The sequence below is a fragment of the Arachis ipaensis genome, chromosome B7, assembly GCF_059453495.1.
Source record: "Arachis ipaensis isolate K30076 ecotype BB chromosome B7, ASM5945349v1, whole genome shotgun sequence".
In the NCBI taxonomy this organism is placed as follows: Eukaryota; Viridiplantae; Streptophyta; class Magnoliopsida; order Fabales; family Fabaceae; genus Arachis; species Arachis ipaensis.
Window position 1 is genome coordinate 108,003,030 of NC_142442.1, and position 72,089 is coordinate 108,075,118.

Here is a 72,089-nt window from a genome sequence, read left to right on the forward strand (position 1 = left end):
AAGAAGGTAACTAACCCCTGGAAGTCGGTATCGACCTCCCCACACTTAAAGATTGTGCCGTCCTCGGTGCATGCTAAGATGTGCAAGTGGATGGGGGTTGTGGTTCCTCAGCTGGGGCTCTTTTTGTTCCTTTCCTTGCCGGTGGTTTGGGAGTAGCTTTCTCTTTACCCTTCTTGGTGGCAATCCTGAAAAGGGAAAAAGAAAGTAACTTTAAAAGCTAGGGGTTAGATCAAGGAAGAGAGTGGGAAAGGTGGTAATCAATGCACAATAAAGAAGAATAACGTTAACACATGGTCATGACTACATGTAAAAAGTTCATCAATGGAAATATAGCAAGTGCATGTAATGACAATTAAATGCAAGATGTTTTATTGGTATGCTGGCAAAGGCATGAGTAGCATAGATCAAGCATTCAATGTCCAAGTTAGATTACCAGGTCTTTCAAACTAACAACATGTTTGTAATAACAATTATATTTAAATAATATAATATAAAAAGGGTTTTGTGAAAAGCAAGAATTTAGAGTAGTATAATAAAAGAAATCTAAAAATAGTGCACAATGCCATATGGGCTTTTTTACAAACACATAGCAAGCATGGTAAATAAGCTATTAAAAGTATTAAATTGAACATGCAAGCAACCCTTTAAAAATTAATATATAATTGTCAAACAATTCCTTTAATAATCCACAAAAATATAGAAAATAATGACCCAAATAAATTTCTAACACCAATGAAAATAATGCAATGTATGAAAGTATGCAAATAAATTAAAAAAATAAAAAAAATAAGAAGAATGAGAAGGAAAAGAAGGGAAGAAGAAGTAAGGAAGAAAGGAAGAAGAAAGAAGAAAAGATAGAAGAAATTAGGATTAGAAAAGAAAAGATAAGATAATTGGCACTGAGCTGGATAAGTTGTGCGACGCATGTGACGCGGACGCGTGGTTCACGCGTTCGCGTGGATAGCGCTTCTATAAAGTGACGCGAATGCGTGGGTCACGTGTTCGCGTGGAGTGATTTGTGCCATTAGCGCGAGGGCACCCTCGCGGTCGCGCAACTCTCTGTTTTAAATGCATTTTGCCAAAAATCTGGGTGACGCGGTCGCGTGGATGGCCTTTCTTTTAAAAATGACACGAACGCGTGGGACACGCGTTCGCGTGGTAGGGCTTGTGCTTCTAGCATAGGTCCAGCCCCATTCCATCAGAACTTTCTGCCATACACCTCTTTACGTCGATTTCACAAGGCCACACGTTCGCGTGGATGACGTGGACGCGTGGGAGGCATTTTTCCCACATGACGCGGACGCGTCAGCGACGCGGTCGCGTGGATCAATTTGTGCCAAGGGCACGCCTCCAGCCACGCTCTCGCATGACTCTCTGTTCACTTGTCTTTTCTTCCTAATGCACTTGTGACGCAGACGCGTCAGCGACGCTGCCGCGTCGCGTGCGTGCTTTTTTTTTTTGAAAAATGCAGAATGCAGTATGCAGATGCTGATGCAGATGTTATGAATAATTCCAGGTTCAATAAAATAAAATAAAACTAAAAAACAAACAAAACTAAATAAGATTGAAAATGGAACGATCATACCACGGTGGGTTGTCTCCCACCTAGCACTTTTAGTTAAAGTCCTTAAGTTGGACATTTGGGGAGTCCTTTGTTATGGTGGCTTGTGCTTGAACTCATCCAGGAATCTCCACCAATGTTTGTGAATCCAACAGCCTCCGGGGTCCCAAACTAGGCACGTAAAGCCTTTGAGCAAGTTAAAGCAAGTGACAAGGCCCCAAGAGTGTTGATTGCCAGAATGAATTCCGGGGTCCCAAATCTTGCCTTTGCACCCGTCTTCTTGTTGATCATTAGTATTCCAACCGGGTGGTAAGCAATCTGAATTCTCACTAAAGCGGCCAAACAACTTCCTAGACCCATTCAGTTGAGCTCTACACCAACCTTTGCGTTTAAACTTAAAGCTTCCAACCATAATGAACCTAGCAGGACAATTCTTACCACTGACCATCTTCCTCTTACTCTTAATGTCACAAAGAGCTCTAAGTTGACCATCCGTCTCCAGTAGCCTATATTCAAGTGGAATTAGAAAGCTAAGGGATATGAATTTTACCCACTTGAATGTTGTGAAGGATGATGGCAACTTAGGGGGAGGGGTTTCTAATGAACTTGCAAGCTCCACTCTTTTGTGTTCTTCTTTGACAACTACCACCTCTTTGCAAGCTTCTTCAATATCAACCTCTTCCTCTTGGTAGCTTTCTTCCAATTTGATCTCTTCTTCATTGCTTACCAAGGGCATGGGAGGCTGTGCTTCTTCTTCTATAATCTCCATCTCTTGACCAACCTCTTCCAAGTCTTCAACTATGATATGCCTTGGAGGTTGTACACCCTCCTCAACATCAAATGCAACCGTCTTGGAAGGAGGTTCTATGTCTTGATTTTCCCATGGAGGTTCAGCATCTCGCAAGTCTTCAACCACTTTTTCCTCTTCAATAATTACTGCTTTGTCTAGTAGTTTTAATATAAAATCATGCTCATCCTTGATGATTTTCTTTCCATGACATTTCCTTTCAACTATTCTTTCATCTTCAAGGGTCTTTACTACCTTCACCTTTAGGGCCTCCTCTAGCTCCTTATGAAGTATGGATTCGTGAAGATGATCCCTTCTCTCTTGTTCCATGTCAATAGCATCATTGGGATCATGTTGCTCTTAGATTGATGGATGTGGGTGCTCTTCCATGGATAGTGGTGATGGGATGGAGAGATCATTCTGTGGTTGAAAAGGAAGTACACTAGAGCTTGAGGGTTGATTGTTGAAGGTATTTGGTGGTCTGATTTGGGTAACGAGAGCTTGTATAGTAGAGTTTAGATCGGTAAGTGCTTTCTCCATGGAGGTTTGGGGTGGATAGGAGGGTTCATTTGGCTCATAACGTGGTTGGTATGGTGGATACGGGTTAGGGTCATATGGAGGTGAATGGTGAAAAGGGGCTTGTGAGTATGGTGGTCCAAAGTCATGTTGAGGAGAGGGTTTATAGGCATATGGTGGTCGTTGTTGATAGTTCATTGGAGGTGGTTGTTGCCATGAGGGTTGATTAAATCTTTGTGGCTCCTCCCATCTTTGATTGTTCCAACCTTGATGCCTGTTCTCATTGTAATTTCCTCTTCCTGCAATATAATTGTAACTAGACTCATAGCCAAAGGGGTGAGAGTTCATAGTAGCAAATAAAAATTAAAAACAAAAATAAAAACAATTTAAACTAAAAGGTTATTGAAATTTAAATTTTTGAATTTGAAAATTAAATTTTGAATTTTAAATTTTGAAATTTGAATTTTGAAATTTGAAATTTGAATTTTGAATTTTGAATTTTGAAAATTAAAATTTGAATTTTGAAAATTGAAATTTGAATTTTGAAATTTGAAATTTGAAAAAAAGTCAACAATATAAGATAAGAATTTGAAAAAGATTTAAATTTTGAAAAGGTTTAATTTTTAAAATTTTAAATTTTAAATTTTAAATTTGGATTTTGAATTTTGGAATTTAAATATTGAAATTTGAAATTTGATTTTTTGAAATAAGATAAGATAAGATTTTAAAAAAGATATGATTTTTAAAAAATATTTGAATTTTGAAATTTTAAATTTTGAAATTTGAAATTTGAATTTTAAATTTTTTTAATTTGAATTTTGAAAATTGAAATTTGAAATTTGAAATTTTAGTTTTAAATTTTGAATTTTTGAATTTAATGAGGAAAGAGAAAAACAATAAAATGACACTAAACTTAAAATTTTTAGATCAAAACGAAGAAAACAACTAAGAACAACTTGAAGGTCAAGATGAACATGAAGAACAACTTGAAGGTCAAGATGAACACCAAGAAATTTTTTTTTTGAAAAATTTTTAATAACTAAATAAAAACCAATAACCTCTTAATTTACGAAAAAGCAAAAATAAAAACAAAAATAAAAACAAATAAACAAGCAAAAAGCAAATATTTATCGTTAATATATATCTAGGGGAGTAAAGAGAGGATGAGAGGGAGAGAGAGTGTGTGGGTGGGAAACACAGTGGTGGGTAGTTTTAGGAATCCGATTAAAGATCCTAGAGTTTGGAATCGAGAAGAGTATCAGCGATTGGAGACAGAGTCCTTTTCAATCTTCTTGGATAACCTTCCAGAGGACATCTCAAAGAGAGAACTGTTCGAGCTATTCAGTTGGACTGGACGCATAAACGACATATACCTTTCACGGAAGCAAAAAAATGGTAGTTTGTACATCTTTTCGTTCATACGATACACCACGAGGGGAGGAGCTCTAAAGGCCATAACAGAGATGAATCGTATGAGACTGAGAGGTAGGGTTGTATCTGTTAGGGAAGCGAAATATAGGAGACTGTCAGCGGCGAATGGCACAAAGATGATACAGGAAGGAGGGATCGCTCGAAGAGAAGTTGACTGCTAGCCGCAAAATGAACGTGATGATGCTCCGGCTCCCACAGCTAGTAGTTCTAAGGATATGAGAAAAGATAAGAAGATCCAAGACCCACATGGGAACAGATGGACAAAAAAACTGGAAGTGGTTGTGGCGAAAGAGAACTTGAACTGGCTACAGAAGAGCTTGATAGATGGAACAACAACGGCCATTGACTTTGGGTTGTTACAGAATCTGGTAGCTAAGAACTTTCCACAAGTTGTTCAGGTACGAGAATTGGGAGCTTACAAAGCCTTGCTGACATTTGATAGCCTGTTGAATGCTGAAGAGACGTACACATTCAAAATAAATAGCCTGCTACAAATATTTCATAACATATGAAGGTGGGACGAATCAGAGAAAGGTGATTCTCGAAGAGTCTGGCTAGAGTGCTATGGAGTCCCATTACATATTTGGACAGTGGATACGTTCAAGAAGATCGGAGGCCAATGGGGAGAGGTGGTTGGGTGTGATAAAGGGACGGAATCGTGCACCTCGTTTAGTGTCAGCCGTGTACTAATTGATACTTGTGTTATGGATGTAATCCATGAATGGGTTCATATCAGTCTAGGTACCAGTGGATTCAACGTATTGGTAAAAGAGGTGGGACAGGAGGTCTACAGTGCGCAATGTACATTGAAAAAAAAAACGGAAGAAGATGTCGTCTGCGTTCGTCGAAATAACGTAACAAGTAGAGTCCCTGATGCTGATGATACCATGTCGCATGACCTTACAAAGTTGATAGGCTATGGAGATCAGGCAGCGTCAGTAGTTACGGAAAGGGTACGACATGAAAAAGAGGATGAGGGTAGATCAGTAATTTCAGAGTCAATTTTAAACGAATGGAGTAATGACCACTTAAAGCTCAATCAAAACAATTCGGGTAAGAATAAGCAAATTTATGGCAATATTAATGGCTTGGCAGATTTGATGGGAATGGGAGAGAGTAACGAAACTGATTTGGAGCTCACAATCCCGTGGAGCTACACCTGCGACCAGATTGGGCTTGTAAGAGGAAAGCCCAATGGAATATGTGTAACAGACAAGAGAAGGGCTGCCAATGCCTTTAAATACAATAAAGCAGCGATGGGCCACGGAGGCCCAAAATCATTAACAGCTTCTTTGTTGTGTATCGGTACTTGCCATAATGGGCTGGGTTAGGAAGCTGCGGGTCGGGCCGGCTCACTCCAGGGAATGCACCACGAGGCTGTGGGGCGGGTCAGGTTGATCCAAGAGATGAAACCTGCGATTTCTGTTCCAACTGCGCCACTAGGGGAACCACGGGTGCTTGAGACTAACAGCGAGAACCTTGGAAAGCGAGAAGGTGGAGGCTGCCGCGTCCTGCACGATGCCGGAGAGGAGGCACGGTGTAATGCGGGAAGGTTGGGAGCGGGTGTCCTGGGTGAGTGGAACGGGGCTGAGTGTGACGAAGTAGAGGGATGCAATGCATCCGTCGGTGGGAAAACCTCGTCGCGGAGGTTGAATGACGATGAGGTTGCACTGGTGCTCGCTGGTTGTGCATCGGGAAGGAGAGGCATCGCCGGTGAGAGGAAGAGTGCAGGAGGAGATAAAGTGGCATGGTCAGGGGCTTACAGGTTGGAAGAACACGCTGGCATGGCGGAGGGTGCTGTGACGAGTCCGGAGGAGGTTCAAGGGGATGAGGAGGTAAACGGTCACAGCAACAATGACTATCATGAAGCAGCAGCTGGTGGTAACGCAAATTCAGGGAAGCCAGGCTTCGGGATTGATTCGGCCAGTGATAGGAATGTTCCGATGCAGAATGTAGAGGAGGAGTACAATGTTAGAGGCAACCATAAAGGGGAACAAGGAGAAGCCAATGAGGATGCGGACAGTAGTAATGAGTGTGCAAGTTTGGCTGAACAAATGCTGGAAAACCAGAAGACATGGGAGCTAGCGAAAGAGTCTGGAGCAATGTTGCTTAATGAGGAAGAAGATATTATGGCTATCCTCCAAGAACAGAATGAAGAGATTGCTAGAAAGAGAAGATTGGAAAAACAGAAGGCTAAAGTAAGACGAAGCAGACCCAAAATGATTATAGGGTGGATATGCTAGGTCTGGTAGAGACTAAAAGATAGTTAGTGACAAGGTTTAATGTATCGAAAATCTGGGGGAACGGATGCGTGGGATGGGAGTATATGGAGTCCGATGGTTCCTCTGGTGGTTTTTTATTAATGTGGGATGATGGTTTTTTTAAAATGCGAAATTGCTATAAAGGTGAGCGATGGCTGTGTGTTGAAGGGGTACTATCAGAGAAGTCGGTTAACTGTGCATTTTTCTTGGTTTATGGTGCTCACACTAGAGATCAGAAACGTGCTGTGTGGGAGGAGTTGAGTTACATGGCAGGCTTATGCCCAGGTGCCTGTTGTTTTCTGGGGGACTTTAATGAGATTGGACAAGTGAAAGAGAGGCGAGGTTTAGAAAGCTTACCTTTGTCGGCACAGGACTATAAGGATTGGGTACATGACATGGGTTTGGTGGACCTGCCAATTTCAGACCATAAGTTTACATGGTTCAGAGGTCAGTCATGCAGCCGTATCGACAGAGCTCTGGTTAGTATGGAATGGCTTGAGGTATTTCCGGAGACTCGATTGAGAGGTGGTCCACGGGAATTGTCAGATCACTGCCCTATCATAGTGGAAGAGAATAGACTAAGAGATGGGCCGAGGCCGTTCCGAAGTCTGGATTCGTGGTTTACTCATGAAGGGTTTCTAAGAATGGTCAAGGAGGAATGGAGAGGACTGGGAGAGATACAATTCACTAATAAACTGAAGGCGTTGACGATTCCTTTGGAGAGATGGCACAGAGACAACTTTGGTGATATGGATAGGAAAATCTTGAAGTTTGAGGAAGAGATTCAGAAGATTGATGACATGGTTGGCAATGGGACCTATGATGTGACAGTGGAAGCAAGAAGGAAGGCGTTAGTCAAGTGCTGTGAGAAATGGTATGTCAGGAAAGAACTACATTGGAAGCAGATGTCAAGGTCGAGGCTTGCAAGGGACATGGATAAAAATACGAGATACTTTCGCAACTTAGCCTTGACGAGACAGAGAAATAACAGGATTGATACACTAGCTGTTAATGGAAGATTGATAAGGAATCAAGCTAGGATTAAACTTGCCATCAGGAAGTTTTACAAAGAATTATATCATCAAGAGAGGTCCCCTGAGGTGGGGTTCAGAGATGGTCTGGTGGAAAGGATCAGCGAGGAGGATTCTCTTGCTTTAGAGGTGCTACCGTCACCTGAGGAGGTTAAAGAGGCAGTTTGGGATTGTGAATCGTCTAAGGCCCAAGGGTATGACGGTTACAACATGAACTTCATGAAGAGGTGTTGGAATGATATAGGCCCGGACTTCATGGCAGCGGTGTTGGATTTTTTCCAATCTTCAAGGTTGCCGCCTGATGCTAATGTTACATGGGTGGCGTTGGCCCCCAAGTTTACTGGTGCTAAGGAAATCAAAGATTTGCGTTCGATTAGCATGGTGGGGTGTGTGTATAGGGTTATCTCGAAGATGCTGGTTAGGAGAATGAGAGGGGTTATGCCAGGGTTAGTAGGAGAGACGCAAAGTGCTTTTGTGAAGGGTCGGAAGATTCATGACGGGGCTCTAATTGCATGTGAAACGGTTCAGTGGATCAAACAACGGAAGAAGAAAGTGGCAATAATAAAGCTGGACTTTCAGAAAGCATATGACAGAGTTAAGTGGAGCTTTGTAGAGCTTGTACTGCAGAAGATGGGTTTTGGTCGAAGATGGAGGGGCTGGGTGATGGAGTGTATTAGCACGTGCTCTATGTCAATGCTGATAAATGGTTCACTGTCTAAGCCGTTCAAGATGGAAAGGGGTTTGAGACAAGGGGATCCTCTGTCACCATTTCTCTTTGTACTTGTTGTTGATGTCCTACATAGGATGATTGGAGAAGCTGTGAGGAACGGGCGCATATCACCGTTGATGGTTGGGAGAGAACATATTGAGTTGTTGCATCTACAGTTCGCAGATGATACTATTTTGTTCTGCCCTCCAGAGGAAGACACAATTAAGAACTACAGGAGATTGCTTAGATGCTTTCAGTTGATGTCAGGTTTAAGTATTAACTTTGATAAATCTAGCCTGATTCCTATTAACTGTGATGAGTAGTGGGTACAACGTATGTGCGATGTGCTGGGCTGTAAGCAAGCCAAATTACCTGTTAAATATCTCGGTATCTGGCTAGGATCAAATCCAAGGTTGGTGAAGACATGGAAGCCAGTGATTGACAAGGTGAAGGAAAAGCTCAGTCTCTGGAAGACCAAGATCCTCAATAAGGCCGGTAAGCTGGTACTTATCAAATCTGTATTAAATAGTCTACCGGTTTATTATCTGAGCCTCTATAAGATGCCAAAAACTGTTGCAGAGAAACTAATTTCCTTGTAAAGAAGATTTCTATGGAGTAAAGAGGACGGAAAGAGTGGTATGGCTTTGATTAAGTGGGAAGTGGTTCAAGCCCCCTAAGAAGTTAGGTGGGTTGGGGGTTGGGGATGCTATGATAAGGAATTCAGCTCTTCTGTTTAAATGGTGGTGGAGGTTCTCTAAAGAGGAGTGCCCTCTGTGGAAGAAGGTAGTATGTTCTTGTAACAACATGAATCCAAATGAGCTCCTGTCCTCTCAAGAATTACCTATCCGAGGTGGTCCGTGGAAGGATATCTGTCAGATATAGTTCAAGAGTCAAAAAGTTAGACAGAAGATGATTACCGGGTTATCCATGGAGGTGGGTGACGGGAGACGCACTCGGTTCTGGGAGGATGTTTGGATTCAGGGAGGTTCTTTGAAAGACCGCGTTCCAAGGCTATTCTCGGTTTCAAACCAAACAGGATCAATGATAGGGGACTGTGGGTTTTGGGATGGGCTAGAGTGGATATGGAATTTTCAGTGGAGGAGAGACTTGTTCCAATGGGAATTGGACCTAGTAAATCAGCTTCACCACACTCTAAGGCTGGTCAAACTTTATCTTGGGAGAGAGGATAGAGTTGTATGGAAGTATGATAAGCAAGGAATTTTTTCTACTAACTCATTTGTGCAGGTATTGCAAGTGGAAATGGCTCCGGATGATATACATAGCTACAACTTTACTAGTACCATTTGGAAAGGCCTTGTCCCACCCAGAGTAGAGTTGTTTGTCTGGTTTGTCCTGGTTGGGAGAGTTAACACGAAGGAGAGACTGAATCGGCTTGGGATCATTCACCAACAAGATACTCTATGTGTTTTATGTAACAATAGTGTTGAATATGGCCACCACCTATTTCTTGGTTGTAGCTTTGCTTGGCAGGTATGGTGTGCTTGGTTATCATCTGTTGGAATGCAATGGGCTTGTCCAGGTGCAGTAAAAGACCACTTTCAGAGTTGGATTGAGAACTCAAGTACAAAACAGAAGTGTAAAAGATGGATGGTGTGTTTCTGTGCGATCATTTGGAACTTATGGTTGGAACGGAACCGGAGGATTTTTCAGAACAAAGAAAAAGGGGTTCAGGAGATTATTAACATGTCTGCGTTGAGCTACAAGGAGTGGTTAGATGCTGACCCTTTTTGTTGTTGATGGCAATACCGGAGATAGCAAAGGGATATATATAGCTTTGTTTTTTCTGGTTATTTATATTTAGATGTTAGTTTCTTTCTTTGCTGTTGGTCCCTATGCTCCACCTGTTGTGTTGAGCTTTCTTTCAAAAAAAAAAAGGCACACGTTTACAATTCCTCGGCAACGGCGCCATTTTGAAGAGAGAACTTTAGCGTGGTCTAGAAATTCGCAAATAAATTCCCGTTGCAAGTATAGCTTCTAAACCAACAAAAGTCCTTTCTTACAAACGTTTTGGTTGTCACAAGTAACAAACCCCTGATAAAATTGATAACCGAAGTATTTAAACCTCGGGTCGTCTTCTCAAGGAATTGCAGGGAAGTATGTTCTTATTATTGGTTATGAACCTTGTAAATTTGGGGTTTTGAAAGTAAGGAACTAGTATGTTAAATGATAAGAAAAATAAAATAGTAGTAATAAAATAAACTCTTGGCAAGGTATTAGAACTGGAAGTCCTATCCTTATCAATTGTGATGAGAATTGGATTTTAATCCCACTTTGTTAACCTAGAGTTATTGGAGCAACTCCCAATTTCAACCACTACTTTATTTGACAGCTCAAGCGTTACCAATTACTTAACCAAAGCCAAAAGGAAGAAAATATCTAAATTAAATTAAAAGCATCAATATAAATAAAGCAAAGCAATCTTAAATCTGAAATAGCTCAAATAATATTAATTAAGAAAATCATAACATGAATGTAGCATAAGCCAAATTGAAAAGATAAATAATAATTAAAGGTATATAATAAAAGTAGAAAATAAATAAGAGGAACATTGAACCTGTGATGAAGAAGAAATAATCATAAATCCTAAAACTAAATCCTAAGAGAGAGGAGAGAACCTCTCTCTCTAAAAACTACATCTAAAACTAAAATTATGTGTTATAAGCTTATTATTATGAATGAATGGATTCCCCCACTTTATAGCCTCTAATCTGTGTTTTCTGGGCCGCAAACTGGGTCGAAAATAGCCCAGAAATCGCTGGAGAAGAAATCTGCCACGCTGATTTTTGCCACGGCGACGCGTCCGCGTGAAGCACGCGTTCACGTCGCCTAGCGTCAGAAAAACTATAGCATATTATATATCAAATAGAAGCCCCGGACGTTAGCTTTCCAACGCAACTGGAACCGCGTCATTTGGGCTTCTGTAGCTAAAGTTATAGCCGTTTGAGTGCGAAGAGGTCAGGCTGGACAGCTTAGCAATTTCTCCAATTTCTTGTATTCCTTCCACTTTTGCATGCTTCCTTTCCATCCTCTGGGCCATTCCTGCCCTGTAATCTCTGATATCACTTAACACACATATCAAGGCATCTAATGGTAATAAGAGAGGATTAGACATAGGGAACTTAAGGCCAAAGAAGCATGTTTTCAATCAAAGCACATAATTAGGAAGGCAAATGTAAAACCATGCAATTTCTATGAATAAGTGTATGAAAGATTGATAAAATCCACTCAATTGAGCACAAGATAAACTATAAAATAGTGGTTTATCAGTAATCCTTTGCATTAACAATCCATGAAAAAATCCAATTACCACTTTAAACAAGAATTAATAATATGGAATAAATAAAAGAGTAAGTAAGGAAACAAACTAGAATAATATCTTCAACGGAGGTGATGACTCTTCAATATCCAAAAGCAAAAGCAATAAACTATGAATGTAAAGAGAACCTAGAGGAAGAGTAGTTTCTCTCTAGATTCAGATAAAAAAAGCTAAAACTATCCTAATAAGAATATGTGAATGTGTGTGTCGAGTCTCTGCATGTTCCCTGGCTTTATTCTGTGTTTCTGGGCTGAAAATTGGGTCAAAACGCGGCCCGAAATCACCTCCAGCATTTTCTGTTAATTCTGCAGATCGCGCAGGTCACGCGTATGCGTCATTCATGTGTGCGCGTCATTTGGCGAATTTTCTTGTCACGCGTACGTGTCGTCCACGCGTGCGCGTCTTTTGTGCAGACTCCAATCCACGCGTACACGTCAGTCACGTGTTCGCGTTGCTGCAATTCTCTCCATTCCGCACGCTCGCGTGAGCTATGCGTGCACGTCGATGCTCGCTGGTCATCTCCTTGGTTTCTTGTGTTCCTTCCATTTTTGCAAGCTTCCTCTCCATTTTCTAAGCCATTCCTGTCCTATAAAGCCTGAAATACTTAACACACGGATCACGACATCGAATGGTATAAAGGAGAATTAAAATATATTAATTAACGATCTATAGGAAGCAAGTTTTCAATCATAAAACAATACTAGGAAGGGATTATAAAATCATGCAAATCATATGAATAAGTGGGTAAAGACTTGATGAAACCACTCAATCAAACACAAGATAAATCATAAAATAGTGGTTTATCAACCTCCCCACACTTAAACATTAGCATGTCCTCATGCTTAGCTTAAGGAGATAAAATAAATGAGTAGGGAAAAGTAAGACTCATGCAATGCAATGCAACCTATGTATGAATGCAACTATATGCTAAAATAATTTTTTTTGCCTACTTGGTTAAAAATAAATAAGTTCTTCAAGACAAATATAAATCAAATATCACTAATTAAAATTCATACAGTAAAAACAAGTAAACTTGTAAGAAGACAGCTCATGAAAGCAGGGAACATATAATCAAGCATTGAACCCTCACTGATGGTGTATATGCACTCTAGTCACTCTAGTGTATAGGGTAATCACTCTACTCTTCTCTAATCATGCTTTCTAAACTTTGTTCTTCTCCTAACCAATCAACAAGTATTTAATGTATTAATGCAAACATCATGAGGTCTTTTCAATGTTGTAATGGGGCCAAGGTAAAGGTGAGGGTATATATATGGCTAAGTGAGCTATAAATTGAATCCTTGATTAACCTACGCTCTTACCTCTACATACACTCTTTATATTTTTAGAATCATGCCTAGCTACCCAAAATTTTCACTTTTACATCACATACTCATGCATCAACTTTTCTCTTAACTTGTATCACACACGCATTGATTTTTTTCATTAACTTGCTTAGCATTGGGGTAATTTTGTCCCCTTATTTATTTATTTAATTACTTAATTACTTGAATATTTTTGGATTTTTTTTTTGAAGCATAAAAATAAACATAACATTATCAATGCACATGGATTTTTAATTTTTCTGGTCTTTCATGAGTAGGTACCCAAATTCCCAATATTCTATCAATTTGTAAGAACATAACACATTCTCTTGTTAACCCATGTTCCCATAGCTTTTCCACACTTTATTGACACACAATCTCTATCTTAAGCTAAGCAAAGATTCAATTGGGGTTTTTAAATTGTTTTTTTGCTTAAAGCTAGTGATGTGGTAAAATATAGAACAAGTGGAATTAAAAGGCTCAAAGCGGCTAACAAAGGTAAATGGAAGGGTAGGCTATTTGGGATAAGTGAGTTAATAGTCAAATAATGGCCTCAATCATATGCATGCATATAACACATTAAACATTGAACATATAGGATGGAACAAAATAAAGATTACAATCATAAAGAAGCAAACACACAAGAATAAAATATTACGATTAAATAATGTAACCATGTAATTAAGCTCAAATCTCACAGGTTGTGTGTTCTTAGCTATCATTTATGTTCCAATTTACAGTCTTGACATAGTTTAACTAAAAAAGTTTTGATTTAAATTAGTGAAATTTTTCAAAAATAGAGTCTTGAAAAGAAACATATTATTTTTCAACCAAATCGAACATGCATGCAATTACCTATTACTATGCAATTAATCCTATCCTAACAAAAGAAGAAGAAAAAAAAATATCCTATTCTATTGGTGTTAGGGAAGAGAAATTACCTCCGGAAGTTAGGTACTGACCGACCTTCCCACACTTAAAGCTTGGCACCGTCCTCGGTGCCATCAGTCAAGAACAAAGGGGGGCTGCTAGCAGCATCTCCACAATCGGGACCATCATGGCTCCCTGTGCTGGTAAATGAAGTGGAGTCCGGGGTGTCTGGGTTTTCTTCAGGTGGGTGGTTACCAACAAGCAGCTCCTTGAGGTTTGTAAATCGGCACTTGTTATGGCGCTCCCTTTGCTTTCCTTTCTGGTCAAGCCGGTCTAACTTCTCAAGTATCTGATAGAGCAGTTGGTTTGTTGAAGGTGCTTGTGATGTAGAAGGTGAAGGAATATCTTCCGTTGGTTTTGTGCTCCGGTCGATAGTGGCTGTTGGAGGTCTAATATACTTCCCGTTAGGGACGTACTGATCATCCCGTGGAATCATGGCCTTGGTGTCCCCAGCTCTGTAGGAGACTCCGGCTGCTGAGACTAGATCTGAAACTAAGGCAGGAAAAGGTAGGTTACTCGCAGCATTTGAAAGCCAGGGTTGGAAGCTGGAGTGGCGTTAGACGCCAACTCCTCATCTGTTCCTGGCGTCTGAACGCCAGAACTGTGCTTCCTTTGGGCGTTCAACACCAGTTCCTTGCTTGTTTCTGGCGTTGAACTCCAGTCTTGAGCATGGTTTGGGCGTTCAGCGCCAGCCTTCCACCCAATTTCTGGCGTTTTAGCGCCAGAATTATTTTTCCCTGGGCTCTTACTGTCCTCAGATGGAATTTGGGTAGTTTGCTCATTTCTTGTTTTCCTGCTGCCTTGAGGTGGGGCATTTAATGTTTTCCCACTTCTTAATTGAACTGCTTGGCATTCTTCTGTTATTTGTTTTGACAGCTGCTACTTTGTTTGCTTTAATTGTTCTTCCATATTTATATTAGCCATCCTTGTCTCTTGTAGTCTCTCCTTGAATTCGGCTAACTGTTTTGTTAGAAAATCTAATTGCTGATTGAATTCAGCAGCTTGTTCTGCAGGATTGAGTTCAGCAGTTACTGTTTTAACCTCTTCTTTCATGGAAGGGTTACTGCTTAGGTACAGATGCTGATTTCTGGCAACTGTATCAATGAGCTCTTGAGCTTCTTCAATTGTCTTTCTCATGTGGATAGATCCACCAGCTGAGTAATCTAAAGAAAGCTGAGCCCTTTTTGTAAGCCCATAATAGAAGATGTCTAACTGAACCCACTCTGAAAACATTTCAGAGGGACATTTTCGTAGCATCTCTCTGTATCTCTCCCAGGCATCATAAAGAGATTCATTATCTCCTTGTTTAAAGCCTTGGATGTCCAACCTTAGCTGTGTCATCTGTTTTGGAGGAAAGTATTGATTCAGAAATTTTCTGTCAGCTGTTTCCATGTCCTTATGCTAGCCTTAGGTTGGTTATTTAACCACCTCTTGGCTTGATCTTTTATAGCAAATGGAAACAGTAATAATCTGTAGACATCCTGATCTACTTTCTTATCATGTACTGTGTCAGCAATTTGTAAAAATTGTGCCAGAAACTCTGTAGGTTCTTCCTGTGGAAGACCGGAATACTGGCAGCTTTGCTGCACCATGATAATGAGCTGAGGATTCAACTCAAAGCTACTGACTCCAATGGAGGGTATGCAGATACTACTCCCATATGAAGCAGTAGAGGGGTTAGCATATGACCCCAGAGTCCTTCTGGACTATTCATTTCCACTTAGATCCATGATGGAGAAAGGGAGATGATGTAAAATAAAAAAAATTATTTTTATTTATTTATTTATTTATTTATTTCGAAAATAAAATAAATTAAAATAAAATAAATAAAAATAGTTGAAAATTTTCGAAAAAATGAGGAGAGAGAAAGTGGTTAGGAAGTTTTGAAAAGGATATGATGATTTTTGAAAAAGGTTTTAAATTTTGAAATAAAAATCTGAATTTTAAAAGTAAATTTCGAAAATTTGCTTTAAAATAGAGAGAAAAGATATTTTTGAATTTAAAGAAGAGAGAGAAAAACAATAAGATAGCACAAGATTTAAAATTTTTAGATCTAATGCTCCTTGTTTTTGAAAATTTTGGAGGGAAAACACCAAGGAACACCAAACTTAAAAATTTTAAGATCAAGACACAAGGAAAACTCAAGAACACTTTGAAGACTCACAAGAACACAAGAACATGAAGAAAGAACACCAAACTTAAAATTTTTAGAAAACCAAACTAAAATTTTCGAAAACCAAAGGGAAATCAACAAGAAAACACCAAACTTAAAGTTTGGCACAAAATTTAATAGAGAAATTATTTTTTTTTAAAAAGAAGATTTTGAAAAGAGTATACCAAATTGCCACGAACTTAGACCAACGCTCTAGCCAATTGGGCAGTAAATGTAACACTTGTTTTGAAGAAGTATTTTTTTTTAAATAACTAAGAATGAAAGAAAAAAAATTTTTTTTTGAAAACTAATGTTTTGAAAAGGCACAGGAAAACAAGAAAAGTCACAAAATAATAAAAACCAGAGATCAAACAAGAAAAAGTCAATAAAATAAAAAAAATAATTTTCGAAAAAAAATTTTTTAAAGAGAAAATAAGGATTCTAAAATTTTAACCAAAAACAATAATAAGAGACTCTAAACCAAAAAGAAAAATTTTTCCTAATCTAAGCAATAAAATAAACCGTCAGTTATTCAAACACGAACAATCCCCAGCAACGGCGCCAAAAACTTGGTGCACGAATTGTAAATCACACTTTTTACAACTCGTACCACTAACCAGCAAGTGCACTGGGTCGTCCAAGTAATACCTTACGTGAGTAAGGGTCGATCCCACGGAGATTGTTGGCTTGAAGCAATCTACGGTTACCTTGTAACTCTTAGTTAGGAAAACAATAAAACAATTCACTTATCAAATTTGATTGCAAGGAATAAAAGCGCATGAAACAAATACTTGTTACTCAATAATGGAGAATATGTTGGAGTTTGAAGATGCTTTGTCTTCTGAATTTCTGCTTTCTCTCTGTCTTCTTCTTCACGCACGCAAGGTTCCTCCTATGGCAAGCTGTGTGTTGGTGGATCACCGTTGTCAATGGTTACCATCCGTCCTCTCAGTGAAAAAGGTCCAGGTGCGCTGTCACCGCACGGCTAATCATCTGTCTGTTCTCGATCATGTGAGAATAGGATCCATTGATCCTTTTGCGTCTGTCATTACGCCCAACACTCGCGAGTTTGAAGCTCATCACAGTCATTCAATCCCTGAATCCTACTCGGAATACCACAGACAAGGTTTAGACTTTCCGGATTCTCAAGAATGCTGCCAATGGATTCTAGCTTATACCACGAAGATTCTGATTAAGGAATCCAAGAGATATTCATTCAATCGAAAGTAGAACGGAGGTGGTTGTCAGGCACGCGTTCATAGGTTGAGAATGGTGATGACTGTCACGGATCATCACATCCATCATATTGAAGTGCGAACGAACATCTTAGATAGAAACAAGCGTGTTTGAATAGAAAACAAACATAGTTGCATTAATTCATCGAAACACAGCAGAGCTCCTCACCCCCAACAATGGAGTTTAGAGACTCATGCCGTCAGAGATTACAAAGTTCAGATCTAAAAATGTCATGAGGCACGAAATAAATCTCTAAAAGTTGTTTAAATACTAAACTAGTAACCTAGGTTTACAGAAAATGAGTAAACTATGATAGATAGTGCAGAAATCCACTTCTGGGGCCCACTTGGTGTGTGCTGGGGCTGAGACTTAAGCTTCTCACATACCTGGGCTGTTTTGGGCGTTCAACGCCAGGTTGTAACCTGTTTCTGGTGTTGAACTCCAACTTGTAACTGGTTTCTGGCGCTGGACGCCAGACTGCAACATGGAACTGGTGTTGAATGCCAGTTTACGTCGTCTATCCTTGAGCAAAGTATGGACTATTATATATTTCTGGAAAGCCCTGGATGTCTACGTTCCAACGCAATTAAGAGCGCGCCATTTGGAGTTCTGTAGCTCTAGAAAATCTACTTTGAGTGCAGGGAGGTCAGAATCCAACAGCATCAGCAGTCCTTTTTCAGCCTGAATCAGATTTTTGCTCAGCTCCCTCAATTTCAGCCAGAAAATACCTGAAATCACAGAAAAACACACAACCTCATAGTAAAGTCTAGAAATGTGATTTTTAATTAAAAACTAATAAAAACATACTAAAAACCAACTAAATCATACTAAAAACTAAGTAAAAACAATGCCAAAAAGCGTATAAATTATTCGCTCATCAGACCTCTCCCCCAAAGCCATCACCATTGATGCCAGGGCATTTTGGCCAGTTTCACTGACCTTTTCTTTACTATTTTTAAGGTAGTTTTATGCATTTTCTTAGAAAATAAGCTAGTTTTGGGTAGATATTCACTTACATCTTGATTCAAGCATACATTGTGCACTTTACATGATTTCATGAGAATTTTGCATGAATTATATGACAAATTAGAGGATGCATGTCATGATTTGGATTAGAACTTTGATGCACTTTATTGCTTGATTTCAGGACAAAGGAAGCAAGGAAGGACCACATTAACAGCCACGTTAGTCTAACTAACGTGACCACTAACGTGGAATGGGAGCTATCTCGCAACGTTAATGAGAAAAGTAATCGCCAATAACGCCCTCGAAGCCATCATAACCCACATTAAGAGTCACGTTAACTAAGTTAACATGAACTCTAACGTGGAAGAAAGAAAATGGAGCCAACGTTAGTGACACTTACCTTTGTCACTAACGTTGGACCAAGCTCATAAGTGGCCACGTTAAGAGCCACGTTAACTTAGTTAACGTGGACTCTAACATTAAAAAGAAAAAGAGAAGCCAATGTTAGTGACATTCACCTTTGTCACTAACGTTGGCCAAGCCTCTATAAGCCACGTTAACTCCCACGTTAACTTAGTTAACGTGGATGCTAACGTGGAGAGAGCAATTGATAGCCAACGTTAGTGACACTTACCTTTGTCACTAACGTTGGGGTGAACCACCAAGAGCCACCATGAGCAACGTTAACTCCCACGTTAACTTAGTTAACATGGAAGCTAACGTCGATAAAGAGATGATGAGCCAACGTTAGTGACACTCACCTTTGTCACTAACGTTGGAGATGGCTAGCATGACTACGTTAGAAGCCACGTTAACTTAGTTAACGTGGACTCTAACGTGGGAAATAGGGGCACATTGGAACGTTAGTGACAAAGGTAAGTGTCACTAACGTTCTCAAAGGATTGGCATTACTACGTTAGAAGCCACGTTAACCTAGTTAACGTGGACGCTAACGTAGGGACAAGGGAGGACTCTTCACATTATTGGGAAAGGTAAGTCCCAATAACGTGTGCGAAGGACCAAGAGGCAAAGTTAGTGGTCACGCTAGTGCCACTAACATTGAAGTCAACGTGATCATATTTGGGTTAGGAACGTTAGTGAAAAAGGTGATTGTCACTAACGTTCTCGAACCCACACTTTCACTTAATGTTGACACCACTAACGTCCTGAGTCAAAGTCCCTGCCTACTTCACCTTTTCTCTCTGCAAGTAAAGCTAAGCCCAATGAAAAGGATAACTGCTTCAAACTCAAGATTCAGAGGCCCATACCCAAGACTTGAAGAGCCAACTAGAAGATCGGAAGAGTAGTATATATAGGAGTAGCTTTGAATTAGTTTAGGAGAGTTGGAAACTTTAGGGAGCCTTTGGCATAGAACTACTCTCTGTATTTTACTTTCTTTGCACTTCTAGTTTTACTTTCATCATGTATTCTCCATCTTGATTTTCATTTTCCAGAGCTATGAACAACTAAACCCCTTTCGTTGGGTTAGGGAGCTCTGTTGTAATTTGATGGATCAATATTAGTTTTCATTCTCCTTCTTCTATCTTTTCTCTTGATTTTACTAGAAAGCTTTCGATCTTCATCCAATTGGGTAGTTATCTTAGAAAAGAAGCTATTCATACTTGGATCTCTTCTGAACTTTGAAAGAGGAATGAAGAGATCATGCTAGAAATGCTTTCTCATGCTGGACCAAATTGGATTTGGATGGATATGTGACTGTAATCCTACCAATATTTGATTTGGGAAATGCATGTGGTATAATCAGTGACCATACTTCATCTCTTCTCATGAGCAATTGACCAAGGAATTGGCTATTGATCAAGATTTGAGAGATTGAATTACCAAGAAATTGGAATTCGATCACTTAAGATTGCCAAGGAGATCAATGAATGCATTGATTGAGGAAGAGATGAAAATGAACTTGATCCGGAGAATGCAAGATCTCCTGAACCCAATGAACTTCCCATTTCTGATCTTACCCATTCTCTTAAATTTCTGCCATTTACTTTTATGAGCAATTACCCCATTCCCGTTTAAGATTCAGCAATTTACTTTCCACCATTTACATTCAGCTCTTTATTTCTAGCATTTACTGTTTCTGCTATTTACTTTCCCGCCATTTAATTTTCTATAAATCTTAAATCAAATTCTGGTTCGCTCAACTAGAACATTCCTCTAATTAAAGTTGCTTGATCAATCAATCTCTGTGGGATTCGACCTCACTCTATTGTGAGTTTTTACTTGACGACAAATTCGGTACACTTGCCGAAGAAAATTTGTTGAGAGACAAGTTTTCGTGAGCATCAAGTTTATGGCGCCGTTGCCGGGGATTGATTTTGTATCAACAATGATTAAGTTGGAGGATCACTAGATTGAGCATTTGTTATTCTGTTAATTTAAATTTCTGTTTGAGCACTTTACTTTCGGTTTCAGTTATTTTGTATTCCCATCCCTTTAACCCCTTTATTTCAGTTGTTTACACTCTGTTTCACTCACCCACTAACTGTTTGATATATTGCATCACTCACACTAACAGCATTTTTTTTTAAAATAGTCTTTGCATCTAGTTCCTTGCTTGCGCCTTGTAGGTTGTATGATAGGGAGAAGAAGCGGGGCTTCAACTTCCTTTGATTCTGATCCTGAGAGGACCTTCCTTAGATTAAGGAGGGAAGCAAGAGGAAATAGAGTAGTTGGTGCTGAGGAAGATGAAGAAGAGGCTCACAACCATGGCAGAGAGGGTCTAGCAAATCATGCTGGGCAAGAGAGAAGAGTTCTGGGTTCTTACATCAACCCAAACCCAGGAAACTGTGGGAGTAGCATCCAAAGGCCAACCATACATGCCAACAAGTGAACTAAAGCCACAGCTCATCACCCTTGTTCAGAACAACTGTTCATTCAGAGGGAGTGTCCAAGAAGACCCCAATCAACATCTAACCACCTTCTTGAGGATATGTGATACTGTGAAGTCTAATGGTGTTCATCCTGACACCTATAGACTACTTCTGTTCCCTTTCTCATTCAAGGACAATGTATCTAAATGGCTGGAATCCTTCCCAAAGGAGAGTTTAGCAACCTGGGAAGATGTGGTAATCAAATCTTGGCAAGATTCTATCCTCCTCAACGGATTAATAGGCTGAGAGCTGAGGTGCAAATATTCAGGCAGCAGGATGGTGAGACTCTATATGAAGCATGGGAGAGGTTTAAGGACCTAACAAGGAGGTGTCCACCAGATATGTTCAATGAATGGGTGCAGCTACACATTTTCTATGAAGGCCTTTCCTATGAATCAAAGAAGGCAGTGGACCACTCATCCGGGGGATCTCTGAACAAGAAGAAGACCATTGAGGAGGCCATAGATGTCATTAAAACTGTAGCAGAGAATGACTACTTCTATGCCTCCGAAAGAGGGAACACTAGAGGAGTGATGGAGCTAAAGAATGTGGATGCACTGCTGGCCCAAAACAAGCTCATAACCAAGCAGTTGGCTGACCTCACCAAGAAGATAGAGAGGAACCAAGTAGCAGCAATCACCACCTCATCAATGACCCAAGAAGAAGTGAATGAAGAAGCAGAGGGTAGTCAGGAGCAAGCCAACTACATTGGGAATTCACCTAGGCAAAACCATGATCCATACTCTAAAACCTACAACCTTGGATAGAGGAACCACCCAAACTTTGGGTGGGAAAATCAACAAGACCAAGGCATAGATCAAAGACATCCAAATCCCAACAACTTAGCTCACCAACATGCCACACCTAGACCATATCAGCACCCACATAACCACCCCTCTCAACACTTCTACCAAGGCCAAACTAACCTTTCTCATCCATCCAACCCTAACCCACCATCATTTGATGACAGACTCTCGAAGATTGAAAACCTACTTGAAGGCATATGCAAAGAGATTCAAGACAACAAGGTGTTCAAGGAGAAAGTGCGAGCCAATTTTAAGAGCTAGGGAGACACCATCAAGAGGTTGGAATCTCAAGTGGGATATCTCTCTGAGCAGATTCCCAAACCTACAGATGGATTCCCAAGTGACACAGAGAAAAATCCGAGAGGTGAAACAAAGAAAGTAAGATGGGAAGATTGCAAGATGGTCACTACAAGTGATAAGGAGACTGAAGACAAGCCAAACAGGCCACCAGAACAACCTGGAGATACCTCAGCAGAGAAGAAGGAAAAAGATCACCAAGAGCCAAAAATCTCACAACAGGAGCTGCTGAGACTCTATGCACCCTTTCCCCAACTACTCAATGGTGCTATGGAGAAGAGAATATACTCAAGATTTCTTGACTTGTTTGCATCTCTGCATGTAAACATACCATTCATCAAGATCATCCAGCAAATGCCTGAATACATCAAGTATATGAAGGTGCTGCTTCCCAGGAAAAGCTCACTCAAGGGAGGCCAAACTATAGTGATGAACAAGGAGTGCAGTGCCCTCATTCAACCAGAGTTGCCTACAAAAAGAAAGGACCCAGGGAGTTTCTATATTCCTTGTGCCATCGGAGAAACCATGTTTGATAAAGGACTCTACGATTTGGGAGCAAGCATCAACTTAATGCCCTTATCCCTTATGAAGAAGCTGCAGATCAATGAGATAATGCCCACAGATGTAGTCATCAGGCTGGCTGATAAAACTCAAAAACAAGCAATAGGAGTGGTAGAAAATGTGTTGGTAAAGGTTGGGAAATACTTCCTCCCAACAGACTTTGTCATATTGGACATGGAAGAGAGTCACACTCACCCAATCATATTGGGAAGACCATTCCTAGCTACAGCCAGAGCACTCATAGATGTAGAGCGAGGGGAGCTAATTTTGAGGATCCATGATGAATAACTCAGCTTTAATGTCTTCAAACTCTCACAAGAAATAGATCAAGAGAACAAGGAACCAAGGAAGAATCACAATGAGATACTGAAGGAAGAAACAAGCACTGAAGCACAACCAGCACATCTGGAAACTCCCTTGATTGATGAACAAGGCAAACAGCAACTGCCACAGCTCAAAGAAAATTAGGAGGAACCTAAACCACCAGAATCATATGAGACCAGTAACCACATTTCCTTAGAGGAGGAGGTCACAAAGAGTAAGACAACATCACAAGGAACAAAGAAGAAGGTACCAAGGAGGTGGAGGAACAAGAAGATCCCTACCGAGGACTTCTCTCCAGGGGATAAAGTGATCTCAGCTTACTTCCCAGATATCCCCCCTGATCTCCCCACTGTACCATCTCAATTACCTAAGGTCTTCACTATCAACAGAGTTCTCTCCTTGGAACATGTAGAGATCATTGATACAACCAATGGATATAGGTCCACAGTAAGAGGGGAGGACTTGAAGCATTATCAACCTCCCTGATGAAGAAGAAACGTCAAGCTAGTGACGCTAAAGAAGCGCTTCATGGGAGGCAACCCATGTTTTATATGCTTTTAGAAAATAGTGAATAAGTCAATATTCAAGAATTCTAACCCAAATTTGACAAACACTTGGTGAAATCCTTATTATGCAATATATAGTGAAGAATAAGTGGTGTTCAAAGTACGCCAAGAAAACATGAATGCAATTCAGAGCATGCTAGTCTTGGAGCCTTGAACAAAACTTTTTCATCACAGTGCTACAAACTAAGTTTGGTGTCACCCAAGGTGCCACCAATGTGCGTATAAGGATACACAGTTAGTTAGTTACTTGGTGTTCATGAATAAACAATCTAGTTCTTTTTTTATTATTCTAGCCATAAAGTTTAATTTCTCAATAATATTAATTTTTCTTATTTTATTTTTATAGGAAAAGGGAAAGGAGCATTGAAGGGGATTGATTAGACAATTAAATGAGGAAGGTTCGGATAACACAAAAGGAGAATATTTCACACATGTCTCAAGGGGGAATGCATTGGGAAAATGTTGCCATGCAACATTGAAAAGGATGAGACCCTTAAAGACCGAACAACACCCTTCATAAAGTTGATGATCCTTGTCCTTTCTCTGTGCTGAACCCCATCCGTCCATCTCACACTCAAATCATCTATCCAAACCCTTCATTTGCCCATCACTTCCATATATAAGTAGCTCTCCCTCCATACCCCCTTCACATTCCAAACGCCCAGCTTAACATCCCCTCTCAGAACCAAACCATTCTTACCACATTAAAAACATTCCCCCTCACTCCCTTCATTGCACTCAATCCCAAACAACCAAAAGTCTCCACACCCTTACCACCTTCACACATTAACTCCCATTCATGAAATCTTCGAGCTCTAAAAGAAGGAAGGGAAAGGAACCTATGGAGCAACACCCATATGATGAAAAGAAATTTAGAAGCTTGCACCGTGCATTGCAGTACGGGTGGATGGTTGATAAGGAAATAATATATGAACTTGGATTTCAAGTCAGAAAGAATGAGTGCCCGAAAATCACGACGAAGGTAGAAAAGAGGCGATGGGAGCTCCTCACTGATCCGGTTGTTAAGGTAAATGCAAATCTTATAAGAGAGTTTTATGCAAATGCGGTCCGATATGATAAGGCCGATGAGTCATATACAAGCTTTGTGGGAGGAAAGATTGTGGATTTCAATCCCATGAGTGTCATGAGGGCATTAAAGCTATGGTCCATACCGTTTGAAGAGGGTTATCATTCAAGAATGGACAACAGCCCCAATTATGACCAGATTGTGCAAGATATTTATGTACCCGGAGCTGACTGGGAAAGATATGTGGATAGGAGACCAAGGTTCATCAAGAGAGCAGACTTCACTCCGGAAGCAAAGGGGTAGTTCGAATTTGTAAGGAGATCCATCCTCCCAGCAGGGAACAACTCGGAGGTGAACCTCAAGAGAGCCACAATGGTGCACTGTATACTCAAAGGAGGAGAGATCAAGGTTCATGAACTCATAGCCGCAGGCATTAGAAAGATAACAGAGAAAAGCGACTCAAGAGGAAAGTTAGGTTACCCCAACACTATTTACCGACTATGCAAGAAAGCTGGGGTGGTGTTTGATGATGAGGACCCCATGTGGATAAAAGAGGGCATTCCAATAACCGTTCGACGGATGCATGCTGCCGCATCCCCCCTGCCTCAACGGAAGCAAAGGAAGAGGCCAGCCCCTCAAGTAGTAGAAGGACAAGTCTTAGAGGGGCAAACACCAGCCACTTTGGATATGCACCAACTACAGGAAGCCATTGATGGCCTATCTAGACAATATTTGGAAAGCCAAGGAGCAAAGAAAGAGCTTCAATTACAGATGATGGGGCAGCAAGAGGAATCACTCTCAAGATGGATGACTCAACAAGGGGAGTGGCAAAAGCAAATGATGGAGTAGCAACTGAGTCAAGGACAACAATGGAGTGAAACATTCCACAGGATAGAACAAGGGCAAAATGAACAACAAGAATCTATCCAGAAGCTAATCAACATCCAAGCACATCAAGGTGCATATATACATGAGATGCATCGAAGACAAATAGAACATGCAGAACTATTGGACGAGCAAAGGGCATTCACAGAAGGAGTTTACATGAGCGAGACTGGGCATCATATAAACACTCAAGCCAGGCTCAGATACTTAGTAGGACAGCTGCCTATATTGCATCCGGGAATCGCAAGGTATGAACAAATGAAGGATGAATTAGCACGAGAAGAAAGACAAAAGGTGGAAGAGAGTCATGAATCAGTGACGAAGGCACTTGAGGATTGGAAGCAAGCAAGATTGGCACGGATGCGAGGAAATACAAGAGGACACAAAGAAGACAAACAAGGAGGGGAGCATGGGCATCCACATGAGTAAAAGGTTTTAGAGTTCCCTCTTTGATCCATTTTTTTTCTATGCTTTAAATAAGGAAGATCTTGTATGAAATAAAACATGTTTCCATGTTAGTTTGAACCTTTTTCAATTCTGTCTTTTAAACTTTTTGTTGATTAGGGCTGTGTTTGCTAGTCTGAATGTCATTACTGCATCATTTCCTTACTTACTTGTATGCTTGTCCTTTTGAATCAAATGAAAAGAGAATGAGTGTTTTATAAAAGACCAGAGTGGAGTTCATACTATGGAGTAAGTTCCTAAGTTTGTGGTGTAGTCATAAGTAAGCTAAGTTGGTTCACCAACAAGGTGGGAAGACAACTATCTGTCCTAAATCATATGCTTTGAACACACCCCATGAGACTAGCTAAATAACATGATCCTAATAAGAAAAAGGGAAAGAAACAATTAAAGTGAAGAATAAAAGAAAAATAGCAAGAAAAGAGGATGGGCACCAAGGGTTTGAGTTTTGAGGGATGTGTCTGTGGTGTTCTTGTACCAAAGATCTGCTTGGATTACTAAGCTCTCAGGGGTGCTTTATCACCTGGTAACTTGGGTTAACTAACCCGGGATTATCAGCTGAAAGTCCACTATCAAGAGCAATCTTTGCTACAGAACATTTAGTAGCCCAAATAGGTGCTGGACACCAAGACCTCAAGGAAAGAAAATAAACAAACCATGTGCCTGTGGTGTGTATGTATGGGGGAGAGACTTGAGGAAGTAAGTCCTTAGGGGTGTTTCAACACCTAGCACATTGAACCAACTGGTTCGGGAGTGTTGGCTGAAAGCTTATTTTAAAGAGTTGCCCCCTTACAGAGCACTTAGCCTAAGAACACAAATAAGCCCTGAATTGACAAGAAACAAAAGGGATCAATGAATAAAAGTCTCACGGATGCAAGCAAAGTGAGTATTCTAGGACATGATAAAGGTCTGAAAGCCAGTGAAGGAATGAACCTAAGTTGCTATGCATGAAACCACCATAAAACCAGGGACATGACTTCCACAAGAATGACTCATTTTCTCTTGGCATTTCATTCATCATTCTCTTGTTCCAGTACTTGCTTAGGGACAAGAAAGCTTTAAGTTTGGTGTTGTGATGCCAGGGCATTTTGGCCAGTTTCACTGACCTTTTCTTTACTGTTTTAAGGTAGTTTCATGCATTTTCTTAGAAAATAAGCTAGTTTTGGGTAGATATTTACTTACATCTTGATTCAAGCATACATTGTGCACTTTACATGATTTCATGAGAATTTTGCATGAATTATATCATAAATTAGAGGATGCATGTCTCATGATTTGGATTAGAACTTTGATGCACTTTATTGCTTGATTTCAGGACAAAGGAAGCAAGGAAGAACCACGTTAGCAGCCACGTTAGTCTAACTAACGTGACTACTAACGTGGAATGGGAGCTAGCTCGCAACGTTAATGAGAAAAGTAATCACCAATAACGCCCTCGAAGCCATCATAACCCACGTTAAGAGTCACGTTAACTAAGTTAACGTGAACTCTAACGTGGAAGAAAGAAAATGGAGCCAACATTAGTGACACTTACTTTTGTCACCAACGTTGGACCAAGCTCATAAGTGGCCATATTAAGAGCCACGTTAACTTAGTTAACGTGGACTCTAACGTTAAGAAGCAAAAGAGAAGCCAACGTTAGTGACATTCACCTTTGTCACAAACGTTGGCCAAGCCTCCATAAGCCACGTTAACTCCCACGTTAACTTAGTTAACGTGGAAGCTAACGTGGAGAGAGCAATTGATAGCCAATGTTAGTGACACTTACCTTTGTCACTAACGTTGGGGTGAACCACCAAGAGCCACCATGAGCAACGTTAACTCCCACGTTAACTTAGTTAATGTGGAAGCTAACGTGGATAAAGAGATGATGAGCCAACATTAGTGACACTCACCTTTGTCACTAACGTTGGAGATGGCTAGCATGACTATGTTAGAAGCCACGTTAACTTAGTTAACATGGACTCTAACGTGGGAAATAGGGGCACATTGGAACGTTAGTGACAAAGGTAAGTGTCACTAACGTTCTCGAAGGATTGGCATTACTACGTTAGAAGCCACGTTAACCTAGTTAACATGGATGCTAACGTAGGGACAAGGGAGGACTCTTCACGTTATTGGGAAAGGTAAGTCCCAATAACGTGTGCGAAGGACCAAGAGGCAAAGTTAGTGGTCACGTTAGTGCCACTAACGTTGAAGTCAACGTGATCATATTTGGGTTAGGAACGTTAGTGAAAAAGGTGATTGTCACTAACGTTCTCGAACCCACACTTTCACTTAACGTTGACACCACTAACGTCCTGAGTCAAAGTCCCTGCCTACTTCACCTTTTCTCTCTGCAAGCAAAGCTAAGCCCAATGAAAAGGATAACTGCTTCAAACTCAAGATTCAGAGGCCCATACCCAAGACTTGAAGAGCCAACTAGAAGATCGGAAGAGTAGTATATATAGGAGTAGCTTTGAATTAGTTTAGGAGAGTTGGAAACTTTAGGGAGCCTTTGGCATAGAACTACTCTCTGTATTTTACTTTCTCTGCACTTCTAGTTTTACTTTCATCATGTATTCTCCATCTTGGTTTTTATTTTCCAGAGCTATGAACAACTAAACCCCTTTCATTGGGTTAGGGAGCTCTGTTGTAATTTGATGGATCAATATTAGTTTTCATTCTCCTTCTTCTATCTTTTCTCTTGATTTTACTAGAAAGCTTTCGATCTTCATCCAATTGGGTAGTTATCTTGGAAAAGAAGCTATTCATACTTGGATCTCTTCTGAACCTTGAAAGAGGAATGAAGAGATCATGCTAGAAATGCTTTCTCATGCTGGACCAAATTGGATTTGGATGGATATGTGACTGTAATCCTACCAACATTTGATTTGGGAAATGCATGTGGTATAATCGGTGACCATACTTCATTTCTTCTCATGAGCAATTGACCAAGGAATTGGCTATTGATCAAGATTTGAGAGATTGAATTACCAAGAAATTGGAATTCGATCACTTAAGATTGCCAAGGAGATCAATGAATGCATTGATTGAGGAAGAGATGAAAATGAACTTGATCCGAAGAATGCAACATCTCCTGAGCCCAATGAACTCCCCATTTCTGATCTTACCCATTCTCTTTAATTTCTGCCATTTACTTTTATGAGCAATTACCCCATTCCCGTTTAAGATTCTGCAATTTACTTTCCACCATTTACATTCAGCTATTTATTTCTAGTATTTACTGTTTCTGCTATTTACTTTTCCGCCATTTAATTTTCTGCAAATCTCAAATCAAATTCTGGTTCGCTCAACTAGAACATTCCTCTAATTAAAGTTGCTTGATCAATCAATCTCTGTGGGATTCAACCTCACTCTATTGTGAGTTTTTACCTGAGGACAATTTCGGTACACTTGCTGAAGAAAATTTGTTGAGAAACAAGTTTCCGTGAGCATCAACCATCCATCCCTTCATTCAAGTGGGTAAATCTCTCATCTCTATCCTTAATTAGCTCACTTGAATATGTTTTGCTTGAAACAGATGATCAGCTTAGAGCTCTTTGTGGCTATAAGAGCAAGCGGGAGATGGTCAGTTGTAGGAATTGTCATGCAAGGTTCAATATGGTTGCATGCTCTAAATTGAATTACAAAGGTTGGTATAAAGCTCAACTGAATGGGTCTAGGAAGTTGTTTGGCCGCTTTAGTGAGAATTCAGATTGCTTGCTACCCAGATGGAATCATGATGATCAACAAGAAGACGGGTGTAAAAGTAAAGTCTGGGACCCCGGAATTCAGTCTGGAAATCAACACTCTTGGGGCCTTGTCACTTGCTTTAACTTGCTTGAAGGCTTTCTGCGCCTAGTTTGGGATCCCGGAGGTTTTTGGAAGTACAAACACTGGTGGAGATTCCTAGATGAGTTCAAGCACAAGCCACCATAACAAAGGACCTACCAAATGTCCAACTTAAGGACTTTACTAAAAGTGCTAGGTGGGAGACAACCCACCATGGTATGATCGTTTCTTTTTCAATTTTATTTCGTGTTGTTTGTTTTTATTTTATATTATTTTCATTGAACCTGGAATTACTCATAACATCCATATCATTTTGCATTCTGAATACTGCATTAAAAAAAATCGCACGCGACGCGTCCGCGTCACAACTGCATTAGGAAGAAAAGAAAAGTGAACAGAGAGTCACGCGAGAGCGTGGCTGGAGGCGTGCCTTTGGCACAAATAGCCCCACGCGACCGCGTCATGTGGAAAAAATGCCTCCCATGCATCCGCGTCACCCACGCGAACGCGTGGCTCTGTGAAATCGACGTAAACAGGTGTATGGCAGAGAGTTGTGATGGAGTGGGGCTGGAGCCATGCTAAAAGCACAAGCCCTACCAGGCGAACGCGTGCCCCACGCGTTCGCGTCATTTTTAAAAGAAAGGCCATTCACGCGATTGCATCAACCACGCGATCGCGTCACCTAGTTTTTTGGCAATATGCATTTACAACAGAGAGTTGCGGGAACGCGAGGCTGCCCTCGCGCCAATCGCACAAATCAGGCCACGCGATCGCGTGACCCACGCGTCCGCGTCACCTGACCTTATCGTGCACCACGCGACCGCGTCACTCACGAGTCCGCGTCGCCTGCGCCGCACAACTCATCCAAATCAGCGCTAATTATTTTCTCTTTTCTTCTCTAATCCTAATTTCTTCTGTCTTTTCTTCTTTTTTTCTTACTTTATTTCTTCCACTTCTCATTCCTTTTCACCTTCATTCTATTTTACTTAATTTATTTTCATATTTCATTCATTGCATTTTAATTTTGTGCATATTTTTATTTTTTTTTTCTAAATTTATTATTTTACCATTGGTGTTAAATGTTCTTATTCAACTGTTGCATCTTTTCTTGAATTATTTTGGTGCTTAGTGACTTGTTTTACACTGTGGGATGATATTAATTATCTGCCAATGCCAATCTTTTATGATACTAGCACTTCATTTGCATTGACATGAACTTATATTGATATTTTCATTACCCACACTCCTCCCCTTTGTTGCAATTTCTACACCACTGATATGCCATGTGCTTCTATTATTTTCTCACGAACATGTTGAAGCTTCCATGTAAATGAGACCCTTATCATCTGGCATTAATACTCATATTTTATTTATTTTCTATCTTTTAGGTTACTTTTCTTCTTTTTCTCTTCTTTCAGGCTGGCCACCGAAGACGGAAAAAGGGAGAAACTTCTAAAAGGGGAGACAAACAAGTCCATCTGCACAATCCTTGAAGAAAAGCATCAGTTGGAACAACCCGTCCACCTGCACATCTCAGCATGCACCGAGGACTGTGCAATCTTTAAGTGTGGGGAGGTCGATACCGATCTCCATGGGTTAGTTATTTTCTTCTCAACACCAATATTTTATTTGGTACATTTTTACATTTGCATGTTTCACTGCATGATTGTTTGATTTTATGCATTTTAGCCACTGCTTGGTTAAAATAATAAGTTTCTTTTTAAGATCCTATTTTTGAAAAATTTAACTAATTTAAAATCAAAATTTTTTGTGTAAAACTTGTTTGAAGTTGTATTTGGAACATGGTTTTTGAGCCAAAGAACACACAACCTGTGAGATTTTGAGCTTATTTACATGGTTACATTATTTAACCATAAATTTTTATTCTTGTGTGTTTTCTTCTCTATAATTGCAATCTTTGCTTTGTTCCATTCTATATGTCCATTATTTAGTGTATTTACATGCTTGCATATGATTGAGGCCATTATTTGTTATTAGCTCACTTATCCCAAATAAGCCCACCTTTTACATCACCCTTGTTAGCCACTTTGATCTTTTTAACCCCCTTCTATTTCATAACCACATTACTAGCCTTAAGCAGAAAAACAAAATAAAAATCCCAAGTTGAATCCTTGGTTAGCTTAAGATAGATACTGTGTATAATTTAAGTGTGGGGAATTTTATGGGAACATGGGATGATATGAAAAAGTAGGGAATTAAACTGAATAAGTTATTTAAAAATTTGGAAAGCATGCTCATATGAAATCAAAATAATTAAATTACCATGTTGATGAGCGGATAATTTATACGCTTTTTGGCATTGTTTTTAGTATGTTTTTAGTATATTTTAATTAGTTTTTATTATATTTTTATTAGTTTTTAAATAAAAATCACTCTTCTGGACTTTACTATGAGTTTGTGTATTTTTCTGTGATTTCAGGTATTTTCTGGCTGAAATTGAGGGACCTGAGCAAAAATCTAATTCAGAGGCTGAAAAAGGACTGTAGATGCTGTTGGATTCTGACCTCCCTATACTCAAAGTGGATTTTCTGGAGCAATAGAAGCCCAATTGGCGCGCTCTTAATTGCATTGAAAAGTAGACATCTTGGGCTTTCCAGCAATATATAATAGTCCATACTTTGCTCGAGATTTGATGGCCCAAACAGGCGTTCCAAGTCAGCTCAAGAATTCTGGCGTTTAACTCCAAAACTGGCACAAAAGTTGGAGTTAAACGCCCAAATTGGCACAAAAGCTGGCGTTTAACTCCAAGAAAAGTCTCTACACGAAAATGCTTCAATGCTAAGCCCAAGCATACACCAAGTGGGCCCGGAAGAAGATTTATGCATTAATTACCTATTTCTGTAACCCTAGGCTACTAGTTTTCTATAAATAGGACCCTTTGCTATTGTATTTTCATCTTTTACTCACACTTGATACACTTGATATACTTTCATAGATCTTTTCACGTTTGGGGGCTGGCCTCACGGCCATGCCTGAACTTTGTTCTTATGTATTTTCAACGGTGGAGTTTCTACACACCATAGATTAAGGTGTGGAGCTCTGCTGTTCCTCATGAATTAATGCAATTACTACTGTTTTTCTATTCAATTCACGCCTACTTCTTCTCTAAGATATCACTTGTTCTTCAACTTGATGAATGTGATGATCCGTGACACTCATCATCATTCTCACCTATGAATGTGTGCCTGACAACCACCTCCGTTCTACCTTCGATTGAGTGTGTATCTCTTGGATTCCTTAATCAGAATCTTCGTGGTATAAGCTAGAATCCATTGGCGGCCATTCTTGAGAATCCAAAAAGTCTAAACCTTGTCTGTGGTATTCCGAGTAGGATTCAAGGATTGAATGACTATGACGAGCTTCAAACTCGCAAGTGTTGGGCGTTAGTGACAGACGCAAAAGAATCACTGGATTCTATTCCGACATGATCGAGAACCGACAGATGATTAGCCGTGCTGTGACAGAGTGCGTTGAACATTTTCACTGAGAGGACGGGATGTAGCCATTGACAACAGTGATGCCCAATATACAGCTTGCCATGGAAAGGAGTATGAATGATTGGAAGAAGGCAATAGGAAAGTAGAGGTTCAAGGGGAACAAAGCATCTTCATACGCTTATCTGAAATCCACCAATGAATTACATAAGTATCTCTATCTTTATTTTATGTTTTATTCATATTTTAATTATCAATCCTCCATCACCAATTAAATCTGCCTGACTGAGATTTACAAGATGACCATAGCTTGCTTCAAGCCGACAATCTCCGTGGGATCGACCCTTACTCACGTAAGGTTTATTACTTGGACGACCCAGTGCACTTGCTGGTTAGTTGTGCAGAATTGTGACAAAGTGTGATTCACGTTTAAGAGCTCCAGGTCCTTTGGCGCCATTGTTGATGATCACAATTTCGCCTACCAAGTTTTTGGCACCGTTGCCGGGGATTGTTCGAGTTTGGACAACTGACGGTTCATCTTGTTGCTTAGATTAGGTATTTTTCAGAATTTTTAAGAATGAATTCTAGAGTTTCAAGGTGATGTTCTTATCATCACAAAAGCTGATTGATTCTCATCAATTTAGCTGCTGAATGTAATGTCCTGCTGAAGCTTGGCCAAACATGTCTAATGTTTTTAGACTGAAGCTTTAGACTAGCATTGCATGATTCCTGGAATTCTTATTAAAATTTTTGAATCCCTTTATTTTCTTTTCCATATAAGTTTCGAAAATCACAAAAAAATTTTATAAAATCATAAAAATCAAAAATATTTTATGTTTCTTATTTGAGTCTATTGTCTAATTTTTAAGTTTGGTGTGAATTGCATGACTTTCTTCTTCTTGCATTTTTCGAATTTATACATATTGTTCTTCATTAATCTTTAAGTTGTTCTTGATGATTTCATTGCTCTGATCTTTAAATTCTCTTGTTTAGTGTGTTTTGTTGTTTTTTATATGCATTTTAACATTGTTATAGTCCTTAGTATACAAACATTTAAGTTTGGTGTCTTGCATGCATTGTTTACTTGATCTTAGTTGCATTTTTATTATTTCTCATCATCAAAAATTCAAAAAATATTTTTAAACTATGTCTTTTCAAGTCAATAATACAGAGAATTGAAGATTCAGAACATTCAACAGAGGAATCAAACAGAAAAAGCTGGGCATGCAAAACGCCCAGTAAAGAAGGAAAACTGGCGTTTAACGCCCAAAAAGGTAGAGATTTGGGCGTTAAACGCCAGAATGGGCACCATTCTGGGAGTTTAACGCCAGGATGACACTAGAGGGAAGATTTTGTTTTTAATTCACTTTTTTTCAAGTTTTCATAATTTTTCAAAATTAAATCTTTTTCAAATCATATCTTTTCAATCATATCTCTTTCAAAATCAATTTCTTTCCATTTTATATTTATTTTTACTATTTTCAAAATCCTTGCTTTAATTCAAGATTTACTTCAAAAATTTTCAAGTTGTTACTTGCCTATTAAGAAATGATCAAATTTTAAATTTTAGAATCATATCTTTTAATTTCTTGATAGTCAAGTAATCAACTTTAATTTCAAAAATTTTTCTTTTTCTAAATTGATTTTCAATTATATCTTTTCAAACATATCTTTTCAATCACATCTTTTTCAAAATTAATTTTTTCAATCATATCTTTTTCTAATTTCAAAATCTTTTTCAAAAATCACTTTATTTCTTTCCCAATCTTAGTTTTTGAAAATCTCAATCAAATTTTCAAATTTCTTTTTAAAATCTTTTAATTAATTTCAAAAATTTTTTCCCTTCTTCTCACATCCTTCTATTTAAGGGACTAACACTCCTCCTCAAGGTGCAATTCGAACTCTATCCCTCTTGATAAGTTCGAATTCTCTCATCTCTATCCCCTCCTTCTATTCTTCTTTTCCTCTGACACCTCAAGGAATCTCTATACTATGACATAGAGGATTCCATAATTTCTTGTTCACTTCTCTTTCATATGAGCAGGAACAAAGATAAAGGCATACTTGTTCAAGCTGATCCTGAACCTGAAAGGATCTTGAAGAGAAAGCTAAGAGAAGCTAAAGAACAATTCTCTTTAGAGGGCCTAACAGAACTCTTCAAAGAAGAAGAAACCATGGCAGCCGAAAACAACAACAATGCTAACAATGCAAGGAAGGTGCTTGGTGACTTTACTGCACCTACTCTTGATTTCTATGGGAGAAGCATCTCAATCCCTACCATTAGAGCAAACAACTTTGAGCTTAAGCCTCAATTAGTTTCTCTAATGCAACAGAATTACAAGTTTCATGGACTTCCATTAGAAGATCCTCATCAGTTCTTAGCTGAGTTCTTGCAAATCTGTGACATTGTCAAGACCAATGGGGTTGACCCTGAAGTCTACAGACTTATGCTTTTTCCTTTTGCTATAAGAGACAGAGCTAGGACATGGTTGGATTCACAACCTAAAGAAAGCCTAAACTCCTGGGAAAAGCTAGTCAACGCCTTCTTGGCAAAGTTCTTTCCACCTCAAAAATTGAGTAAGATTCGAGTGGAAGTCCAAACCTTTAGACAGAAGGATGGTGAGTCCCTCTATGAAGCTTGGGAGAGATACAAGCAATTGATCAGAAGGTGCCCTTCTGACATGCTTTCAGAATGGAGCATCATAGGAATCTTCTATGATGGTCTGTCTGAACTATCCAAGATGTCATTGGATAGCTCTGCTGGAGGATCTCTTCATCTGAAGAAGACGCCTACAGAAGCTCAAGAACTCATTGAAATGGTTGCAAATAACCAATTCATGTACACTTCTGAAAGGAATCCTGTGAATAATGGGACAGCTCAGAAGAAAGGAGTTCTTGAGATTGATACTCTGAATGCCATATTGGCTCAGAATAAAATATTGACCCAACAAGTCAATATGATTACTCAGAGTCTGTCTGGAATGCAAGCAGCAATAGGCAATACTAAGGAAGCTTCCTCTGAAGAAGAAGCTTATGATCCTGAGAACCCAGCAATGGAAGAGGTGAATTACATGGGAGAACCCTATGGAAACACCTATAATCCTTCATGGAAAAATCATCCAAATCTCTCATAGAAGGATCAACAGAGACCTCAACAAGGTTTCAACAACAATAATGGTAGAAGAAACAGGTTTAGCAATAGCAAGCCTTTTCCATCATCTTCTCAGCAACAAACAGAGAATTCTAAGTAGAGCCACTCTGACTTAGCAACCATTGTCTCTGATTTAATCAAGACCACTCAAAGTTTCATGACTGAAACAAGGTCCTCCATTAGAAATTTGGAGGCACAATTGGGTCAGCTGAGTAAGAAAATTACTGAACTCCCTCCTAGCACTCTCCCAAGCAATACAGAAGAGAATCCAAAAAGAGAGTACAAGGCCATAACCACATCTCACATGGCCGAACATGGAGAGGAGGAAGAGGCAGTGATTCCCACTGAGGAAGACCTCAATGGACACCCACTGACCTCCATGGAGTTCCCTAATGAGGAACCATGGGAATCTGAGGCTCAGACTGAGACCATAGAGATTCCATTAAATTTACTTTTGCCATTCATGAGCTTTGATGAGTATTCTTCCTCTGAAGAGGATGAAGATGTCACTGAAGAGCAAGTTGCTAAGTACCTTGGAGCAATCATGAAGCTAAATGCCAAGTTATTTGGTAATGAGACTTGGGAGAATGAACCTTCATTGCTCATCAAAGAACCGGATGACTTAACTAAGCAGAGATTACCTCAAAAGAGACAGGACCCTGGAAAGTTCTCAATCCCTTGTACCATAGGCACCATGACCTTTGAGAAGGCTCTATGTGAGCTAGGGTCAAGCATAAACCTTATGCCTCTCTCTGTAATGGAGAAGCTAGGGATCATTGAGGTACAAGCTGCAAGGATCTCACTAGAGATGGCAGACAATTCAAAGAAACAGGCTTATGGACTGTTAGAGGATGTCTTAGTAAAGGTTGAAGACCATTACATCCCTGCTGATTTCATAATCCTAGAAACTGGGAAGTGTATGGATGAATCCATCATCCTTGGCAGACCCTTCCTAACCACAGCAAAGGCTGTGATTGATGTTACAGAGGAGAATTGATCATTCAAGTGAATGAAGACTCCCTTATGTTTAAAGCTCAAGGATATCCCTCTGTAACCATGGAGAGGAAGCATGAAGAGCTTCTCTCAATACAGAGTCAAATAAAGCCCCCACAGTCAAACTCTAAGTTTGGTGTTGGGAAGCCACAACCAAACTTTAAGTTTGGTGTTGAACCCCCACATTCAAACTCTAAGTTTGGTGTTGGGAGGTTCCAACATTACTCTGAACATCTGTGAGGCTCCATGAGAGCCACTGTCAAGCTATTGACATTAAAGAAGCGCTTGTTGAGAGGCAACCCAATTTTTATTTATCTATATTAAATTTCTATTTTCTATTGTTATTTTATATTCTCTGTAGGTTGATGATCATGTGAAGTCACAAAAATAATTGAAAATGAAGAAACAGAGAGAAAAACAGAATAAAAAATAGAACACCCTGGAGGAGATAGTTACTGGCGTTTAAACGCCAGTAAAGGTAGCAGGATGGGCGTTAAACGCCCAATCTGGCACCATTCTGGGCATTTAACGCCAGAAATGGGCACCAGACTGGTGTTTAACGCCAGGAATGGGCAAGAAGCTGGCGTTAAACGCCAGAAATGGTCAGCAGCCTGGCGTTTAACGCCAGGATTGGCAGAAAGGGGCGTTTTGCACGCCACTTGGTGCAGGGATGAGATATCCTTGACACCTCAGGATCTGTGGACCCCACAAGATCCCCACCTACCCCACCACTCTCTTTCTTCTTTACCCATTCACCAATCACCTCAATACCTCTTCCCCAAAAACCCCTCACCTATCAAATCCCACCATTCTCTTCACCACTCACATCCATCCTTCATAAAACCCCACCTACCTCACCATCCAAATTCAAACCAATTTCCCTCCCAAACCCACCCATAATGGCCGAACCACACACCCCTCTCACTCCTATATAAACCCATCTTCACTCCTTCATTTTCGCACAACCTAAACACCACTTCTCCCCCTTGGCCGAAACACAAAGCCCATTCCATCTCCTCTATTTCTTCTTCTTCTACTCTCTTCTTTATTCTTTTGCTCGAGGACGAGCAACCTTCTAAGTTTGGTGTGGTAACAGCTAAAGCTTTTTGTTTTTTCATAACCATTTATGGCACCAAAGGCCGGAGAAACCTCTAGAAAGAGGAAAGGAAAGGCAAAAGCTTCCACCTCCGAGTCATGGGAGATGGAGAGATTCCTCTCAAGGGTGCATCAAGACCACTTCTATGAAGTTGTGGACAAAAAGAAGGTGATCCCCGAGGTCCCTTTTAAGCTCAAAAAAGACGAATATCCGGAGATTCGACATGAGATTCTAAGAAGAGGTTAGGAAGTTCTCACCAACCCCATTCAACAAGTCAGAATCTTAATGGTTCAAGAGTTCTATAACAATGCATGGATCACCAAGAACCATGATCAAAGTGTGAACCCGGACCCTAAGAATTGGCTTACAATGGTTCGGGGGAATTACTTAGATTTTAGTCCGGAAAATGTAAGGTTGGCATTCAATTTGCCCATGATGTAAGGAGATGCACACCCCTACATTAGAAGGGTCAACTTTGGTCAAAGGTTGGACCAATTCCTCATGGACATATGTGAAGAGGGCGCTCAATGGAAGAGAGATTCAAGAGGGAAGCCGGTTCAACTAAGAAGGCATGACCTCAAGCCCGTGGCTAGGGGATGGTTGGAGTTCATCCAACGCTCAATCATTCCCACTAGCAACCGGTCCGAAGCTACTATAGACCGGGCTATCATGATACATAGCATCATGATTGGAGAGGAAGTGGAAGTTCATGAGGTTATATCCCAAGAACTCTACAAAGTGGCGGACAAGTCCTCTCCTTTGGCAAGGTTAGCCTTTCCTCATCTCATTTGTCACCTTTGCAATTCGGTTGGAATTGACATAGAGGGAGACATCCTCATTGATGAGGACAAGCCCATCACTAAGAAAAGGATGGAGCAAACAAGAGAACCTCATCAAGAGCATGAGGAAATTCCTCATCATGAAATTCCTGAGATACCTCAAGGGATGCATCTTCCTCCAAAAAACTATTGGGAGCAAATCAATACCTCCCTAGGAGAATTGAGTTCCAACATGGAACAACTAAGGGTGGAGCACCAAGAGCATTCCATCCTCCTCCATGAAATCAGAAAAGATCAAAGAACCATGAGAGAGGAGCAACAAAGGCAAAGAAGAGACATTGAGGAGCTCAAGCACTCCATAAGATCTTCAAGAGGAAGAACAAGCCGCCATCACTCTGGTGGACCCATTTTTTAATTTCCTTGTTCTTTATTTTTCTATTTTTTCGAAAATTGTGCTTTATGTTTATTTATGTTTGTGTCTTTATTACATGATCATTAGTGTCTAAGTGTCTATGCCTTAAAGCTATGAAAATGAATCCATCACCTTTCTTAAATGAAAAATGTTTTTAATTGAAAAAGAAAAAGAAGTGCATGAATTTCAAATTTTAAAACAGTTTAATTATTTTGATGTGGCGGCAATACTATTGTCTTTCTGAATGAATGCTTGAACAGTGCATGTTTTTGAATTTGATTGTTTATGAATGTTAAAATTGTTGGCTCTTGAAAGAATGAAAGGAAAAGGAGAAATGTTATCTGATGATCTGAAAAATCATAAAATTGATTCTTGAAGCAAGAAAAAGCAGTGAAAAGCTTGCAGAAAAAAAAAAAGAAAAGCAAGCAAAAAAAGTCAATACCCCTTTAAACCAAAAGGCAAGGGTGAAAAAAAGGATCCAAGGCTTTGAGCATTAGTGGATAGGAGGGCCCACAGGAATAAAATCCTGGCCTAAGTGGCTAAACTAAGCTGTCCCTAACCATGTGCTTGTAGCGTGAAGGTGTCAAGTGAAAACTTGAGACTGAGCGGTTAAAGTCGAGGTCCAAAGCAAAAAGAAGAGTGTGCTTAAGAACTCTGGACACCTCTAATTGGGGACTCTAGCAAACCTGAGTCACAATCTGAAAAGGTTCACCCAGTTATGTGTCTGTGGCATTTATGTATCCGGTGGTAATACTGGAAAATAAAGTGCTTAGGGCCACGGCCAAGACTCATAAAGTAGCTGTGTTCAAGAATCAAAATACTTCACTAGGAGAATCAATAACACTATCTGGATTCTGAGTTCCTATAGAAGCCAATCATTCTGAAATTCAAAGGATAAAGTGAGATGCCAAAACTATTCAGAAGCAAAAAGCTAAAAGCCCTGCTCATCTAATTAATACTGATCTTCATAGATGTTTTTGGAATTCATTGTACATTCTCTTCTTTTTATCCTATTTGATTTTCAGTTGCTTGGGGACAAGCAACAATTTAAGTTTGGTGTTGTGATGAGCGGATAATTTATACGCTTTTTGGCATTGTTTTTAGTATGTTTTTGGTATATTTTAATTAGTTTTTATTATATTTTTATTAGTTTTTAAATAAAAATCACTCTTCTGGACTTTACTATGAGTTTTTGTGCTTTTTCTATGATTTCAGGTATTTTCTGGCTGAAATTGAGGGACCTGAGCAAAAATCTGATTCAGAGGCTGAAAAAGGACTGCAGATGCTGTTGGATTCTGACCTCCCTGTACTCAAAGTGGAGTTTCTGGAGCTACAGAAGCCCAATTGGCACGCTCTCAATTGCGTTAAAAAGTAGACATCCTGAGCTTTCCAGCAATATATAATAGTCTATACTTTGCCCGAGCTTTGATGGCCCAAACAGGCGTTTCAAACCAGCTCAAGAATTCTGGTGTTTAACTCCAAAACTGGCACAAAAGTTGGAGTTAAACGCCCAAACTGGCACAAAAGCTAGCGTTTAACTCCAAGAAAAGTCTCTATATGAAAATGCTTCAATGCTCAGCCCAATCACACACCAAGTGGTCCTGAAAGAAGATTTATGCATTAATTACCTATTTCTGTAACCCTAGGCTACTAGTTTTCTATAAATAGGACCCTTTGCTATTGTATTTTTATCTTTTACTCACACTTGATACACTTGATATACTTTCATAGATCTTTTCACGTTTGGGGGCTGGCCTCACGGCCATGCCTGAACCTTGTTCTTATGTATTTTTAACGGTGGAGTTTCTACACACCATAGATTAAGGTGTGGATCTCTGCTGTTCCTCATGAATTAATGCAATTACTACTGTTTTTCTATTCAATTCACGCCTACTTCTTCTCTAAGATATCACTTGTTCTTCAACTTGATGAATGTGATGATCCGTGACACTCATCATCATTCTCACCTATGAATGTGTGCCTGACAACCACCTCCGTTCTACCTTCGATTGAGTGTGTATCTCTTGGATTCCTTAATCAGAATCTTCGTGGTATAAGCTAGAATCCATTGGCGGCCATTCTTGAGAATCCGGAAAGTCTAAACCTTGTCTGTGGTATTCCGAGTAGGATTCAAGGATTGAATGACTGTGACGAGCTTCAAACTCGCGAGTGTTGGGCGTTAGTGACAGACGCAAAAGAATCACTGGATTCTATTCCAACATGATCGAGAACCGACAGATGATTAGCCGTGCTGTGACAGAATGCGTTGAACATTTTCACTAAGAGGACGGGATGTAGCCATTGACAATGGTGATTCCCAACATACAGCTTGCCATGGAAAGGAGTATGAATGATTGGAAGAAGGCAATAGGAAAGTAGAGGTTCAAGGGGAACAAAGCATCTTCATACGCTTATCTGAAATCCACCAATGAATTACATAAGTATCTCTATCTTTATTTTATGTTTTATTCATCTTTTAATTATCAATCCTCCATTACCAATTGAATCTGCCTGACTGAGATTTACAAGATGACCATAGCTTTCTTCAAGCCGACAATCTCCGTGGGATCGACCCTTACTCACGTAAGGTTTATTACTTGGACGACCCTCAGTGCATTTGCTGGTTAGTTGTGCGGAATTGTGACAAAGTGTGATTCACGTTTAAGAGCTCCAAGTCCTTTGGCGCCATTGTTGATGATCACAATTTCGCCTACCACATGTGCATTGAAAAAAAAATATTAAGTAATTAAATAAGGGGATACAAAAAAAAGGAGAGAAAAAAAGAAAGAAAAATAATATTACCCCAAATGCAAAATAAAAAGAATCAATGCACATGGGACAAAATTCAAAAATAAGTTTGATACATGAGCATGTAATACAAAAGTGGAAAAAAATTGGGTAGTTAGGTAAAGTATTTTTAAATTATATAAAGTATGTATATGTTAGGTGAGATCTTAGACTAATCAAGGATTCACTTTGTTAGCTCACTTAGCCTTATATATATATATGCCCTCACCCTTACCTAGCCCTATTACAACCTTGAAAAGACCTCATGATGTTTGCATTGGTACATTAAATTTTTGTTGATTGGTTAGATGAAGAAAAAGGTTTAGAAAGCATGACTAGAGAAGAGTAGAGTGATTAACCCTAGACACTTGAGAGTTAGAGTGATATACAATACCAGTAAAGGTTCAGTGGATCATTCTATGTTCCCTGCTTTCATGAACTATTTTCTTACAAGTTTATTTGCTTTTTATTGTATGATTTGAATTAGTGAAATCTGATTTATGTTTGTCTTGAAGAGCTTATTTACTTTTAACCAAGTAGGTAGAAACACTTTGCATGTAGTTGCATTCATACAGATAGGTTGCATTTCATACATTCTATCATTCCTCTTCACTCCTTTATAGCTTCTCTTGAGCTTAGCATGAGGACATGCTAATGTTTAAGTGTGGGGAGGTTGATAAACCACTATTTTATGGTTTATCTTGTGCTCAATTGAGTGGTTTTTATCAACTCTTTACCCACTTATTCATACTATTTGCATGGTTTTACATTTGCCTTCCTAATTATATGCTTTGATTGAAAACAGGCTTCTTTGGTCTTAAGTTCCGTATGTTTAATCCTCTCTTATTACCATTAGATGCCTTGATATGTGTGTTAAGTGATTTCAGAAATTACAGGGCAGGAATGGCTCAGAGGATGGAAAGGAAGCATGCAAAAGTGGAAAGAATACAAGAAGTTGGAGAAATTGCTAAGCTGTCCAGCCTGACCTCTTCGCATTCAAACGGCTATAACTTTAGCTACAGAGGTCCAAATGACGCGGTTCTAGTTGTGTTGGAAAGCTAACGTCTGGGGAATCCACTCATTCATAATAATCAGCTCATAATACACAATTTTAGGATTTAGATGTAGTTTTTAGAGAGAGAGGTTCTCTCCTCTCTCTCAGGATTTAGGATTAGGATTTCTCTTAGGATTTAGGATTTCAACTTCTTTAATCACAGGTTCAATATTCCTTTTATTTATTTTTCTAATTTAATTTATGAACTTTTCCATGTTATATTTGAATATTTTATTTAATATAATTTGAGGTATTTCAGATTTAAGATTGTTTTATTTATGTTATGAATGCTTTTAATTTATCCAAATTATTTTCATTCAAGTAGAATTTCTTCCCTTTTGGCTTTGGTTAAGTAATTGGTAATACTTGAGTTGTCAAACTCAGCAGTGATTGAAATTGGCAAATTACTAATTGATCTGGATTGCTCTAAAGCTAGTCTTCCCACAGGGATTGACTAGGACTTGAGGATCAAGCTAATTAGTCCACTTGACTTTCCTTTGCTTTAGTAAAGGTTAACTTAGTGGGATTAAAACCCAATTCTCATCACATCTGATAAGGATAACAAGGACAGGATTTCCTGTTCTAATACCTTGCCAAGAGTTTATTTTATTATTACTATTTTATTTTTCTTATCATTAACATACTTCTTCCTTACTTTCAAAACTCCCAATTTACAATACTCATAACCAATAATAAGAACACCTCCCTGCAATTCCTTGAGAAGACGACCCGAGGTTTAAATACTCGGTTATCAATTTTAAAGGGGTTTGTTACTTGTGACAACTAAAACTTTTGTAAGAAAGGTTGATTGCTTGGTTTAGTAACTATACTTGCAACGAGAATTTACTATAACTTCTAAACCATCAATCTTCAGTTCTTCATAGGGACCTTCCCATCTTGATCTCAGTTTACCTGGCATAAGCCGCAGTCTGGAGTTATAAAGAAGAACTAACTCCCCTGGTCTGAATTCTCTCCTTTTTATGTGCTTGTCATGGACAGCCTTCATCTTCTCTTTGTATCGCTTGGAGTTATCATATGCTTCTAGGCGAAGGTTCTCTAATTCTGCCAGTTGTAGCTTCCTTTCAGCACTAGCTTCCTCAAAATTCATGTTGCACTCTCTCACAGCCTAGAAAGCCTTGTGTTCCACCTCTACTAGAAGGTGGCAAGCCTTTCTGTACACTAAGCGGAAGGGGCTCATCCCAATGGGTGTCTTGTATACTGTTCTATATACCCAGAGTGCATCTTGTAGCCTGGCACTCCAGTCCTTTCTATGAGGCTTCACTATCTTCTCCAGAATATGTTTAATCTCTCTATTAGACACTTCTGCTTGCCCATTGGTCTAGGGATGATAAGTTGTTACTACTTTGTGAACAATCACATGCTTCTTCAATAATCCTGTTAGTCTCCTGTTACAAAAATGAGTGCCTTGATCGCTCACGATTGGTCGTGGTGATCCAAAGTGACAAATAATATGGTTTCTAACAAAGAAAACAACAGTGTTAGCATCATCAGTACGGGTACGAATTGCATCCACCCATTTAGAAACATAATCTACAGCTAACAGTATATAAAGGTAACCATTAGAGTTTGGAAATGGACCCATGAAGTCAATGCCCCAAACATCAAAAATTTCACAGAAAAGCATAATCTGTTGAGGCATCTCATCCCTCTTGGATATATTACCAAACCTTTGGCATGTGGAACAAGATTTACAAAATTCAGCAGCATCTTTAAAAAGAGTAGGCCACCAGAATCCACAGTCTAAGATTTTTCTAGCTGTTCTTTTGAGGGCCAAAATGTCCTCCACTGTCAGAAGAGTGGCAGGCCTCTAAAATGGACTGAAATTCTGATTAGGGTACACACCTTCTAATTACCTAGTCAGCACCACACCTCCATAAGTATGGGTCATCCCATATATAATATTTAGACTCGCTTTTCAGCTTGTTCCTTTGATGCTTAGTAAAATTTGGAGGGAAAGTATGGCTAACTAGATAATTAGCTACAGGTGCATACCAAAGAACTACTTCAGATACTGCTTGCAAACTGTCAAATAAAAAAGTATCATTTATAGGAGTGGGGTCATCCTTAATATGCTCAAGGCGACTCAAGTGGTCTGCCACTAAATTCTGGTTACCACTCCTATCCTTAATTTCTAAATCAAATTCTTGCAGTAGCAGTATCCAACGTATTAGCCTTGGTTTGGACTCTTTTTTAGCTAATAAATATTTTAGAGCTGCATGGTCTGAGTACACTACCACCTTAGTACCAAGTAAATAGGCTCAGAATTTATCCAGAGGAAAAACAATGGCTAGAAGCTCTTTTTCAGTAGTAGTGTAATTAGACTGAGTAGCATCTAAGGTCTTAGACGCATAAGCAATTACGAAAGGATCCTTACCTTCGCGCTGAGCCAGCGCCGCTCCTACTGCATGGTTGGAGGCATCACACATAATCTCAAATGGCTGGCTCCAGTCTGGTCCTCTCACGATTGGAGCTTGAGTCAGGGCGATCTTCATCTTATCAAATGCTTGCATGCAATCCTCACTGAATTCGAACTCAATATCTTTCTGCAACAGTCTGGATAAAGGTAATGCTACCTTACTGAAGTCCTTAATAAATCTCCTGTAAAAACCAACATGGCCAAGGAACGAACGGACTTCCCTCACGGAGGAGGGGTAAGGTAAACTAGAAATGACATCCACCTTTGCTGGATCTACAGAAATACCAGTATAAGAAACAACATGTCCTAGAACAATCCCTTGTTTTACCATAAAGTGACATTTTTCAAAATTCAATACAAGGTTTGAACTAACACACCTGTCTAATACTCTAGCTAAACTATCCAAGCAAAGGCTAAAGGAATCACTATATACGCTAAAATCATCCATAAAAACTTCCGTACAGTTCTCAATAAGATCTAAAAAGATACTCATCATGCATCTTTGGAAAGTAGCCGGTGCATTACATAAGCCAAAAGGCATCCTTTTATATGCATATGTTCCAAAGGAACATGTAAAAGTAGTCTTCTCCTGATCTTCAGGAGCTATATGAATTTGAAAATAGCCTATATAACCATCTAAAAAACAGTAATGGGATTTACCTGACAGGCGATCAAGCATCTGATCAATAAATGGCAAGGGGTAATGATCCTTACGAGTAGCTTGGTTGAGATGCCTATAGTCAATGCAAACTCTCCATGAATTCTGCACTCTATTTGTCAGGAGCTCTCCATGCTCATTCTTTACTGTTGTGACTCCAGACTTCTTGGGCACCACTTGTACTGGACTGACCCATTCACTGTCTGAGATAGGGTAGATAATATCTGCTTCAAGTAGCCTGGTCACTTCTTTCTTGAAAACTTCTAAGATGGTGGGATTCAATCTTCTTTGGGGTTGACGGACGTGCTTTGCCCCCTCTTCTAAGTATATTCTGTGCTCACAAACTCGAGGACTGATGCCTACTATATCCGCCAAGCTCCACCCAATTGCTTTCTTATGTTTTCTCAGCACACTAAGTAGCTGCTCTTCTTGTTGGGAAGTGAGTTCCCTTGAAATGATAACTGGAAACTTCTAATTATCCTCAAGGTAAGCATACTTGAGGTGTGGAGGAAGGGGTTTCAATTCCAATTTCTACTCAGGGCTAGGCTCTGGATCATCTTGAGCTAATGATAATGGCAAAGTGTCCTTATTGTGTTCAGAGGGTGTCCCCACACTTAGACCTTGCTCCATGTGTCTCTCTTCTACTTCTTCTTGGTGAACTTCAGCTACCGTTTCATCAATGATGTCGCACTAGAAGATAGAATGATCTTCTGAAGGGTGCTTCATAGCTTCATTTAAATTGAAACTCACTGTTCTGCCATCTATCTCAAAGGAGTAAGTTCCTGAGAATGCATCCAGCTTGAATTTCAAAGTCTTCAGGAATGGTCTTTCAAGCAGGATTGGTGATGGTCTTCCTGAGTCATTAGGGGGCATTTCCAGGATATAGAAGTCAATGGGAAATGTGAGCCCCTTAATGCTCACTAATACATCTTCAGCAATTCCAACTACTGTAATAATGCTTTTATCTGCTAACACAAAATGAGCTGCCGACCTTTTTAAGGGAGGGAGCCTTAAAGTATCATATATAGACAATGGCATTATACTAACACACGCTCCTAAATCGCACATGCAATCAGAAAATATTACACCTCCAATGGTACAGTTTACCATACATGGACCTGGATCACTACATTTTTCAAGTATGCCTCCCATTAAAGCAGATATAGAACTACCTAAAGGAATAGTTTCTAATTCATTAATTTTATCTTTATGTATGCATAAATCTTTCAGAAACTTTGCATATTTAGGTACTTGCTGAATGACATCAAAAAGGGGAACAGTTACCTCAACCTTTTTGAAAATTTCTACTATTTTGGGATCAAGTTCCATCTGCTTCCTGGATTTCCTTGCAAGGTGTGGGAATGGGATAGGAATGGTGCCACTTGCAGCTTCTGTATCCTTTGGTGCTCTATTCCTTTGCTAAGCTAGTTCTTCTTCAACCTTGTCTTGTACCTCCTCTTCCTCTTCAGCATTTTTCATTTCGGCATCTTCCACGTCTACTGAGTCTTCAATTTGGGTATGTTCTATTGGGCTTGGCTCCTCCTGGGTCTTCTCTTGCAGTGTGATTCCGAACCTCAAAGTGATGGCATTGATGCCACCCTTGGGGTTAGGTAAGGGTTGAAAAGGAATTCCACTGGAGCTTAAAGGTTAGTTAGTGGAAGTAGATAATGAATCTATCCGGGCGGCGAGAGCTTGTAAAGTAGCATTCAGACCATTTAAAATAGAGTTTAGTATAGCCTGCATGTCTTGTTGTCCTTATGCAAGAGAACGAAGCATCTCGTCATTTGATGAGGAAGTGGGACAAATGATCTGAGGGACCTGTTGTTGGTTGTGCTGGGGTCCTTGTGATTGCCTTAGGTGAGGAACCCTGTAAGGTTGGTTCTGATTCTACTGTCTATTGTTGTTATTCCACCTCTGGTTTCCATTGTTATCTTTGCCTCCTCTGTTATAGTTGTCCCTCCAGCCATGGTTGGAATTATCTCTCCAACCTTGGTTGGAATTGTCCTGCCATCCTTGGTTATAGTTCCCACCTTGGTTGTAGTTGCCGCCTTGTTGATTGTATCCTTGATTCGGGCGGTCATAAAAGTTATGAGTAGCTGCAATAGTGTTGTCTTCTTGTTGGAGCTACGGGCATTCATCAGTATAATGACTATAATCAGCACATATTCCGCATACTCTTTGGGGAACTAACTGTTGGTTTTGTTGTGGTGGGGAAGGCTGAGCTTGTTGTTGTTGGTTCAACTGCATTTGCTTCAATAGGTTGGTCATTTCACATATACTCCGTGTAAGAGCAGAAGTCTCAGTGCTAGAGAAAACTTCTGCAACAGCTTTTGAGTGGCTGCTCCTGTGCCTGTGATTCCTAGTAGACTCAGCTAAGTCGCTGATCAGTTGCCATGCTTCATCTGTGGTCTTGTACTTTTTCAGAGAATCATTACTAGCACCATCTAGTGTGGTTTTATCCCGAGGCTTCATGCCTTGAGTGAAGTAGCTGATTAAGACTAGCCTGTCAATCATGTGATGGGGGCATGCATCTAGAAGGTTCTTAAAGCGCTCCCAGTACTCATAAAGAGTCTCTGATTCTCCTTGAACAATGCAGGAAATCTCTTTTCTTAGTCTGTCTGTAACTTCAGCTGGAAAGTATTTTTCCAAGAATTTTCTCCTGAGCGTATCCCAATTGGTAACAGTTGCTTCAGGTTGGGAGTAGTACCACTCCCTTTCCTTTCCCTTAAGAGAAAACGGGAAGGCGGTTAACAGAATAGAAGTTTCATTTGCACCATGGCGCCTAACAGTAGAACAGTCTGTCTGGAAATCTCTTAGGTGCTTGATAGGCTCCTGAGCAGGTAAACCATGAAACTTGGGCATCAGGTTGATTAATGCAGTCTTCAGCTCAAAATCTACAGCCAGAGTTGGATGATGCACTTGATATGGCTGCAGTGTAAAATCTGGGGCTCCAACTTCCTAGAAAGTAATCCTCCTAGGTGCTGCCATGTTATCTGCACGTGAATCAACTAAATCAGTAGTAAAGGGGCTTGTTTCTTCCTCAGATGGCGGTTTAGATTCGCCCTCAGATGAGACTGGTAAATCGATAACAATGACTTCACCATCCTCAGAGGCTAACCTACATCGAGCTCGGCTAATACGTGAAAGAGTTCTTTCAATTTCAGGATCAAAAGCAGCTAAGCTCGGATCAGGCAGTGAACGCATCATTCAATGAAAGAAACATACAACTCATGGTAATAAAATAAAATAAAATACGCAAATAAAATAAAAATATGTACACTAATTAATAATTTAGCACACAATTGCAACTCCCCAGCAATGGCGCCAAAAATTGACGAGGGGCGGAAGTTAGACCAATTAAGAGATTGTAATATAATAGAAAAGCGTTGCGAATATAGCTCTTAACCAGCAAAAATATGCCTCATCAATTTAGAAAAGTTGTCACAAAAGTTTAGAATAAAAATACTGGGAGTTTGAGTCCCAGGTCGTCTCCCAACGAGTTGCTAGAAAGGGTGCTTAGTTATTAATCAGGAGTTTTCCGAGAATTTTGAGAGTTGAATAACAGAAAATAAATAATTATAATTAAATGCAATGAAAATAAAAAGGAATTTATAGTATTCAAAATAAAAAGCCTTGATTGGGGGAATGATTAATCAAAAGTTCTATCCTTGTTGGAATTCTCTCAAGTGTAGTGTAAAAAGGTTGTTATTTTCACTTAGTTAACCCTAACTAAATAAAGGAAAGTCAAGTGATTAAGCTAACTCTTATTCGCAAATCCTAGTCCTCTCCCTTGGAAAGGTCTAGCGTTAGTAAATACAGAATTAGCCAACAACTCCCAATTTAACTAAGCACTTGAGCATTCCAACTCAAGTGTCTCCTCCTAATCAACCCCCGTGTCAAGTGGAGAATCTACTCCATTGACATGAATGTAACGCTCATAAGAATATAAGAAGAAGATATGATAAATTAAATAAAATAAAGCTTTGAAAATTAATTAAAGATAAAAGTAATCCTTTGCATTAACAATCCATGAAAATAATCCAATTACCACTTTAAACAAAAATTAAAAATATGGAATAAATAAAAGAGTAAGTAAGGAAACAAACTAGAATAATATCTTCAACAGAGGTGATGACTCTTCAATATCCAAAAGCAAAAGCAATAAACTATGAATGTAAAGAGAACCTAGAGGAAGAGTAGTTTCTCTCTAGATTCAGATCTAAAAATCTAAAGCTATCCTAATGAGAATATGTGAATGTGTGTGTTGATTCTCTGCATGTTCCCTAGTTTTATTTTGTGTTTCTGGGCCAAAAACTAGGTCAAAATGCAGCCCGAAATCGCCCCCAGCATTTTCTGCTAATTCTGTAGATCGCGCAGGTCACGCGTACATGTCATTCACGCGTGCGCGTCATTTGGCGAATTTCCTTGTCACGCGTGCGTGTCTTTTGTGCAGACTCCAATCTACGCGTACGCGTCAGGCACGCCTTCGCGTCGCTGCAATTTTTTCCATTTCGCACGCTCGCGTGCGCGTCAGTGCTCGCTGGTCATCTCCTTGGTTTCTTGTGTTCCTTCCATTTTTGCAAGCTTCCTCTCCATTTTCTAAGCCATTCCTGCCCTATAAAGCCTGAAACACTTAACACACGGATCACGGCATCAAATGGTATAAAGGAGAATTAAAATATACTAATTAAAGATCTATAGGAAGCAAGTGTTCAATCATAAAACAATACTAGGAAGGGATTATAAAATCATGCAAATCATATGAATAAGTGGGTAAAGACTTGATGAAACCACTCAATTAAACACAAGATAAACCATAAAATAGTGGTTTATCAGCTGCTGCTGAGAAGTGATAAAAAATGCCTCTGCTGTTAGTTCGATTCAATATTGTTGTTGCCACTGCGAATTAAAAATAAAAGAAGGTTTTGTTGCGTTTGATTATCGAATTTCGGCTAATCGAGGTAGGAAATTTATTTCAAAATTAACAGTTTTAACTTATGAATGCCAATGAGGTTTAGTGAGTAATTGCAAATAATTCATAAATATGATTAATTGATAGGAATAAGCTTGGTATGAGGTTGTGAAATTTGGATTAAGTTTGATGATGCTTTAGTGTTTCAATTAAATTATTGAATTTAGGTTATGGTGGTGAATGTTATTGGGTTTTGTTGTTGTGAGTGTTTGAAGCTGTAATTGATATTGATTTTTTTCTGATTTTAATGGAATTGTTGAAAATTCTAATTTTATTATGCTGAATTGGTTAAGTTGTGACTGTATTCTGATTATTGAGAATAAGTGCTTGTTGATTTTAGTTATCTGATAAATCGGAATGGCTATGAAATTGACTTGTGACTGGTTGAAATTGGCTTTGGTGATTATTGAAGGATTGGATTTTAAGGGATTAAACTGTCTTGAAAACTTGATTTTCTGAAATAGAATAGCAACTTTAAGAGTATATAAATAGTTCTGTAATGGTTGGACTAATTTTCTGTGTCATGATTTATTGATTCTGATTATGTCTATGGACTGTAACAACTTTTGTGGTTGTTATGATAATGATCAGTGTTTTGATTATTTTACTTAATCCTGATTAGTTGGGCTAGCTATGAGTACGTTATGTTTATGCTTTGATTATAGTAATATGTGAATTGAGGATTGCTTGGTGAACGTTTGCTGGAGATTCTGATTTTGCTTGTTGGCAGTACATTGGATGTTGAATTGATTTTTGATAAGCTAGGTTTGAACTTGTGAATTGTAAAGAGATCATAAATCGATTGTTAAATTAATTCCTTAAAATCTAAATTGTAAACTAATGTAGTTATTTTAAAAGTATAAAGATAATTTGTAATAATTGGAAACTATACGAAGCTGAATTTTTGGGTGAACATAATAGTTGATTATAGGAGAACCAGGATTTTGTGAATAATACATATTTTTGTGTGTTTTGGTGTCAATGTTGATAAAATTCTGGTTAAGTTGGGTGACAATGTGTTTGAATATTTGGGAAACTGTGTTATTTGATTTATTAAGAATAGGATAAATTATATTTCGTTTTTGATTTATTTAAGAAAAAGGATTTTGTTATAAATGCTAGATAAATGAGATTTGCTCGATGGTTTAGATTTTCTTCTTGTAGAAAGAATTACTTCGTTGTAAGCATAGCTCCAAACCAACAAACAATTCCCACATCAAAAATTTGAGTTGTCACAAAGAACAAACCCCAATGAAAATTAACTGAAGTATTTGGACTCCGAGTCGTCTCCCTAGGATAACAATGTAATACTTAGTTATTGGCTATGAAGGGGTAAAAGGGGTTTTTTTTTTTGGTTCATGAGATGACAAGAAAGTAAATTTAGCAAGTGAGTGAAGTAAGTAAGATAAAGAACTCTTGGCTAAGATTTGGGTAATTGAGATCACCATCCTTGTCAACAAACCGAATAATGATAATCATGAGAGGCCAACCTATTAAGTCTACTTTCCAAAAGCTTTAAGTACGTAACATTTACTCCTAAGCTTGAAGTACGTCAAATAGATTTGATGACATCCACCCTTAAGTCCTAACCTACCTACTAATTAACTTAGTAGTGGGTTAGCGTCAATGGGTGTCAAATTGATCACCATGGGTTCTCAAATCACCAAATCAATCATACCCAATGACTCAAGATTACCCAATTCCCTTGGCTTAGGCCAAGAGTTGACAAAACTACTCAAAAATTAAAGAGAGCATTTCATCAAACACATAGAGTGCAATAAAAGTAAGCATCATAAATTGCAAGAATAATAAAATCTAACAACTATTAAGTGCAAGAAAAGTAAAATTACAACTCAATTCATCAATAAAAAGAATATCAACATTAAATTGCATTAAAAATAAATCGAATCCAACATGGGTTCATCATCACAAAAGAGAGCAAAACGAGAAATTAACATCACAATTAAGAAGACCAAGATGTGGGAATGAGAAATTATAAAATAAACAACATGAGATCAAGTAATTGAACTTGAATTTAAGATAATCTACCCTAATCCTAACCTAATTCTAGAGAGAAGAGGGAGCTTCTCTCTCTAGAAAACTAACTAAAGGCTCATGTTGGCTAAACTAATTGCTCCCCCTTTGCTTGGACTTCAATTCTGCATGAAATACACTCAGAAACAAGTTAGACTTGGGGCCTGGACAGCTCAGAAATCGCCCCCAACGTTTTGCCTTCAAGTGGGCCAAGTAAGAGTATTGGCGCGTGCGCGCCATGTGCGCGTGCGCATCGATTGGCAATTTCTTCATCCGCACGGAAGCGGCATGTACGCGTGCGCATCCATGGGCGAGATCTTTTTTGCGCGTGCGCGCCTTGTGCGCGTGTGCGTCCTAATCTTCGTTTCTTCATGCATTCTCCACTTTGTATGCTTTTCTACTCATTTCTTCCATCCAATACTTGCCTTATATCCTAAAATCACTCAACACACACATCAAGGCATCGAATGGAATTAAAATGAATCAAAATTACCAATTTAGGGCCTAAAAAGCATGTTTTTACACTTAAGCGAAATTCAAGGGAGAATCACAAAACCATGCTATTTTATTGAATAAATGTGGAAAAAGGTGATAAAATCCCCCAAAATAAGCACAAGATAAATCACGAATTCGGGGTTTATCAAATCTCCCCACACTTAAACTAAGCATGTCCTCATGCTAAAATCAAGAAGAAGCAAAGGGTATTAACATTTATTCAATGCAACTACTAAATGCAATCTATCTATATGTAATCTATTTACATGATGCAATGGCTTAGTCAAAATAAATCAATCTCCAAGAATATACATACAAGCACAAGGGCCAAGGTATTAGCAATCAAGCAAACCACAATTGGATTGAATCATTGAAAGAGTTCACAAACTTGCAAGAAAAGATGATCATGGGTGGAAACATGTAATTGAGCGATCGAACCCTCACCGGATGTGTATCCGCTCTAGTTACTCAAGTGTATGGGGTTGATTCACTCAATTCTCCCCTAATCATGCTTTCCAAGATTTATTTTTCATCTAACAATCAACAATTAATTCATGCATGCATTCAAATATTATGAGGGCTTTCCCATAGGTTGTAATGGGGCTAGGGTCAAGGTAGGATGCATATGGTCAAGTGAGCTTGAAATCTGAATCTTTGATCAACTTAAACTTCCCACCTAACCTATGACAACCTATACAATTCTAAACAAACCTAGCTATCCATTCTTCACTTTTTCACACACTCATGCATTACCTTTCGATCACCACACATATGCATTGATTTTTTTATTGAACCTTGACTTTGGGGCATTTTTGTCCCCTTTTTATTGTAATTCTTTTTCTTTCTTTTCTATATATTTTCTCTTTTTTTCTTCTTATATATATATATTTTTTTTTCTTTTTGTTTTTCTCATCATTTTTTTTGAAACTAAAATATATACAAGAACATCAATGCATTTGGTTTACACATGATTAATACATGAGTATGTAGCCAATTCCCAAGATTCGCAACACAAATACAAAAACACACTTTTATCTCTACCCAATGTTCCCAAAAGCAAATGATAAACACTCTCACTAGCCTAAACTAATCAAGATCCAAATTAAGGGATATTTATTATTTTTCACTTAGGCTTGTAATGTGCTACAATTAAGAACAAATGGGTTAAGCATAGGCTCAAATTGGTTATCAATAGAAGATAAAAGGTAGGCTTATTTGGGTAAGTCAGCTATTTGAACAATGGCCTCAATCATATAAATGCATGTATACACAAAATAATGGACATATAGAATTAAACAAATCAAAGATTACAATCATAGGAAGAGAATAATGCACACAAGAATGAAAATAAGTGGTCATATATGATGTAACCACACAATTAGGCTCAAATCTCACATGCTTGTGTTCTTAGCTCAAAAATCATGTTCCACAAAGTATATAATTCAAGCAAGTTCTAAAAAAATTTTTTTTCAACCAATTGGGTGGTACCCTAAAAATGAATTTCATGGAAATTTTCATCATATTGACTAAGTTTATTCTAAAAATTTTCCTAGTTTATCCCTTTTTCAATCAAAACACAATTCTTATATAAAAAGGGTCAACTAGATTTTTAACAATCCAAAACACTTTTCTAATCACAATCAACAACTATGATGCAAAATATATATATATTAAAAGTATATACAGTCATCCCAAAATGATCTAAAAGATAAAGTGCAAAATAAAATAAAGTAGCAGAAAACATAAATAGATGTCCGAAAGTTCACCACATAAATGTAAACACCGGTCACGAACGGTGACCTCCCCACACTTTAGAATAAAGCATCGTCCTCGATGCTACTGCTGAAGCTCGGGCTGGGGGTCAACAATCGCGCCGGGCTCCTCAGGCTCAGGCTGTGGAACTGGGACTGGCTGCGGCTCTGGATGTGGTTGTGGATCCTCAGGGGGCTGCTGGACTTCAGTGGTGGCCTGTGTCTCTGGAGGTGCATCCTGATGAATCGGCTCCTCAGCCAGCTCCTCCTCCTGATCCTGCTCGTCGAAAGCTGGAGAGTCTGGGAGCGGTGGTAGCTCGATGCCCTGCGATACAAACACCTGGTCGATGCGATCGAGACGTCGCATGACACGACACTCGAAGTGCTCCATGAAGCGAAGAAGGTGCTGTACCAATAGATAAGTCGGCTCAGGTACTAGTGGTGTTGGTGGTAAGGATGCTGCGGCTGCTGAAGTAGAAGGGGGTCCTGTGACTGCTGCTGACGATGAGGGCTGAGCTGCCTCCTCCACTGCTCTGGCTCGTGAACAGCGTTTGGGTGGGGGTTCGTGCACCCACCCACCCCATGGAATGGTGGTCTCCTTGTCATCGTCATCTGGGTGGGGTGGTGTCACATCATCATCCTCCCACGGGACACCTGCCAGCTCGATCATGCTGGTAACCAGTGTAGGGAAAGGTAGCAAGCCGCGAATATGAGCTCTCCACATACTATATCTGACCAGTCGGGGGAAATTTATCTCCTTCCCCTCCATCACACACCCAATCAGAACCAGCATATCCATCGGGATCTCTGAAAAGTAAGTGGTGGGGAAGACATAGTGGGCGAAGATATGCTGCCAGGTCTTGGCCTCCCTCGTCAGATAAGCAAAGCGCATCCCCTTAGGCTTCTTGTTGTTCGAATCCATCACCCAGGGAGCGTCTGGTGTGGCAATTACGCACTTAAGCGCCTCATAGTCAAAGGTCATGGAGAAGATAGCTACCTCTGCCTGCCTATAGGCGCAGGTCTCATCAGGACGATGGTGGCAATGCAGTGCATCTCCAATAGCATCCTCAGTGATCATAATCTCTCTACCCCTCAGCTGAACTGAATCAATATTGGCTCAGAAGAAGTTGCAATAAAATTCTCTCACCCATGAAGTATTCACCCTCCCCAAGTCTCTATCAACAAAGTCCAATCCTAACTCCAGAATTCGGGTGTTAATGGCATGGCTCACATCATTAGGAAGAAGCAGTTTCTTCTCAATGTTCAGATTTTTCTTCCGAAAGTCGGAGAAGCGAAGCTCACAGTAGAGGTTTGGGAATTTGATTGGGTCAGTGGGTGGTAGCAACTGGTTTTCCCTATCCATCTCATTCAGCAGATTCTTAGCATAATTTGCATAGGGAGAGGGGGTAGAGGTCTTAGAGCACTTCCTCTTTTTGGAAGTAGTGGCTATAGCCTTTCCTTTGTCCGACATCCTGAAAAACAGAGATGATACAATATAAGCAGATAGCCAAATAGATACAAAGCACTCAAAGCAAAGCATACTCATGAAGTGAATAAAGAAAGGAGATTTCTTGGAATGCAAGCAAATAGAATTCAGAATGCAGGCCAAACTTCAGACCGAGAATTCAAACCATATTTTGCACATTACTTGTTCATCAAGCTTAGGAAACACCATATCCAAAATAATGATAAAAAGTGTTAGGTTGAAAACCAAAAGAGGTTAGTTGGTTAAACAAGTTAAAGTTAGAAATCGGTTTGAAAATCAGTGATATGGTAGTTACTAGCTCAATTCAAAAGAGAATGCACAAAATAAGAATATAAACATGCTCACAATCATGAAATACAATAAGTCATTGATGATGAAATATGGTATAGCTAGAAAGCAATTAATATGAAACAGTCCATCAATCAATGCAATGATCACTAGAGTCAAATGAACTTGTGTTGGTGAAGTCAAATCATTAAAAAAAAATAATTAAGAATTATTCAACACTAAATTCAATAATGCATAAAAGTTACAAGCTGAGAAAAGAGTGAAAAACCTTATGGTCTATGTGGCTTAATGTCAATTATACACGATCATGTGAATCAATTAGCCTCATCGATTAAAAACTTTCAACTTGTATGTTTATGCAAAAGAGGTCTGACATTTTAAGGAAGTCACAAGTTATGGTCAATCAGAAAATTCATTCAAACTATTCAATGCCTATACACAAATCATCATGCATAACAAGCAAAGATTATAAGCAAGACCAAAACTTGTTCTTGAGGATTTTCCAAGACCATTTAGGTAACAAAGTGCTAATTGAAACAGAAATCATCAACTAGAGTTTGCTACACCAATCAAAGCATCGTTAGTTCATGGAACATGGTTAAGAAAAATCCGGCAGCATCTCAGCAGTAAATTGGCTATTTCCATGTTTAAACAGCAAATCAGGTTCCATATGAATTCATCAATACTTGAAAACACAAAATCATATATATGAATTTACATGGATGGATCAAACAGCCAATAATGCAGCAGCAAATCAAATAGTACAAAGAATAGTAGCAGTTGCTTCGTCAATCAAATACAAGCAAGCAGCATCACCTATCAAATGAACACAGAACAATTCAACGAAACAGAACAAATTCACACAGCAGCAAAGATTTCAATTAATCCTAAATTTACTACATAGCCCAGATTCGCTAACCACCTAAATTAAACTAAACTAACTAACTAAGCTAAACTAACTAAACTAACAAAATTAACACAAAGCGGTAAAAAGGGAAGCAGAATAAGGGAAACAGAAACCTGAAAGCCAAGTGGAAGCAGAATTGGGAGGAAGGGACGGAGAGGGCAACAATGTGGGGTTGCCAACTGTGATACCCGCTCCGGTAACGACGGCACCGCGGCTGTGCTCCTAGTGGAGCAGGGCGCTGTGATGCTGTGAGAGAGCAGAAACAGAGAGGGTTGAGTGAAAGAGAGGGAGAGCGAGGAAGAGGGGTGTTGGAGCGCGTGGCGATGGCGGTGGTGGACGCCGGAGTGTTCGCCGATTATGGAGAGGGTAGGTGGTTATGGAGGAGGGAGAAAAGGGAAAGACGTTAGAGAAGAGAGGGAGCCGGGGCGCTTCTACGCTAGGGCTTTCGCGTCCCTGGTTAAATGGGATTTTTAAATCCATGCGGGCGCGCACCGTGCGTCTGCGTGGGTGACAGAAATAGGGAAGTGGCGCTGAGGCGCCATATAAGCCTACGCATAGATGAGAGAATTGGGAATCGGCGCGGACGCGTATGGTGCGCGTCCGCGCGGGTGTATAATGTAAAGCATAAAATGTATAAACACCTTAACAAGCAAAGCAAAATGTACCAAGAAGCAAAGTATTTATATACAATGGAACTCAATTCATTCATTCGTTATATCTACAAGGGAATCGAAAGAGTTTACCATGGTGGGGTGTCTCCCACCAAGCACTTTTGGTTTAAGTCCTTAAGTTGGACATTTGGGAGGCTTCTTGTCAAGTTGGCTTATGTTTGTACCCATCCTTGAACCTCCAAGAGTGCTTGTCTTCCAATCGGTTGTCGGAAGTTCCAGCCATCTTCATTAAGCTTTGGTGAGGTCCTCTCCAAGACACGAGCTCCCAAAATTGATTTTCATAAGCTAATCCAGGATCCTATATCTTGTCCTCGCACCCATCTTCTAATTGATTGCCTTGACTTTGTCCGGGTGACGAGAAAGCAGAATTCTCATGGAGGCACCAAACTACTCTCCTTGACCCATTTAATTAAGCATTACACCAATTCATGTTCTTCAATTTTGAACTTCTAACCATAATGAATGTAGATTTACAATGCCAACCACTAAACATCCTTCTTTTTCTCTTAATTCCACAAAGCGCCCTAAGTTGGCTGATCAGCGGATACTTTATACTCTTTTTGGCACTGTTTTTAGTATATTTTTAGTATATTTTAGTTAGTTTTTATTATATTTTTATTAGTTTTTATTTAAAATTTACTTTTCTGGACTTTACTTTGAGTTTGTGTATTTTTCGGTGATTTCAGATATTTTCTGGCTGAAATTGAGGGACCTGAGCAAAAATCTGATTCAGAGGCTGAAAAAGGACTGTAGATGCTGTTGGATTCTGACCTCCCTGCACTCAAAGTGGATTTTCTGGAGCTACAGAAGCCCAATTGGCACGCTCTTAATTGTGTTGGAAAGTAGACATCCTGGGCTTTCCAGCAATATATAATAATTTATACTTTGCCCAAGATTTGATGGCCCAAACTGGCGTTCCAAGTCAGCTTAAGAATTTTGGCGTTTAACGCCAGAACTGGCATAAAAGCTGGTGTTAAACGCCCAAACTGGCACAAAACCTGGCGTTTAACTCCAAGAAAAGTCTCTACACATGAAAGCTTCAATGCTCAGCCCAAGCACACACCAAGTGGGCCCCGGAAGTGGATTTTTACACTAAACACCCTAGCTTACTCATTTTCTGTAACCCTAGGTTACTAGTTTACTATAAAAACTACTTTTAGTGATTCGTCTTGTACCGGATGACATTCTACACGTTTCATATTGTATCTTCTATGGCATGAGTCTCTAAACCCCATTGTTGGGGTGAGGAGCTCTGTTGTTCTTCATGAATTAGTGCAATTACTACTGTTTTCCATTCTATCACGCTTGCTTCTATTTTAAGATATTCATTCGCACTTCAATCTGATGAATGTGATGATCTGTGACAATCATCATCATTCTCATCAATGAACACGTACCTGACAACCACCTCCGTTCTACCTTAGATTAAATGAATATCTCTTAGCCTCATGATTCAGATCAGAGTCTTCGTGGTATAAGCTAGAATTATTGACGGCCATTCCTGAGATCCGGAACGTCTAAACCTTGTCTGTGGTATTCTGAGTAGGATCTGGGAAGGAATGACTGTGACGAGCCTCAAACTCGCGAGTGTTGGGCGTAGTGACAGACGCAAAAGGATCAATGGATACTATTCCAACATGATCAAGAATCGACAGATGATTAGCCATGCGGTAACAGCGCATTTGGAACATTTTCACTGAGAGGACGGGAAGTAGCCATTGACAACGGTGATGCCCAACATAGAGCTTGCCATGGAAGGAGCCTTGCGTTCATGAAGAAGAAGACAGTAGGAAAGCAGAGATTCAGAAGACAAAGCATCTCCAAAACCTCAACCTGTTCTTTATTACTGCATAACAAGTATTTATTTCATGTTCTTTTACTTTTTACAATTAAAGCTGAGAATTATTGATATCCTGACTAAGAGTTACAAGATAACCATAGCTTGCTTCAAGCCGACAATCTCCGTGGGATCGACCCTTACTCACGTAAGTTATTACTTGGACGACCCAGTGCACTTGCTGGTTAGTTGTGCGGAATTGCAAAAGTGTGATTGTGATTTCGTGCACCAAGTTTTTGGCGTCGTTGCCGGGGACTGTTCGAGTTTGGACAACTAACGGTTTATCTTGTTGCTTAGAGTAGGAATATTTTATTTTTGTTGGTTTAGAGTCTTTTATTTGAGTTTAGTTTCATATTTTAAGTTTGGTGTCAATTGCATGCTTTTACTTTCTTTTAATTTTTCAAATTTGCATGCTCTTAGTTGTTTCTTGATCCTTAAAAATTCTAAGTTTGGTGTCTCCTTTGTGTTTTCCTTTAAATTTTCGAAAATTTGTGTTTGATTTTCTAAAAATTTTAAGTTTGGTGTGTTTCGTGCCTTTATTTACTTAAAAATTTTTCAAAAATTTGTTCTTGGTGTTCATCTTGATATTCAAAGTGTTCTTGGTGTTCATCTTGACATCCAAAGTTTTCTTGTTTGTTCTCTCTGTTTTGATCTAAAATTTCTAGGTTTAGTGTCATTTTGTTGTTTCTCTCTTTCCTCGTTAAAATTCAAAAATAAAAAAAATATCTTTTCCTTATTTTACTCATGATTTTCGAAATTTGGCATTAAAATAGTCAAAGATTTTCAAAATCATATCTTTTCTTTTTAGTCAAGTCAAAATTCCAATTTCAAAAATTGATCTTTTCAAATCTTTTTCAAAAATCAAATCTTTCTAATTTCTTCAATCATATCTTTTCAATCATATCTTTTTTTTTAAATTGCAATCATATCTTCTCAATCATATCTTTTTCAAAATAATTTTCAATCATATCCTTTTGATTGTTAATCTCAAAATCCTTTTAATTAATTAATTAATTTAGTTTTCAATTTGCTTTTATTTTATTTTTTTTCGAAATTTTATTTTATTTTCTATTTATTTTATTTTATTCTATTTTAATTTCGGTCACTTTTAATTAAATAAATAAAAATAAAAATATAATTTATCTGTAATTCATTTCAATTCCCTTTTCTCCATCATGGACATAAGTGGAAATGAACAATCCAGAAGTATTCTGGGGTCATATGCTAACCCCATTACAGCTGCATATGGAAGTAGCATCTGTATACCTCCCATCAAAGCAAGCAGTTTTGAGCTAAATCCTCAGCTCATTATCATGGTGCAGCAAAATTGCCAGTATTCCGGTTTTCCATAGGAAGAACCTACTGAGTTTCTGGCACAGTTCTTACAAATTGCTGACACAGTACGTGATAAAGAAGTGGATCAGGATGTCTACAGATTATTACTGTTTCCGTTTGCTGTAAAAGATCAAGCTAAGAGGTGGTTAAATAACCAACCCACAGCAAGCATAAAAACATGGAGACAGTTATCAGACAAATTCTTGAATCAATTTTACCCTCCAAAAAGGATGACACAGCTGAGGCTGGACATCCAAGGCTTTAAACAAGAGGATCATGAATCTCTTTATAATGCCTGGGAGAGGTACAGAGGGATGCTAAGGAAATGCCCCTCTGAAATGTTTTCAGAGTGGGTACAGTTAGACATCTTTTACTATGGGCTTACAGAAAGAGCTCAAATGTCTCTAGACCACTCTGCTGGTGGATCTATACACATGAGAAAGACAATTGAAGAGGCTTAAGAACTCATAGATACAGTTGCTAGAAATCAACATTTGTACTCAAGTAGTGAGCCCTCCATAAAAGAAGAAGTTATGACAGCAACTACTGATCATAATCCTCAAGAACAGATTGTTGAACTTAAACAGCAATTTCTCCTTATGACAAAACAATTAGCAGAATTTAAAGAGATGCTCCAAGACACCAAAAATACTAACAAAAATATAGAAGCACAATTGAATCAGATAAGACAGCAACTATCTAAACAGATAACAGAAGAATACCAAGCTGTCCAACTAAGGAGCGGGAAGACATTGAATAATTCAGTTCAAAGTAGCAAAAAGTCAAGAAAGGAACAAATGATAGAGGATGATCAAACCACTACCCAAAATCCCTCTGAGGACAGCAAGCGCTCAAAGAGAAATAATTCTGGCGTTCAAACGCCAGAAAGGGTGGGAAGATGGCGTTAAACGCCCATCCTGCACCCAATCCTGGCGTTCAAACACCAATGAGGGATCAAACACGTGCAAGTGCTGATAATAACCCCTCTAAGAAGGCTTCTCCAACCACCTCTGTAGGGAATAAACCTGCAGCAACTAAGGTTGAAGAATATAAAGTCAAGATGCCTTATCCTCAGAAATTCTGCCAAGCGGAACAGGATAAACAATTTGCCCACTTTGCAGACTATCTCAGGACTCTTGAGATAAAGATCCCGTTTGCAGAGGCACTTGAGAAAATACCCTCTTATGCTAAGTTCATGAAAGAGATCTTAAGTCATAAGAAGGATTAGAGAGAAATTGAAAAGGTGTTTCTCACTGAAGAATGCAGCGCAATCATTCTGAAAAGCTTACCAGAGAAGCTTCAAGATCCAGGAAGCTTTATGATACCATGCACATTAGAAGGTGCTTGTACCAAGACAGCTTTATGTGACCTTGGAGCAAGTATCAACCTAATACCAGCATCCACTATTAGAAAGCTTGGCTTGACTGAAGAAGTCAAACTAACCCGGATATGTCTTCAACTTGCTGATGGCTCCATTAAATATCCATCAGGCATAATTGAGGACATGATTGTCAAGGTTGGGCCATTTGCCTTTTCCCACTAACTTTGTAGTGCTGGAGATGGAGGAGCACAAGAGTGCAACTCTCATTCTAGGAAGACCTTTCCTAGCAGCTGGACGAACTCTTATTGATGTACAAAAAGGGGAAGTGACCCTGAGAGTCAATGAGGATGAGTTCAAGTTAAATGCTGTCAAAGCTATGCAGCATCCAGACACATCAAATGACTACATAAGCACTGACATTATTGACTCTTTGGTGGAAGAGATCAATATGACTGAGAGTCTTGAATCAAAGCTAGAGGACATCTTTAAAGATGTTCAGCCTGATCCAGATGAACCAGAGGAAATAAAAGAACCTCTAAAAATCCCTCAGGAAGAGGAGAAACCTCCTAAACTCGAGCTCAAACCACTACCACCATCCCTGAAATATGCATTTCTGGGAGAAGGTGATACTTTTCCAGTGATCATAAGCTCTGCTTTAAATCCACAGGAAGAGAAAGTACTAATTCAAGTGCTAAAGGCACACAAGACAGCTCTTGGGTGGTCCATAAGTGATCTTAAGGGCATTAGCCCAGCAAGATGCATGCACAAGATCCTATTGGAGGATGATGCTAAGCCAGTGGTTCAACCACAGAGGCAGCTAAATCCAGCCATGAAGGAGGTGGTGCAGAAAGAGGTCACTAAGTTACTAGAGGCTGGGATTATTTATCCTATTTCAGATAGCCCCTGGGTGAGCCATGTCCAAGTCGTCCCCAAGAAGGGAGGCATGACAGTAGTTCATAATGAAAAGAATGAACTGGTTCCTACAAGAACAGTTACAGGGTGGCGTATGTGTATTGACTACAGAAGGCTCAATACAGCCACCAGAAAGGATCATTTTCCTTTACCATTCATAGACCAAATGCTAGAGAGACTAGCAGGCCATGAATACTTCTGCTTTTTAGATGGCTATTCAGGCTACAACTAAATTGCAGTGGATCCTCGAGACCAAGAGAAAACAGCATTCACATGTCCATCTGGGGTATTTGCTTACAGAAGAATGCCTTTTGGTCTGTGCAATGCACCTGCAACCTTTCAGAGGTGCATGCTCTCTATCTTCTCTGATATGGTAGAGAAGTCCCTGGAAGTCTTCATGGATGACTTCTCAGTATTTGGAGACTCATTCAGCTCCTGTCTTGATCACCTAGCACTTGTCCTAAAAAGGTGCCAAGAGACTAACCTGGTCTTAAACTGGGAAAAATATCACTTTATGGTGACTGAAGGAATTGTCTTTGGGCACAAAATTTCAAGCAAGGGAATAGAGGTGGATCAAGCCAAGGTAGAGGTAATTCAAAAATTACCACCACCTACCAATGTCAAGGCAATCAGAAGCTTTCTGGGGCATGCAGGATTCTATAGGAGGTTTATAAAGGATTTTTCAAAAATTGCAAAACCTCTGAGCAACCTGCTAGCTGCTGACACGCCATTTGTGTTTGACACAGAGTGTCTGTAGGCGTTTGAAACCCTGAAAGCTAAGCTGATCACAGCACCAGTCATCTCTGCACCTGACTGGATATTACCATTCGAATTAATGTGTGATGCCAGTGACCATGCCATTGGTGCAGTGTTAGGACAAAGGCATAACAAGCTTCTACACGTCATTTACTATGCCAGTCGTGTTCTAAATGACGCACAGAAGAATTACACAACCACAGAAAAAGAGCTGCTTGCAGTGGTTTATGCCATTGACAAGTTTAGATCCTATTTAGTAGGATCAAAAGTGATTGTGTACACTGACCATGATGCTCTTAAATATTTACTCACAAAGCAGGATTCAAAACCCAGGCTCATAAGATGGGTGTTGCTTCTGCAAGAGTTTGACATAGAAATAAGAGACAGAAAAGGGATAGAAAACCAGGTAGCTGATCACCTGTCCTGGATAGAGCTAGTAGCTGGGGCGTCCCTCCCTTCTACTGAGATCTCTGAGACCTTTCCAGATGAGCAACTCTTTGCCATTCAAGAAGCACCATGGTTTGCAGACATTGCAAATTATAAAGCTGTGAGGTTCATACCCCAGGAGTACATGATGAGAGAACTTTTGCGTGGTCTAGAAAATTGTGGATAAATCCTCGTTGCAAGTATAGTTTCTAAACCTTCAAAAGTCCTTTCATACAAACGTTTTGGTTGTCACAATTAACAAACCCCTTTGAAATTGATAACCGAGTATTCAAACCTCGGGTCGTCTTCTCAAGGAATTGCAGGGAGGTATGTTCTTATTATTGGTTATGAGTTTGTAAATTGGGGTTTTAGAAGTAAGGAGGGAATATGTTATATGACAAGTAAAATAAAATAATAATAATAAAATCTCTTGGCAAGGTATAAGAATTGGAATTCCTATCCTAGTTATCCTTATCAAGTGTGAAGAGAATTGGGTTTTAATCCCACTTGGTCAGCCTTTATTAAACAAAGGAATGTTAAGTGGACTGATTAGCTTGATTCTCAAGTCCTAGTCAACTCCTGTGGAGAGACTAGTGTTAGAGCAATCCTAGCTAAAGCAAAATCTGCCAATTTCAATCACTTGCTGAGTTTGATAACTCAAGTACTACCAATCACTTGACCAAAGCCAAAAGGGAGAAAAATATCTAAATTAAATTAAAAGCATCAATATAAGCAAAGCAATCTTAAATCTGAAAATACCTCGAATTGCATTAACAAAAGAAATTAAATTTGGCATAGATGTTCATAAATTAAATTGAGAAAATAAATAAAAATAAAGAACCTGGGATTGAGAGTCACTCCTAAAACTAAGAGAAATCCTAAATCCTAATCCTAAGAGAGAGGAGAGAACCTCTCTCTCTAAAAACTACATCTACTCCTAAAATTATGAATTATCAGAGCCTCCTATAAATGGATGCAATCTCCCACTTTATAGCCTCTAATCTGTGTTTTCTGGGCCGTGAACTGGGTCGAAAACAGCCCGGAAATCGCTGGAGAAGAATTCAAACACGCTGATTTCTGTCATTGCAACGTGGCCGCATGGATCACACGATCGCGTCGCCTAGCGTTAGAGGAACTATAGCATATTATATATCAAATCGAAGCCCCAGACGTTAGCTTTCTAACACAACTGGAACCGCATCGTTTGGACCACTGTAGCTAAAGTTATAGCCGTTTGAGTGCGAAGAGGTCAGGCTGGACAGCTTAGCAACTTCTTCATCTTCTTGTATTCCTTCCACTTTTGCATGCTTCCTTTCCATCCTCCGAGTCATTCCTGCCCTATAATATCTGAAAACACTTAACACACATATCAAGGCATCTAATGGTGATAAGAGAGAATTAATAATAAGCAAATATAAGATCAAAGAAGCATGTTTTCAATCAAAGCACATAATTAGGAAGGCAAATGTAAAACCATGCAAATAGTATGAATAAGTGGGTAAAGAGTAGATAAAAACTACTTAATTGAGCACAAGATAAACCATAAAATAGTAGTTTATCAACCTCCCCACACTTAAACATTAGCATGTCCTCATGCTAAGCTCAAGAGAAGCTTTAAAGGAATGAAGAAGAAAGTAAGAATGTATGAAATGCAATCCTATCTATATGAATGCAACTACATGCAAAATGTTTCTACCTACTTGGTTAAAAATAAATAAGTTCTCCAAGACAAACATAAATCAGATTTCAGTAATTCAAATCATAAAATAAAAATCAAGTAAACTTGTAAGAAGACAGCTCATGAAAGCAGGGAACATAGAATCAAGCATTGAACCCTCACTGGTAGTGTATATCACTCTAATCTCTCAAGTGTATAGGGTTATTCACTCTACTCTTCTCTAGTCATGCTTTCTAAACCTTGTTCTTCATCTAACCAATCAAAAAATATTTAATGTACCAAAGCAAACATCATGAGGTCTTTTCAAGGTTGTAATGGGGCTGAGGTAAAGGTAAGGATATATGTATGGCCAAGTGAGCTATAATATGAATCTTCAATTAACCTAAGCTCTCACCTAATATACATATACTCTATATACTTTAAATTCATGCCTAGCTACCCATAATTCTCACTTTTGTATAATTCCCATACTCATGTACCAAATTTTTCTTTAATTTTTATCACATGTGCATTGATCTTTTATTAAACTTAATATTGGAGTAATTTTGTCCCCTTATTTACTTATTTATTGAGTATTTTTGGATTTTTCTCTTTTTTCTCTTTTTTTTTTCTTTTTTTTTTGTTTTTTTGTAGAGAAACAAACATAACTTATTAATGCACATGGATTTTCTATTATTTTTCTATTTTGGTTTTTCACGAGTAGGTTCCCAAATTCCTGATATTCAAATAAATTAGAAACATTATACTTTTCCTTTATTAACCCATGTTCCCACAGTTTTCTCATACTTAATTAACACACTATCTTAAGCTAACCAAAGATTCAATTGGGATATTTAATTATTTTTCTGCTTTAAGGCTAGTGATATGGTAAAATACAGAATAAGAGGGGGTTAAAAGGCTCAAGGGGGCTGACAAGGGTGATGTGAAAGGTAGGTTATTCTGGGGTAAATGAGCTAAAATCAAATGATGGCCTCAATCATTCTTTTGGTATGTATCTATTCTATATTCTATAATTGGACATATAGATTAAAGCAAAGTAAAGAACATCAGAATTAAAAAGAAGCAAAACACACAGGAATGAAGTTATGGTTTGAATGCAACCATACAATTAAGCTCAAAACTCACAGGCTGTGTGTTCTCTAACTCAAGCATCATATATCATTCATATATGTTATGCAGGTTTAGTTAAAAATTCCCATTATTCTCATAAAAAAATTATTTAGGGTAGTTTTTAAAGTTTTAATGTTCCTCCTTGATGAAATGTTGTCAGCTTAACTACATCATGTAATGTTATATACAAGGTTTATGGATTTAAATCTCATATGTTCAATTTTCTAGCTTACTTTCTTTTTATATTTTTCAATTTAAACTATACTATCTTATGCTAAAAAGGGTAAACTATACTAATTAATCCACTAATAAATCAGAATTGCAAACTAAACTAAATAACTAAAAATATGAACTAAAGATGCAATATACAAAATTAGAGTAAAAATACATAAAAACAATGTATAAGTACTCAGAAAATAAAAGTAAAAAGAAAAATACAGAAAAATATTCAAAATAAAAGAAAAAGTATGTAGTGGTTCACCAAAATAAACGCCAGAGATGGCGACCTCCCCACACTTAAAATGAAGCATCGTCCCTGATGCTCAATCAAGTCGGGTGTGAAGGGGTGTCATCACTGGTAGGGATGGCAGCTGGAGGCTCTGCGGTGGTGGTGGGTTGAGGGTCTGGCTGCTGTAGAGGTGGGGCTGACTGGATTGGGATCTCCGGATCCGCAGCCTCTATCTTGGGCATAACCTCCTGATGCGGGGGAGCCTGCTCTGTGGCTGCCTGCTGATGGGTCTCCTCCTGGAAATGAGTCTCCTCCTCGTGCCCATCCTCCTCCTCCTCTGATGGCTCAGATGGTGTGTCGGACTCAGAGGGATGTCGCTGGATCGTATCATCAGCTTCAGGTGCTCATAGCGTCGCTTGTTGCGACGCTCCAATCGCTCATACCGGCGCCGGTTACGGCGCTCCATCTGATCAAGCTGTTGGAATAGGCGGTGCACGAGGCGGTATATGGGCTCAGAGGCAGGTGAAGGTGCAGTGGTAGCAGCAGGAGCAGCAGTGGCAGCTGTGGATGAAGAGGGTCCAGCAGACGGTGGGGCTGGCTCATCGGTAGCAGTGAAGGGTGGTGGTCTGTAGCCCAAAGCTAAGAAGTTTCTGCTGTGAGGAATGATCTTCCTGCAATCTGCCGCTGGTGGTCTCTCATCGGCATCCTCCCATGGCACGTCAGCTCGACGGCCTAGCTGTGTAACCAGATATGGAAAAGGGAGGGTGCCTCGGACGTGGACCCTGGCCATAAAATACCGGATAAAGCGTGGCAGATAAAGGTCCTTCCCCTCCATCACACACCAAAGGAGGGTGATCATAGCAGTCGGGATCTCCGTCTCGTGAGTACTCGGCATCACATAATTACTCAAGTTCTGATGCCATAACCGAGCCTCATCATTTAAGTACGCTCTCTTGATCCCTCAAGGCATGGTGGTGTCCTGACCCGTCTCCCAAGGAACTGTCGGGTCGAGAGCTATTCGTGCCTTCACGGCATCCCAATCAAACTGCATCTGACGCATGTCCTCCTCAGCCTTTGAATAACCATCAGGCTGATCGGACTTGGCTGGGAGCTGGAGAATGTCCTCTAAGGCCTCCTCAGTGACCAGAATTTGTTTTCCTCTCAGGTTCACTGCATCTAGGGTGGTGAGGTAGTAGTTGCAGTAGAATTCCCGGACCCAAGATGCGTTGACCTCTGTCAGTGTTCTCTCCAGAAAGAACCAGCCCCTTTGCTTGATTTGCTCAGTGGTGTACTGCTGGAGTGCTTCTGGAATCTTCAGAGTTCACTCCAGGTATAGATTTCTGGAGTTTGCAAAAGCCGGGTACTTCAGCTCATAGTACCGGTTTGCAAATTTTATAGGATCATTTACAGGGAGCAGCTGGTCAGCTTTTTCCTGCTGTGTGAAGTTCTTCTCCCGCCATGAGGAATCGTGCATGAGGGCAATGATGGACTGGGAGGAATCTCCTCGCTTGCGCTTACCAGTAGCCTTGCCTTTTCCTTTCCTTTGTGAGGCAGACATCCTGAAAAACAGAAAACCAGGATATGGATAAGAATAGTAAAGCAAATAGGCAATTAAACAAAGGAAACTCAAAGCGGCAAAGGAGAAATAAAATAAGGAAAATGAGTATATGAAATGTGATTGAATTTATGTTAAATAGAAAAATAATCAATATGCCATGGTTAGAAAGTTAGAGGAAAGTGAAAATAAACAGAAAAGAGATCAAAAGGGTTAGTATGGTTAGAATTTGAAGAAGAAATTAGTAAATTAAAATTAGTGAGTTAGTAAAGTGCGGGTTAAGATAAGTGGCATAGAAAAAAATTCCATATAACAAGGATTCACAGGTAAGAATAGAAGTACTCATAATCGAACAAGGAAAACAGGGTGATGCTGATTCGAATAGAAATAAAGCAAAAATTAGAATCAGTGAATCACAAATGCAGTTTATGAACCAGGAAACCAAAGAGGATAAGAAAGTCTACCATAGCATTCATGAAACGGGTTGGGTAAAGCAGAGTAAAACAGAGTTCAGAAACACCAAACCAAAACATGAATGAAAACAATTTACAAAAAATTTGGTTGTCACAAGTAACAAACCCCTTTGAAATTGATAACCGAGTATTCAAACCTCGGGTCGTCTTCTCAAGGAATTGCAGGGAGGTATGTTCTTATTATTGGTTATGAGTTTGTAAATTGGGGTTTTGGAAGTAAGGAGGGAATATGTTATATGACAAGTAAAATAAAATAATAATAATAAAATCTCTTGGCAAGGTATAAGAATTGGAATTCCTATCCTAGTTATCCTTATCAAGTGTGAAGAGAATTGGGTTTTAATCCCACTTGGTCAGCCTTTATTAAACAAAGGAATGTTAAGTGGACTGATTAGCTTGATTCTCAAGTCCTAGTCAACTCCTGTGGAGAGACTAGTGTTAGAGCAATCCTAGCTAAAGCAAAATCTGCCAATTTCAATCACTTGCTGAGTTTGATAACTCAAGTACTACCAATCACTTGACCAAAGCCAAAAGGGAGAAAAATATCTAAATTAAATTAAAAGCATCAATATAAGCAAAGCAATCTTAAATCTGAAAATACCTCGAATTGCATTAACAAAAGAAATTAAATCTGGCATAGATGTTCATAAATTAAATTAAGAAAATAAATAAAAATAAAGAACCTGGGATTGAGAGTCACTCCTAAAACTAAAAGAAATCCTAAATCCTAAAACTAAGAGAGAGGAGAGAACCTCTCTCTCTAAAAACTACATCTACTCCTAAAATTATGAATTATCAGAGCCTCCTATGAATGGATGCAATCCCCCACTTTATAGCCTCTAATCTGTGTTTTCTGAGCCGCGAACTGGGTCGAAAACAGCCCGAAAATCGCTGGAGAAGAATTCAAACACGATGATTTCCGTCACTGCGATGCGGCCGCATGGATCACACGGTCGCGTCGCCTAGTGTCAGGGAAA

The 72,089-nt window shown here is 39.2% G+C and overlaps 1 protein-coding gene and 2 non-coding genes across 3 annotated transcripts; 1 reads left to right on the plus strand and 2 right to left on the minus strand.

The window, feature by feature from the left end:
* Nucleotides 1-4,027: 4,027 nt before the first annotated feature.
* On the plus strand, nucleotides 4,028-4,456 carry LOC148553666 (uncharacterized). Its single transcript, XM_088494852.1, has one exon. The coding sequence runs from the start codon at nucleotides 4,028-4,030 to the stop codon at nucleotides 4,454-4,456; it is 429 nt and encodes a 142-aa protein (XP_088350978.1).
* A 16,916-nt stretch (nucleotides 4,457-21,372) lies between these two features.
* Nucleotides 21,373-21,479, minus strand: LOC148553667 (small nucleolar RNA R71). The gene has a single exon (XR_015893794.1). It is a non-coding gene; the product is annotated as a small nucleolar RNA R71 (small nucleolar RNA).
* A 14,391-nt stretch (nucleotides 21,480-35,870) lies between these two features.
* LOC148553668 (small nucleolar RNA R71) lies at nucleotides 35,871-35,973 on the minus strand. The gene has a single exon (XR_015893014.1). It is a non-coding gene; the product is annotated as a small nucleolar RNA R71 (small nucleolar RNA).
* Nucleotides 35,974-72,089: the final 36,116 nt, after the last annotated feature.

Bases quoted from the DNA above. Each gene is read 5' to 3' on its own strand.
- LOC148553666 (XM_088494852.1), top strand. From the start codon at position 4,028: ATGAGAGGGAGAGAGAGTGTGTGGGTGGGAAACACAGTGGTGGGTAGT.